This window comes from Rutidosis leptorrhynchoides, chromosome 10 (genome assembly GCF_046630445.1).
Source record: "Rutidosis leptorrhynchoides isolate AG116_Rl617_1_P2 chromosome 10, CSIRO_AGI_Rlap_v1, whole genome shotgun sequence".
Taxonomy (NCBI): Eukaryota; Viridiplantae; Streptophyta; class Magnoliopsida; order Asterales; family Asteraceae; genus Rutidosis; species Rutidosis leptorrhynchoides.
In genome coordinates this window covers 203629366-203701454 of record NC_092342.1, presented here as the reverse complement: position 1 = coordinate 203701454, position 72089 = coordinate 203629366, and positions in this window count along the sequence as shown.

Here is a 72089-nt window from a genome sequence, read left to right as displayed (position 1 = left end):
AATCTAGGATTTAGTTCTCCGAATTATTGGAAAAGTTGAATGAAGCAGCAGAAACTGTTGACAACCGTAACAGTCAAAAGTTTGATGATAAGGAATAGTGTGTTGGCAAAGCTCAGAAAAAGAGAAGGGTTGGAACTGGAAAACGGATTGAGCAAACCATGAAGGAGGCTGTGGACAAAACATAAAGACTAATCTACCTTCAAAGAATCCAAATGATTCAGTGTCTGCTGAAATTATTATCGAAAACCTTTCTCCTGACTCTAAAACTTTACGAACAAATCTTTATCATCATCCATCGAAGTGAAAAATTCTAAGATATCATCGTATCTTTCATTATAAATATCCTCGATATTTCCGAATATATCTTCATAATTATTCTTATCTGAAATCAATTATCTCTTCGCACTATCTATAATACATCAGAAAAGACACTGTTTTAGTTTCTAAATTCTAAAAAATTCAAATCTATAACATGAATGTTTTTGAAGTAATGTTGGGAACTGAAGCATGAGTTAGTATAATATAATGACACTTGATCAATGTGATTATATTACAGTAAGTCATGCTAAGTTTCTAATGGAACATGATGATTCACAGACCATAACGTCATCATGTGCCATGTTACACGACTCTTACATTTTACCTAATCTCTAAACATATCAAGAAAATATTTTCTTGATGATACAGTCTATTCTGGATATTCTGGTAATTTGACAAATCAAATCGTGCTACTACCTTTCCTTTCTACTTTGTATATTATAATTCGAAACTCCATACCTACGAATTCTAGATCATTACTCGCGAAAAGAAAACAAAAGCATGAAGCTCCGAAATAGAAAGGGGGTATAAATCGCAGCAAACTGAAAAGAGCATTAACCGTAGATGTCAATAATTATGGAAAGACAAATATAATGAAGGATTATGAAAATCACCACCTCAATAGTGAAATAGAAGTAAACAGATTCCTCCGGATGGAGTTGGAAAAGAAGGATAATTGTTACGACAGTTAGGAACATATCAAGGATCAGAACTGGATCAAGCATATTGACAAATGTTTTAGAAGTATGAATTGGAGAAGAAAATATAGAAGATGAGAAATGTGGAAGTGAGGAAATAAAGGGGGTGAATTTATAGTGAAACATCCGACATAGCAATCGAAATAGATCATTGCATTTAACCAAAGAAGATCCTAATTTCCTTAATTACCGAAGAATCAAATCTTATTACGAAGATTTTCTCCAATTCTCTTGAACTCCAGAAATCAACCCATCTACGTCAAAAGATATGACGAAACTTACTTTTCTCATTTCATTATTTTTTTATGGTAGCTTCGCTCGTACTCTTTACATAATCGAGTTGTTTTATCCAAATTACTCGCTGATGATAAAACTCAAATTTTCAGCTCGTATATGAAATGTCCCGTTCTTATTGATTAAAAACGTTCCATATTAATTAATTTCGTTGCGAGGTTTTGACCTCTATATGAGACATTTTTCAAAGACTGCATTCATTTTTAAAACAAACCATAACCTTTATTTCGTAAATAAAGGTTTAAAAAGCTTTACGTAGATTATCAAATAATGATAATATAAAATATCCTGTTTACACACGACCATTACATAATGGTTTACAATACAAATATGTTACATCGAAATCAGTTTCTTGAATGCAGTTTTTACACAATATCATACAAACATGGACTCCAAATCTTTTCCTTATTTTAGTATGCAACAGCGGAAGCTCTTAGTATTCACCTGAGAATAAACATGCTTTAAACGTCAACAAAAATGTTGGTGAGTTATAGGTTTAACCTATATATATCAAATCGTAACAATAGACCACAAGATTTCATATTTGAATACACATCCCATACATAGAGATAAAAATCATTCATATGGTGAACACCTGGTAACCGACATTAACAAGATGCATATATAAGAATATCCCCATCATTCCAGGACACCCTTCGGATATGATATAAATTTCGAAGTACTAAAGCATCCGGTACTTTGGATGGGGTTTGTTAGGCCCAATAGATCTATCTTTAGAGTTCGCATCAATTAGGGTGTCTGTTCCCTAATTCTTAGATTACCAGACTTAATAAAAAGGGGCATATTCGATTTCGATAATTCAACCATAGAATGTAGTTTCACGTACTTGTGTCTATTTTGTAAATCATTTATAAAACCTGCATGTATTCTCATCCCAAAAATATTAGATTTTAAAAGTGGGACTATAACTCACTTTCACAGATTTTTACTTCGTCGGGAAGTAAGACTTGGCCACTGGTTGATTCACGAACCTATAACAATATATACATATATATCAAAGTATGTTAAAAATATATTTACAACACTTTTAATATATTTTGATGTTTTAAGTTTATTAAGTCAGCTGTCCTCGTTAGTAACCTACAACTAGTTGTCCACAGTTAGATGTACAGAAATAAATCGATAAATATTATCTTGAATCAATCCACGACCCAGTGTATACGTATCTCAGTATTGATCACAACTCAAACTATATATATTTTGGAATCAACCTCAACCCTGTATAGCTAACTCCAACATTCACATATAGAGTGTCTATGGTTGTTCCGAAATATATATAGATGTGTCGACATGATAGGTCGAAACATTGTATACGTGTCTATGGTATCTCAAGATTACATAATATACAATACAAGTTGATTAAGTTATGGTTGGAATAGATTTGTTACCAATTTTCACGTAGCTAAAATGAGAAAAATTATCCAATCTTGTTTTACCCATAACTTCTTCATTTTAAATCCGTTTTGAGTGAATCAAATTGCTATGGTTTCATATTAAACTTTATTTTATGAATCTAAACAGAAAAAGTATAGGTTTATGGTCGGAAAAATAAGTTACAAGTCGTTTTTGTAAAGGTAGTCATTTCAGTCAAAAGAACGACGTCTAGATGACCATTTTAGAAAACATACTTCCACTTTGAGTTTAACCATAATTTTTGGATATAGTTTCATGTTCATAATAAAAATCATTTTCCCAGAATAACAAATTTTAAATCAAAGTTTATCATAGTTTTTAATTAACTAACCCAAAACAGCCCGCGGTGTTACTACGACGACATAAATCCGGTTTTACGGTGTTTTTCGTGTTTCCAGGTTTTAAATCATTAAGTTAGCATATCATATAGATATAGAACATGTGTTTAGTTGATTTTAAAAGTCAAGTTAGAAGGATTAACTTTTATTTGCGAACAAGTTTAGAATTAACTAAACTATGTTCTAGTGATTACAAGTTTAAACCTTCGAATAAGATAGCTTTATATGTATGAATCGAATGATGTTATGAACATCATTACTACCTCAAGTTCCTTGGATAAACTTACTGGAAATAATAAAAATAGATCTAGCTTCAAAGGATCCTTGGATGGCTTGAAAGTTCTTGAAGCAGAATCATGACACGAAAACAATTTCAAGTAAGATTTCCACTCGAAATAAGATTGTTATAGTTATAGAAATTGAATTAAAGTTTGAATATGATTATTACCTTGTATTAGAAATATAACCTACTGTAAGTAACAAAGGTTTCTTGATCTTGGATGATTACTTGGAATGGATTTAGAAAACTTGGAAGTAAACTTGCAATCTTGGAAGTATTCTTGATTTTATGAAACTAGAACTTTTGGAATTTATGAAAACACTTAGAACTTGAAGATAGAACTTGAGAGAGATCAATTAGATGAATAAAATTGAAGAATAAAAGTGTTTGTAGGTGTTTTTGGTCGTTGGTGTATGGATTAGATATAAAGGATATGTAATTTTGTTTTCATGTAAATAAGTCATGAATGATTACTCATATTTTTGTAATTTTATGAGATATTTCATGCTAGTTGCCAAATGATGGTTCCCACATATGTTAGGTGACTCACATGGGCTGCTAAGAGCTGATCATTTGAGTGTATATACCAATAGTACATACATCTAAAAGCTGTGTATTGTATGAGTACGAATACGGGTGCATACGAGTAGAATTGTTGATGAAACTGAACGAGGATGTAATTGTAAGCATTTTTGTTAAGTAGAAGTATTTTGATAAGTGTCTTGAAGTCTTTCAAAAGTGTATGAATACATATTAAAACACTACATGTATATACATTTTAACTGAGTCGTTAAGTCATCGTTAGTCGTTACATGTAAACGTTGTTTTGAAACCTTTAGGTTAACGATCTTGTTGAATGTTGTTAACCCATTGTTTATTATAACAAATGAGATGTTAAATTGTTATATTATCATGATATTATGATATATAATATATCTTAGTATGATATATATACAGTTAAATGTTGTTACAACGATAATCGTTACATATATGTCTCGTTTCGAAATCATTAAGTTAGTAGTCTTATTTTTACATATGTATTTCATTGTTAATACACTTAATAATATATTTACTTATCATTTAACATAATTAACCAAGTGTATCAATATCTTAATATGATTCATATGTACCTAGTAAGACGTTGTTATAACGATAATCGTTATATATATCGTTTTCGAGTTTCTTAAATTAATAGTCTCATTTTTATGTATATAACTCATTGTTAAAATACCTAATGAGATACATACTTATAATAAAATCATGTTAACTATATATATAACCATATATATGTCATCGTATAGTTTTTACAAGTTTTAACGTTCGTGAATCACCGGTCAACTTGGGTGGTCAATTGTCTATATGAAACCTATTTCAATTAATCAAGTCTTAACAAGTTTGATTGCTTAACATGTTGGAAACACTTAATCATGTAAATAAAAATTTCATTTAATATATATATAAACATGCAAAAGTTTGGGTCACTACAATATACGTCATGAAAACATACTTATTGTCAGCCATGACCATTCTAATCAAATTTCGGGACGAAATTTCTTTAACGGGTAGGTACTGTGACAACCCGAAAATTTCCGACCAAATTTAAACTTAATCTTTATATGTTTCCGACACGATAAGCAAAGTCTGTAATGTTGAAATCTCAAAAACTTTGAACTATGTTCATGTATTCATTTACCCTTCGACTGTTCTCGATGATTCACGAACAATTATGTGTAAATAGATTTGTATGAATATGAATATATATATATATATATATATATATATATATATATATATATATATATATATATATATATATATATATATATGTGTGTGTGTGTGTGTGTATGTGTGTGTGTGTGTGTATGTATATATTAAATTGTGATATATTAATCAAACATTTAACGGTTTGGTTGCCACAAAAATAAGTTATGAAATCTATTATATGACTTGAAAACGTTAACAAGGTATTAAACGTATAACGTTATACTTATTCGTTTTAGCTAAACATCTACGTAATAAACGTGTTATGTGAACGTGTATATATATAGACAAAGTATATTAAAGCTTACATATATATTGTTTCAAAAACATAAAACGTACTTTTATATATTTCGAAAGATTAGTACATTTTACAACATGGCAAGAAGTAGATTATTATTGTTATTATCTTTTATAAATTTTAAAAATTATAAATGTTTAGAGTGTCACGTCTTCTTTAAAAAGAATATAACTTTATAAATATCTGGAACCACTTTTGACAAATTGTTACCGAGACATTTTAAATTGGATAAAGGTTTTAACGTTATCTTAAAATTTAGAATCTTTCTAGAAACCTTTTGACAAGTCATAAATAATAACAGTCCGTGATTTAATTAAATATATATAACTTGCAACGTGTAATTAAAAACGTGTTTATATATATATTTCAAATTATGTAATAAACAATATTAGTATTCGGTTAGTGACTCGATTAATAATTAAATAAGTTAATTAGAATATTTGAGAAGTTAGAGTAAACGCTTGCTCATAAATGATTCATATGTTATAATATGAAAATGGTTTTAAATTATAAACTCTCAAATATAATCAGTTTTGAAAAACTAAATATTATATTATTAAATAAATATTTCAAATTTACATTTTGAAATGAAAATATATATATTTTACATGGTAATAAAATATAATAATAACTTAAGTTATAAAATGCTTTGATTTAAAATAATACTATTATATATATATATATATATATATATATATATATATATATATATATATATATATATATATATATATATATATATGTATATGTATATGTATATGTATATGTATATGTATATTTAACGAGACGATGAGTTAATGAAGCAAATGACCACAACCCTCAGTTATATAAGTTACATTTCTTATAATATGGTTCATCGATGATTAAGTCTAATTATTGATACAGGTACACGTCGCGTAACGTAAAATGCAAGTTTTCTAAGCGTACGAAATAGCGTTCGAGAAACCAGAATTGAGTCATAAGTCGAGCGTCAACGTACAAGTCATCGGAACTAATTTTACAAGTCAACTATGCACGTGAATATAATATAATATAATATATAATTAATTATATAAATTAAATATATTATATATATTATTATTATATAAACCTTCGGTAGCCTTGAAGTCATTGGGAATGAGCTGGACAGAGAAGCTCCGCGATTACGAAGAATATAGGCACAAAACCTCCGCGATCGTGGAGGTGTCTGTGTCAGAATTTGGCTATAAAGCTCGATGGTTCTTTGCTCGACTCATTCACCATTTCATCTATCTATCTCATTATATTTCTGAATATTATTATTATTTATATTATTATTATTATTAATATTAATATTAATATTATTAATCATATTATTATTAGAAGTAGAATTGTTATTAGTATATACATAAAATACTACGACGGAGTCATGAGCGGGTTATGTCAAAACGTGTTTTTTGAGCGGGATAGAGATAAGAAAATTATGGGTTATAGCTATGGAGGTTATGGGTAATGTTCGGGGGTATGCCCGTGAGGTCAAATCTAGTGTTTATCATCTCCGTTGAGTCGACGTACCTTTCCTGCAATATTGAATCTCAATATTGTTACGTGAGCATTCAAATCTTATCTTTTATATATTAATAGTGTATCCCTGACTAGTGCTCGAGTATATATGACTATGCATGCTTGTATGTTTAATTTAGTCGTTATATATTTTATGATAAATCATGAATTTAATACATGTGCTATTGAGATAAGGTATATGATATGCATGTCGTTGGAATGCTGGCGAAAAATTACAAACTTTTTATTTTGAAAACGTATGATTTCGATGAACGAATTAAAAGATATAGTTAACTGAATTATCATTAATTTTTGTATTATTGTTAAAATGATTATCGTTATCGTTATCGTTATCGTTATCGTTATCGTTATCGTTATCGTTATCGTTACTGTTACCGTTACCGTTATCGTTATCGTTATCGTCATTATTATTATTATTATCTAATAATCAATATATTATTATTATTATTATTATTATTATTATTATTATTATTATTATTATCATTATTATTATTATTATTATTATTATTATTATTATTATTATTATTATTATTATTAAAATAATTAATATTTTTATCAAGACTATCATTTTATTATTTTTATCATTATTATTATTATCAAAAGTATCATTAATATTAAAACTATCATTTTTATTAAAATTATGATTTGAATATAAATATCATTGTTATTAGTAAATATCTTTATTATTATCATTTTAGTATTATTATTATTAAAGATTATCATTTTGAATAGAATTATTATTTTTATAAAATATTATTAATAGTATAGTTAATAATAAAAAGTATCGTTATTATTAAAATTATCATGATAGAACAATCATTTTATTATAATCATCATTAGTAAATATAAATATTGTTATTGTTATTATTAATAGAATAATAATAATTATTATTATTATTACAAAATAAAACAACTTTTACTCATTATTATTATTATCAATATTATTTTATCAAATAAATATGTAATACAAAGATATTCTTTTACCACGCGTAATATAATTACATTAATAATACATACCACTATATTTTTATGATATTATGTGAACTTTATAAATTTTATTACTTAAGATATATAAAAGTACATTTTTTATCATATACATATTTTAATAAATGACTTTTATTATTTACTTAAATAAAATCTGATAAATATATTTAAATATATAAAATGACTATTTAAGTTACATAATAAACATGCATAGTTTTTGTAAATCATTTTGGGTCAATTTGTAATGACCCGGAATTTTCCGACCAAATTATACTTATGAGATTAATATTTACATAAATTTACATAATCGAATCGTTTTATCTACATTACTCAATGATGATAAAACTCCATTATCACCTTATATTTGTCATGAAAACCTTCTTATTGTTATCCAAAACAACCTCTATCAAATTTCGGGGACGAAATTTCTTTAACGGGTAGGTACTGTAATGATCCGGAATTTTCCGACCAAATTATACTTATGAGATTAATATTTACATAAATTAAACCATACCAACATGATAAGCAATCCAAATTGTTGAGACTTGGGTTTTTGAAAAGAGTTTTACACTACGTTTGACCGTCCAATATGACCGATGATATCACGAACTATATAACATATGATAATTATACGTTTGTGTATATATATGTATTTATATATATTTAACATGATCTAAGGATGGTTTAACATCTCATTGTGTACTAATGACAATGAGTTATAAGTATATTTTGAAACTACTAACTTAAGTTTTCAAAACGATAACTATACGTAACATTCTTTGATATATATACTTATAATCTATAATGCTTATACATGTATCGTATATATAATGTATTTAATCACTTTTTAAGGACTTAAATACATAAAACAATATAAGTATATTCACAAAAGATAGCTATATTTGAATTCTCGTTCCGTTTTCTCAAGATTTCTATACGTATATCTAGGGTATATGTACCCGTATCATACCCAGCTTCTATATACACATCAAATCAACATCTTAATCAACATTATTACTGCCCTAGATATGAGGTAACTATGATATGTCAAGTAGTATGAATTATTGGTAAGAAAACAAAATTAGGAATCCTTTTCTTTCTTTATAAACTAAAAACGTTTTTATAAATGAACACCATTTTTTCACTCCATTTTCTCATACCTACACCCTAATTTCTCTCTCAAAATGCTCCTAACTTCATACTTGATCATCTCCAAGAATTTTCCCTATCATTTAGCTTCAATTACAAGCCTTAAAGACCATAAGAAAACTCTTTCAAGAACATATCAAAATAACCACCCATTTGAAGAAGTTTACTTCCAACCTTTTGATCTAACTCCACCACTCTTTGATTCCAAGATTATTTCTTATCTTTTGCAGTAACTTTGTCCAAGTAACTTGAGGTAGTAACCTTGTTCATAATCTTATTCAATTCATATTCATATAGCTATCGTATTTTGTGGTATATAAAATTTTAACAACAAGAACATAGTTTGAATGATTTCAAACTTTTTTGCAAACTAAATAGATCCTTCTAAATCGACTTTTAAAACATTTCAATACCTGTAATATATCATAATGATATGCTAACCTAGCAAGATATAACTTGGTTTTACAAAGAACATCTTAAAAACTGAATCTACGTCGTCAGAGTGCAACCGGGGGCTGTTTTGGGTTGGATAATTAAAAACCATCTTGAACTTTGAATTGGAAGTTCATGTTCTGGAAAAATGATATTTCTTATGAATATGTTAACACATAAAAATTTCATAGTTTAACTCAAAGTGTAAGTATTTTTAGAAAAATGATCATTAAATGTTGTTTTTATGATGAAAAATGATCACTTTCATAAGTTTCACCAAAGTTTGACCTATAACCTATGATTTCGAATACAAACTAAGGTATTTTCAGTTCATATTCTTAAAATTTGACTCGATCCAAGGAAGTGGCAAGTTGAACCAACAAAAACGGAATTGTAATGAAGAAACTACGACTAAAACAAGATTGGGTATCCGAAGCTAGTTTAGCTACGAAAATATTTGGAGAAAAAGTAAATTAATCATATCTTTTCTAATTAATATGATATTTTATATATAATTACTTATGATTTGATTTTATATATTTCAGGACCACCCGTAAACAACACAAGAAGATTAATCATAAGACCTCATGATTGTACGCAACACGTCATTTGACAACACGGTACTTTATGTACGCAACACGTCATTTGACAACATGGTACCATGGGTCGAGATTAATTCTGATCAATACGAATACGATGGGGTCTTTATTTATTTTATTTAAGCAACTAATTGTGGACCACTAACATCGGACTGCTAACTACGGACTAAGAAAATATTAAAAGTATATATATATATGTAACGATTACTTAAAAAGAAAATATGTTGATATATTATATATATGGTTAGGTTCGTGATATCTATCGGAGACCAAGTCGAATTAAATACCTTCAAGGCAAAAGTGAGTTTCATTTGTCCCCTTTTACTCTTTATGTTTTGGGCTGAGAATAAATGCAAATGCTTTATTAACTGTTTTACAATATTTATTTACGTGAGTTTCATTTGCTCCCTTTTTAATTGCTTTTGCAATATATATTTTTGGGCTGAGAATACATGCGCTGTTTTTATAAATGTTTACAAAATAGACACAAGTACTTAAAAATATATTCTACGTTGAGTTGTACCACTAGCATATTTCCCTGTAGCTTGGTAACTACTATTTACATGGGTATTGTAAACGCGAATCCTGTTGATAGATCTATCGGGCCTGACAACCCCAACCGGACTGGACGACCAGTATTCAACGGTTGCACAGTACTTCGTTTTGGTGACTACACTTGGTACGGTGTAGTGAGATTTCATAATAAAGGGAATATGCGACGTTGATTAAATGTTAAGTATGGTTACCAAGTGCTCAACCACTTAGAATGCTTTACATACACTTGCGAGTGTATTATGTTTATGATTATGAAATCTTGTGGTCTATTAACATATTGAAATGATTGTTATGATAAACCTATGAACTCATCAACCTTTTGGTTGACACTTTAAAGCATGTTTATTCTCAGGTACGAATTAAGTCTTCCGCTGTGCATTTGCTCAATATAAGGACATTACTTGGAGCCGATCATCGCAATGGGACCAAATGTTGATGACTTCGTCCAGGTGGATTAGGAAGGGTCCTTTCAGTTGGTATCAGAGCGGTGGTCGTAGCGAACCAGGTCTTGCATTAGTGTGTCTAACTAGTAGTTGTTAGGATGCATTAATGAGTCTGGACTTCGACCGTGTCTACATGTCAAAAGTTTTGCTTATCATTTCTAGTCGGAAATCATCTGCTTATCATCCTAAGGAAATTACCTGCTTATCATTCATAAGTCTAGACACGTTTTACTGCATTTACTGCATTGATAGTGTATAGACGAATTCTTATCTTAGCATATCTTTTATTGCGAACTTTGACTGATACCTTTTCAAAGATTCTCCGTAATTTACGGGATTTTGGTATTATATATACATATGTAAATTATGTATTGAAGAGTACCAAATCTAACTCCTATAATCTATTCCATACCAAAAATTCATTTTCCCCATTATACAAGATGGATTCCGCATCTAGTTCGAATTCTTCAGATTCTGACAGTTATGCCGATATGGATTTCCATTCGGGCTCCGAAAGCAGCGTCACTGGAATGGATCAACCAATTTCCCATCATCTATTCTGGATGAATTGGGGATGGGTTCGTAATATACTAAATCACTGGAGACAAGAAGAAGGTGATCCATTCCATCCACCAAATTGCCCTCTTGGCGATGAACCTGAAGCACTTACCAGCGAACCTATTCGAAACACCATTTTCTCTCTCATTTCTAGAGTATCTCGTCACGATTATATACTATCCCATATTACAAATCTTGTTCATTCGCTCGCTCCAACCGCCAATCATCCCGGTGTACTAGCAGAAGTTAACGAACTTTACGCTCGCGTGACGGCTTTGGAGAACATGGTGCGAAGGTTGCAAACACCAGCAGCAGCACCAGCACCATAATCAGCACCACCAACAATAACATCAACAATACCATCATCAGCACTAACAAACAACATCCGCATCACACGTCTCAACATCATAATCTGTCCCACAAACATCAACATCATACGCACCATAGATACCAAGGAGTACCAACAATAATGAACGATGAAGTATTGATCCATAACTTCATTGATATTCTGCGAAGAATATGTGGTTTCAAAAAGTTTTAGAGATTTCTTATTCTAGCGCAAACCGAAAAGTAAATGAGATTAATATCATATTAACTCATTAAATTCATGATTTCATCTGAAGAAAATATATATGTATATATGTTTTCATAAAGATTGTAATTAAAAGTTCTTTTGTACAAAATATTAATGGTGAAATTTTTTTTTAACGGGTAGGTAATACCCGAGGAATAATTAGATTTCATCTTAATAAGTTACATTGTACATTCGTCGAAGCTGATTCAACAGTCATTTACTATCCTACTTACAACCACCGATATACGTATCCGTTCACCGCAGAATAACCATTTTCATTCAATTTCGTATTTGGATTTTGACTTCCCAGAATCCAACAAGTGGCATATGAAGAAAACATATGACAAAATAAAATCTGTTAGAAACAAACAAATTAACTATGAAATTTTTTTTTAAGAATCTACGCTAACTGTTCCAGCTAACTGTTCCTAGCTAACTGATTACATTTTATTTATCGCAGTTTATTTATCGCAATTTAATTATCACACTTTTATTTATCGTCATTTAATTTCTGTAATTATTTTACGCACTTTAAATATCGGGACACGTATACAATGTTTTGACATATCATATCGACGCATCTATATATATTATTTAGAATCACCATAGACACTCTATATGCAGTAATGATCGAGTTCTCTATACAGGGTTGAGGTTGATTCTATAATAATATATATAGTTTGAGTTGTGATTGAGTCTGAGACGTATACGGGTCACGACACGTATTAATTAATTCGTATATTATATATTAAACTATATATGAATTATTGGACTGTTACTGTGGACTATCGACTGTGGACTAATGACATTGGACAATTAAAATGAATTAAAATATTGATTATAACATATGAAACTAAACATTTCTTCAAGATTGCCACTTGATTTCATCTTAAACCTCATTGTATCTCGACGATTACAATCAGCGTTCAAATCTAGCATGATTCTTAAAAACACCTTAATCGAGAGGATAAACCAACCGCACTTCACTTATGGAAGAAAAGATTGATGCATATAGTTATGCACCTGAAAAACTCTCAAAAACTGAGTAAACGTTTGACACGTATCTGTTCTAGTTCCTTTGACATTGTTATTACAGAAGATCGTTTTGCAATCCCTTTCCAAAGTAGCTAATTTTGTCACAGCTCCAGCAAGTCAACTCCGACTTTTCATCCGAAACAACTTTATTATAACCGCGATATATATGCGTACTCTTTATTGTTACTGGGGAACCTTTTATATTCCACAATAATACCATCAGCGATTAATCATTCTAAAAAAACACAATTCTCCTGAAACTACCTCGGTTTGATAACCGATGACCCAGATCAGTTAACTTTGAAAATGCTGACGAAGCAGCATGTTGTAGATGGTCTTAATGGCCAAAAGTTTGATGATAAAGAAAGGAGTGTTAGGAACGCTCGATAGAAAATTTAGTACAGAAAAGCGGATTATACAAAACTATGAAGAAAGCCGTGGACAAATCACAAAGAATAAGTTTGCCTTCAAAGAATCCAAATGATTCTGTACCTGCTGAAATCGTTAGCAAACATCTTATTTCTCATTCTATACCTTCACAGATAAATCTTCTTCATCATCCATTGATATTAGAAATTCTAAGATATTCTCGTATGTTCTATTATAAATATCCTCCATATTTCTGGCGATATTTTCACAACTATTCTTATCTTAGATCATTTATCTCTCTGTAATATCTGCAACATAAAAGAAACTGTGTTAGTTTCTAAATTTTGAAACCTTCGAGTTTAAAATATGAATGTTTAGAAGTAGTGTTGGGAACTGAAGCATGGATTAGTATAATATAATGACACTTGATCAACGTCATTATATTACAGTAAGTCATGCTGAGTTTCTAATGAAGCATGATGATTCACAGTACCGTCATCATGTGCCATTTACACGACTCTTACATTCTATCTAATCTCTAAACATATCAAGAGAATATTTTTCTGGATGACTCGGTCTTCTCCAGGGTATTCTGGTAATTTAACAAATCAAAATCGTTCTATTACCATTTTCTTCTTAGAGCATTAGCTATGTTCATTCTGAATTTCATATCTACGAATTTCGGACCATTACTCGCTTGACTCGAAGTCGGGAAGAGAAAACGAAAGCATGAAGCTCCGAAAAATAATGAAGAATATAAACTCCGATAATAAGCCCGAAATTACAAACTTTGTATATCGATGCAGATAGCAATATAGATACACGGGAGAATTAGAAACACTATAAACACAAGAGTATAGTAGAAGTAAATAGATTCTTCTGGTGGTAGATGAAAAAGAAGAATGACAGATATAAAAGTTAGGAGTATATCAAGAATCAGGACTAGATGGAGCATATTGATGAATGCTTTAAAGTAAGAATCAAGGGAGAAAGAATAGAAGGTGTGAGTCGTGGAAAATAAGGAAACGAAGGGGTGAATTTATAGTGAAATATCCGACAGAGCAATCGAAACAGATTATTGCATATAATCAAAGAAGATCCCGATTTCCTTAATCACCAAAGAACCAAATCTTATTACGTAAGATTCTCTTTAAATCCCTTAAATCCCGGAAATCAATCATAACTACGTCATCGGTTAAGACGAATATATTTTACTCATCTCACTCTTTTACGATAGTCTCATTTATATTCTTCGCTTAATCGAATCGTTTTATCTACATTACTCAATGATGATAAAACTCCATTATCACCTTATATTTGTCATGAAAACCTTCTTATTGTTATCCAAAACAACCTCTATCAAATTTCGGGGACGAAATTTCTTTAACGGGTAGGTACTGTATTGATCCGGAATTTTCTGACCAAATTATACTTATGAGATTAATATTTACATAAATTAAACCATACCAACATGATAAGCAATCCAAATTGTTGAGACTTGTGTTTTTGAAAAGAGTTTTACACAACGTTTGACCGTCCAATATGACAGATGATATCACGAACTATATAACATATGATAATTATACGTTTGTGTATATATATGTATTTATATATATTTAACATGATCTAAGGATGGTTTAACATCTCATTGTGTACTAATGACAATGAGTTATAAGTATATTTTGAAACTACTAACTTAAGTTTTCAAAACGATAACTATACGTAACATTCTTTGATATATATACTTATAATCTATCATGCTTATACATGTATCGTATATATAATGTATTTAATCACTTTTTAAGGACTTAAATACATAAAACAATATAAGTATATTCACAAAAGATAGCTATATTTGAATTCTCGTTCCGTTTCCTCAAGATTTCTATACGTATATCTAGGGTATATGTACCCGTATCATACCCAGCTTCTATACGTATTTACTATTGGTATATACTCATCAAATCAACATCCTAATCAACATTATTACTGCCCTAGATATGAGGTAACTAGGATTTGTCAAGTAGTATGAATTATTAGTAAGAAAACAAAATTAGGAATCCTTTTCTTTCTTTATAAACTAAAAACATTTTTATAAATGAACACCATTTTTTCACTCCATTTTCTCATACCAACACCCTCATTTCTCTCTCAAAATACTCCTAACTTCATACTTGATCATCTTCAAGCATTTTCCCCATCATTTAGCTTAAATTACAAGCCTTAAAGGCCATAAGAAAACTCTTTCAAGAACATATCAAAATAACCACCCATTTTAAGAAGTTTACTTCCAACCTTTTGATCTAACTCCACCACTCTTTGATTCCAAGATTATTTCTTATCTTTTGCAGTAACTTTGTCCAAGTAACTTGAGGTAGTAACCTTGTTCATAATCTTATTCAATTCATATTCATATAGCTATCTTATTTTGTGGTATAAAATTTTAACAACAAGAATATAGTTTGAATGATTTCAAACTTGTTTGCAAACTAAATAGATCCTTCTAAATTGACTTTTAAAACATTTCAAGACCTGTAATATATCATAATGATATGCTAACCTAACAAGATATAACTTGGTTTTACAAAGAACATCTTAAAAACTGAATCTACGTCGTCAGAGTGCAACCGGGGGCTGTTTTGGGTTGGATAATTAAAAACCATCTTGAACTTTGAATTGGAAGTTCATGTTCTGGAAAAATGATATTTCTTATGAATATGTTAACACATAAAAATTTCATTGTTTAACTCAAAGTGTAAGTATTTTTAGAAAAATGATCATTAAATGTTGTTTTTATGATGAAAAATGATCACTTTCATAAGTTTCACCAAAGTTTGACCTATAACCTATGATTTTGAATACAAACTAAGGTATTTTCAGTTCATATTCTTAAAATTTGACTCGATCCAAGGAAGTGGCAAGTTGAACCAACAAAAACGGAGTTGTAATGAAGAAACTACGACTAAAACAAGATTGGGTATCCGAAGCTAGTTTAGCTACGAAAATATTTGGAGAAAAAGTAAATTAATCATATATTTTCTAATTAATATGATATTTTATATATAATTACTTATGATTTGATTTTATATATTTCAGGACCACCCGTAACCAACACGAGAAGATTAATCATAAGACCTCATGATTGTACGCAACACGTCATTTGACAACACGGTACTTTATGTACGCAACACGTCATTTGATAACATGGTACCATGGGTCGAGATTAATTCTGATCAATACGAATACGATGGGGTCTTTATTTATTTTATTTAAGCAACTAATTGTGGACCACTAACATCGGACTGCTAACTACGGACTAAGAAAATATTAAAAGTATTAAAAGTATATATATATATATGTAACGATTACTTAAAAATAAAATATGTTGATATATTATATATATGGTTAGGTTCATGATATCTATCGGAGACCAAGTCGAATTAAATACCTTCAAGGCAAAAGTGAGTTTCATTTGTCCCCTTTTACTCTTTATGTTTTGGGCTGAGAATACATGCAAATGCTTTATTAACTGTTTTACAATATTTATTTACGTGAGTTTCATTTGCTCCCTTTTTAATTGCTTTTGCAATATATATTTTTGGGCTGAGAATACATGCGTTGCTTTTATAAATGTTTACAAAATAGACACAAGTACTTAAAAATATATTCTACGTTGAGTTGTACCACTGGCATATTTCCCTGTAGCTTGGTAAATACTATTTACATGGGTATTGTAACGCGAATCCTGTTGATAGATCTATCGGGCCTGACAACCCCAACCAGACTGGACGACCAGTATTCAACGATTGCACAGTACTTCGTTTTGGTGACTACACTTGGTACGGTGTAGTGAGATTTCATAATAAAGGGAATATGCGACGTTGATTAAATGTTAAGTATGGTTACCAAGTGCTCAACCACTTAGAATGCTTTACATACACTTGCGAGTGTATTATGTTTATGATTATGAAATCTTGTGGTCTATTAACATATTGAAATGATTGTTATGATAAACCTATGAACTCACCAACCTTTTGGTTGACACTTTAAAGCATGTTTATTCTCAGGTACGAATTAAGTCTTTTGCTGTGCATTTGCTCAATATAAGGACATTACTTGGAGCCGATCATCGCAATGGGACCAAATGTTGATGACTTCGTCCAGGTGGATTAGGACGGGTCCTTTCACAATTTGACTTTTGTTGACTTTTGCATGATAATCTTGAGCATTAGGATTGTGATACACTATGACCTGACCTAAATTGTTAGACGGATATTGACCAATATATGAATATAAATACTGGATATAGGTTCATGAATCCGAGGCCAACCTTGCATTTGTTCAATGTCGTCATATGTATTTTTACTACAAAATACAGTATTGTGAGTTTCATTTGCTCCCTTTTTAAATGCTTTTGCAATATATATTTTTGGGACTGAGAATACATGCAATGCTTTTATAAATGTTTTACGAAATAGACACAAGTAATCGAAACTACATTCTATGGTTGAATTATCGAAATCGAATATTCCCCTTTTTACTCTGGTAATCTAAGAATTAGGGAACTGGCCCCTAATTGACGCGAATCCTGAAGATAGATCTATGGGCACTAACAAGCCCCAGTCAGAGAATTTGAACTGCTTTAGTACTTCAAATTTATCATGTCCGAAGGGAGTCCCGGAATGATGGGGATATTCTATATGCATCTTGTTAAAGTCGATTACCAGGTGTTCACCATATGAATGAATTTTATATATATGTATGGGATGTATATTTATGAGAAATGGAAATGAAAATCTTGTGGTCTATTAAAATGATGGAAATGAATGATTACAATAAACTAATGAACTCACCAACCTTTTGGTTGACACTTTTAAGCATGTTTATTCTTAGGTATTAAAGAAATCTTCCACTGTGCATTTGCTCATTTTAAAGATATTACTTGGAGTCATTCATGGCATATTTCAACAGACGTTGCATTCAAGTCGTTGAGTTCAATAAAGATTATTATTAAGTAAATGACAAATTAGGTCATTTATAGTTTGGATATTATGAAATGGTATGCATGCCTGTCAAATATCGATGAAATGAAAGTTTATCTTTTAAAACGAATGCAATGTTTGTAAAATGTATCATATAGAGGTCAAATACCTCGTAATGTAACCATATGTTATTGTATTCATCCTTATGAATTAGGATGGGTCGTCTCAATCGGTTTGTAGATGATAGGCAGTACTCATTTCTAGACGAGTTCTCAATGTTTGTTGCAATGTTTGCCAGAATCTTGAAATAAATCTCTCATCCCTATCAGAGATAATAGAGACTGGTATTCCATGTCTAGAGACGACTTCTTACAAGTATAGTCGTGCTAACTTCTCCATTTTATCATCTTCTCTCATTAGCAGAAAGTGTGCTGACTTGATAAGACGATCGACTATTACCCATATAGTATCATAACCACTTGCAGCCCTTGGCAATTTAGTAATGAAATCTATGGTAATGTTTTCCCATTTCCATTCTGTAATTTCAGGTTATTGAAGTAGACCCGATGGTTTCTGATGTTCAGCTTTTACCTTAGAACACGTCAAATATTCTCCTACGTATTTAGCGATATCGGCTTTCATACCCAGCCACCAAAAGTGTTTCTTGAGATCTTTGTACATCTTTCTCGCTCCGGGATGTATTGAGTATCTGGTTTTATGTGCTTACTTAAGTATCATATCTCTCACATCTCCAAACTTTGGTACCCAAATTCTTTCAGCCCTATATCGAGTTCCGTCTTCCCGAATATTAAGATGTTTCTCCGATCCTTTGGGTATTTCGTTCTTCAAATTTCCCTCTTTTAAAACTCCCTGTTGCGCCTCCTTTATTTGAGTAGTAAGGGTAGTACGAATAATTATATTCATAGCTTTTACCCGCATAGGTTCTCTGTCCTTTCTACTCAAAGCCACATTCGCCTTCTCCGGGTGGTAACGAATCTCAAATTCGTAATCATTTAACAATTCAATTCACCTACGCTGCCTCATGTTCGGTTGTTTCTGATCAAATATATGTTGGAGACTTTTGTGGTCGGTATATATGATACTTTTGACTCCATATAAGTAGTGCCTCCAAGTTTTTAATGCAAAAACAACAGCGCCCAATTCCAAAACGTGAGTCGTATAATTTTGCTCGTGAATCTTCAATTGTCTGGACGCATAGGTAATTACCTTCGTTCATTGCATTAATATACAACCGAGGCCTTGCTTTGAGGCGTCACAATATATCACAAAATCATCATTCCCTTCAGGCAATGACAATATAGGTGTCGTAGTTAACTTTTTCTTCAACAATTGAAACGCTTTCTCCTGTTCATCCTTCCATTCAAATTTCTTCCCTTTATGCGTTAATGTAGTCAAGGGTTTTGCTATTTTGGAAAAATCTTGGATGAACCTTCTGTAGTAACCAGCCAGTCCTAAAAATTGGCGTATTACTTCAGAGTTTTCATGGTTTCCCAGTTTTCAATGGTTTCAATCTTTGACGGATCCACCTGAATACATTCCTTGTTTACTACGTGACCGAGGAATTGAACTTCTTTCAACCAAAATGCACACTTTGAAAACTTAGCGTACAATTTTTCTTTCCTCAACAATTCGAGCACTTTTCTCAAATGTTCTTCGTGCTCTTGTTCATTCTTTGAGTAAACAAGTATGTCATTGATGAAAATGAAGGTATTTCGTATGCCCGAGAGACATATTTAATTAATGTGGCTAATATGTTTTGATCCAAGTCGGGTCATACCCAATAACAAGCTTACCGACACCTTATTCGTATTTGATCTTAACGATTGGATCATTGATTAAATACGCGACACTTGAATTTTAAGGAAAAGGTTTCTTAAATGATATTACTTGATATGTTTATATAAGTTATGGAACAACTTATATAACAAGGATTTAATTATTTATAGGTTAAATAATTAATTAAGTTATGTTGCATTTTATAAAATTGGTTTTATAAAATATACATAACAAATAATATACAAGTTTATAAAAATGTGTTTTATGAAATCAAGTTTTATAAAAACTGATTTTATAAAATTAGTTTTTTTTTTTTATAAATGTATATTATAACATGTTAATGTGAGTGGCATGGGAGTTGGTATGAGCATGCATTTGTTTATTAATTACTACCCATGCTTAACTAAGACCAAGACTTAGTATTCCACACACACACATGCATTCAAACCTCTATCAAGTGAGCTCCAAACTGCACAAAATTTCTGCCCAAAATAGGCTGTAGGCCGTGGCCTTTTGAGCATCAAAGAGGGTTCAAATTTTGTTTATGCAAGTTTATTTTCAAGTGTTCTTCAAATCCTAACTAAATACAAAGGTGTTGGGTGATTGCTTGGGGTATTACACACTTGAGGCTTCAAGTTAGAAGCTCTACATTCATAATCATCTTCATCATCATCTATCAACTAGCTAGGAGAAGGTATATACTCTTTTCTTGCTTCTAGTTTGTAAGTATGTTTCACAACTTGATCCTAATTGGGATTTAACTTCAATTGGTTAAAGTATAACAAGTTCTAAAATGGTAATACTTCATGCTTCCGCTTAATTTGATCTTTAAATGTTTCATGTATGTTTATGAACTTGTTAAATCCCAACAATGGTATCTAGAGCCGAAGTTGTTGAAATATGCTTCAAGATGATTATTAAACTCACTATATATTTTGCATTTTATGTACATGCATGATTGTAAAATGCAAAAAATTTATAGTTTTGGGTGGGTTTATTATATGGCCGAATTTATGGAGTCCCAAAAGTGGGTTTTGGTTCTCCCATTTGGTTCATACTTGGTTGTATGTTAAAGTCCACAATCTAAGCCTTGACCTTGTGTTTGGTTGCATGCATGGTTGATTTATATTTATTCAATTGGTTTGTAATAATATTTATTCATTTGGCATGTAATAATTCATTTGGTTATGTAATTTATTTTATATTTGGTATGTAAAATAGATTAGGTTGTAATTTCATTTTTAGACAAAAATGTATTAGGATATATTTTGTAAAATGATGAAGATAATGAAGACTTGAAGAACACATGAAGAAGCATTTGGATGCAAGATTAAGTGGGAGATTTAAAATCTCCTACTTTGTGTAATTACCCCTTACCCGGTGGCATTTTGTTTTCGGCTAAACAAAATGCTTACCAAAAGGCTTGATTGTGAACATGTTGTTTTGCATGCTTGGTTGTTTATTGTATGATTGTGGATTGTATGTATGCTACAAGTTAATCACACAAGTTAACAACAAACTAAAATGACAATTTAATTGGTTAAATTTAACATTATTAACACATGCAAAACTACAATTTAATTGGTTAAATTGAAATGGCAAAAGACGTTAATAAATGGTTATTAAGAATTAGAAACGGATTGCACATATAAAATGGTTTATATCAAAGTAATAAAATTGGCATTGTTACATGACATGAAAATGGATTTTCATAAGAACCATACACTAAATGCATGTTGGTGTATGGCATAAAAGTTTTCTCAAACTAGAAATAATGAAAACTTAAAATCCCTTTAACAAACAAGGTAAACAAGTTAAACGCCATCCTTTTTATGTGACACTTAGACATATTAGGGAACTCATGATGGGATAAAGGTCACCTAACCATCATGAACAAACTAATATGATTAAGGTGAATTTCGCATGCTTGTGGGATAAAGGTCACTTAACCACTTGCATGTTAAGTTTACACGTTTACACAAGTAGGACGACTTGATTTGGAAATCATGAACTTAGGGTTACCGAAGCATGATGAACAAATAGGCGTTGATGGGATAATATGCCATGCAAAAGTATTGCATGATCCCATAACTTAGAAGTTGCAAAAGGATTGCAATTGTCATATAATGACTACCTAGCTAAATCAAATGACGGGATAAAGGTCACCTATCCGAAATTTGGTTTACCGTTGGATTCTAAAATTTAATAAATATCAATTGGATTTAAAGGGTATTGATTGTTAAATTAAAATTGATACTTAAACAACTTTGTTAAATTTTGTAGATGGCCGCAAATAACAACAACATTCCGAACGCACCTATTAACTTGAACAACCTATCGTTAAGGTCTCTCCTCGAGAAAGACAAACTCAACCATACGAACTTTATGGATTGGTTCCGCAATCTTAGGATTGTCCTCAAACTTGAGGATAAGGCGTATGTGTTGGAAGACCCCATTCCCGATCAACCCGACGAGGATGATACAGAAGGCATGGCTTATTGGGATAAGTATTGCGTCGATTCGGTGCAAGTCGCTTGCCTAATGCTTGGGACTATGATACCCGAACTCCAAAAGGATTTCGAGCATCATACTGCATACGACATGATCACGCAATTGAAGGAGATATTCCTTCAACAAGCACGTGTCGAGCGCTTCGAGACCGTTCGAGCGCTTCATGCATGTCGTATGGACGACTCCCAATCCGTTTCATCTTATGTCCTCAAGATGAAAAGCCTCATTGATCGCGCAAAACGTCTTAATCTCAACATATCTAATGAGCTAGCCACGGATCTTATCCTAAACTCCTTGTCAAAGAGGTTTGACCAATTTGTAATTAATTACAATATGAATGGGATGGATAAGACCATTGCCGAACTTCATGGCATGCTTAGGACGGCGGAAACTAGCATGGGTAAGAGGGCTTCACCTGTGCTAATGATCAATGATGATGGGTCCAAAGGTAACAACACCTCTAAGCCAAAGGCGGCTAAGAGGAAAGGACCCGCCCATCAAGGCAAGGGAAAGGGGAGGATGGTTACCCCAACCAAAAACAAGAATAAGAAGCAAAAGGTTGCCGGACAAGCAAACCCCAAGGAAGACCCGTGCTTCGGTTGCGGTGAAATGGGTAACTGGAAACGCAACTGCCCGGTCTACCTCAAGGAGTTGAAGGAAAAGAGGGATGCGGGGCAAACCTCAGGTAATATATATATGGTATATATAGAGCTTAGTATTACTTCTTCTAATACATGGGTATTAGACACTGGATGTGGAACTCACATTTGCAATTCTTTGCAGGGGTTCAAAAGAAGTAGCAACCAAACGGGAACATCAAGTCTCTTTATAGGTAATGGAGCCAAAGTGCAAGTGAAGGCTCAAGGAGACTTTGTATTAAAGCTTCCAAGTGGTTTGGAATTTATTTTGAACAATGTTTTGTATGCACCGGATTTATGTCGAAACATTATTTCAGTTTCTCGTTTAAAACAATGTGGTTTTTATCTTAATTTTGTTAATGATGATATCCACGTTTATTTAGATAATGTATTCTATTTTAAGGCTTCGCCTTCAAATGGAATTTATGAATTGGTTCATGATGACACATCATCTAGTAGCTCAATATACCATACTAGCACCAAGAAACTCAAAAGGGATTTGAGTGATTCCTACTTATGGCATTGTTGCCTTGGTCACATAAACAAGAATCGAATGCATACACTCCAAAAGAATGGCCTTTTGAAATCAAATGAACTAGACTCATTTGATGTATGTGAATCTTGTTTACAAGGCAAAATGACTAAAGCACCTTTCAAAGGGACCTACGAAAGGGCTAAAGACTTATTGGGATTAATACATTCGGATGTATGTGGACCCTTTAAGCCCATAACTAGGAATGGTGAAAGATACTTCGTTACTTTCATTGATGACTTGAGTCGTTTCGGATATGTCTACTTGTTAAGACATAAGGACGAAACTTTTGAAGCATTCAAAGAGTATCAAAACGAAGTACAAAATCAACTCAATAAGACAATCAAGGCACTTCGTACCGATAGAGGAGGTGAATACCTAAGCGATGACTTCTAAGATCATCTTAGAAGTTGTGGGATTATCTCGCAACTTACTCCACCCGGGACACCACAGCTTAATGGTGTGTCCGAAAGGAGGAACCGAACCCTAATGGATATGGTTCGATCTATGATGGCTAGAAGCTCGTTACCTCTATCATTTTCGGGTTATTGTATATGCTCCGCGGCTCGTATTCTAAATATGGCCCCAACCAAGAAAGTGGAACGAACTCCTCATGAGATGTGGTTTGGAAAACCTCCATCTCTATCATACTTAAAGGTATGGGGATGTGAAGCTTATCCTAAGCGTTACGTCCCTAATAAGTTGAATGCTCGATCCACGAAGTGTATCTTCATAGGATATCCCAAGGATGATATGGGATATTATTTCTATGATCCATCCGAGCAGAATGTATTTGTTGCTCGAAAGGCTGAATTCCTTGAAACTAAGTTCCTAATGGAAGGAAATAGTGAAAGGAAGATAGATCTTGAGGAGGTTCAAGATCAAGTAGATGATACACAATTGGTTGACACTAGCACTCAACATGAAAATGTTAAGAATGATCAAATGGATGATCAAAATACACAAGACATTCGCAGATCTGGTAGGATTAGTAATCCTCCTGAGAGATATGGGTTTCTCATGGATGGTTGCTATGTGGTTGATTTGGATGAACCAACAAACTACCAAGATGCTTTATCAAGGATTAATAAAGATAAATGGCAGGAAGCCATGAATGCTGAGATGCAATCCATGTATGACAACCAAGTTTGGGAACTTGTTGAACAACCTACTGGCTCAAAGCTAGTTGATTGTAAATGGCTTTTCAAAATGAAAACCGACATACATGGAAACTTGGATACATACAAAGCTAGACTTGTAGCAAAAGGTTTCACTCAAACTCAAGGGATTGACTATGATGAAACTTTTTCGCCTGTGGCAATGTTAAAGTCTATTAGGATATTACTTGCCATTGCTGCTCATTATGATTATGAAATATGGCAAATGGATGTCAAGACCGCTTTCCTAAATGGACATCTTGAGGAAGATGTCTATATGGTTCAGCCTGAAGGTTTTGTTGACCCAAAATATCCTAAAAAGGTATGCAAGTTAAAGAAGTCAATCTACGGATTGAAACAAGCATCTAGAATGTGGAATCATCGTTTTAATGAGGAAGCCAAGAAATTTGGCTTCATTAAAAATGGTGATGAAGCTTGTGTATACAAGAAGGCTAGTGGGAGCACAATCATGTTCCTTGTACTATATGTGGATGATATATTGTTATTTGGAAATGATATTCCTGCAATGCAAAGTGTTAAAAATTGGCTAAGTAAATACTTCTCCATTAAGGATCTTGGAGAAGCACAATACGTTTTGGGGATTGGGATCTACAGGGATAGATCCAAGAAACTGATAGGTTTGAATCAAAGTGCATACATTGAAATGATCTTGAAAAGGTTCAAGATGGAGAACTCTAAGAAAGGTTTGGTACCTATTCAAAAGGGAACACTTCTCAGTTCATCTCAGTGCCCCACCACGAAAGATGAACAGGAGAGAATGAAGAAAGTCCCATATGCGTCTGCCATTGGGTCAATCATGTATGCAATGATATGCACTAGACCGGATGTGTCATGCGCTCTTAGCCTGACAAGTAGATACCAGAATAACCCAGGGAACAGTCATTGGATTGCTGTCAAAAGTATATTGAAATACCTTAGGAGGACTAAGGATATGTTTCTGATATATGGGTCTGGTGAGGAGGAACTCACTGTAAAAGGTTACGTGGATGTGAGTTTCCAAACTGATCGAGATGATTCTAGATCACAATCCGGTTATGTCTTCACGTTAAATGGAGGTGCGGTCTCTTGGAAGAGTTCAAAACAGGATGTTGTTGCTTTATCCACTACAGAGTCGGAGTACATCGCTGCATCATTGGTAGCTCAGGAAGCTGCATGGATGAAGAAATTCATCGATGACTTAGGTGTAGGCCCTTCCATTCAGGACCCTCTTGAGATCTTTTGTGACAACGAGGGTGCGATTGCTCAAATCAAAGAACCTCGTGCTCATCAAAAGACCCGTCACATTGAGCGGAGATTCAACTACATAAGGGATGAAGTTGAAAAGGGAAAGATATGTATTCGCAAAGTTCACACAGATCTTAATATAGCGGATCCTCTCACGAAGCTCTTACATGGATCAAAACATGCAGGACATGTTTGTGCATTAGGGCTTCGATATTCTAGTGATTGGTCATGATCTGTTTTAAGTATTGTATCAGAACGAAATTGTTCAAACTCATTAATATAATTATGGCATTAATTTATTTTGAGTTATGTTCCTATTTTGCATATTTTATCCATGAATAAGTAATTATTCTAAATTCCGTAGTCGATCACATTTGTGGGAACAAGTGTGAGGTTTAGACTATTATGAACTTGGATTGATTTACATTCACGGGATGAATGTGGGGCAAGGTTGCAACCAAGGTTCATAGACATTTGTGGGATACAAATATTGGAAGACCCGCCCTCAAGATTTACTAAATGGAGCCTTTGTGGTTGATCACATGTAATCTTGAGTAAAGACGAATATCATTGTATCCTCTGACCTGAGATACATATTGGATTCGGATATCTACCAAGTATTGTGCCTTGATTCTTTCCTTCGCTATTCTGAAATATGGTAGTTCATAAGGAGGAGCTCAGGTATAATGCAAGGTATATATTAAGGACGTATGTAGTCAAGATGGAATTTGTCCCTCTTATTCGTTGAGAGTCAGATGTCTAAGGCCTGATAAAGTTAAATCTAAAGGAGAGTGATCACTCTGTATCTCTTGGATTTAACATGACATCTAGGACAAAAGGATATAATGAAAAGATTCACCTATTCATATTCGAGATGGGAACTCGAAAGGGATGATGTTATTGAATGGCACAAAGTCATAACATATTGAGGGTGATGGACAGTCGTTAGGTGGTATCCATCACTTACATTAATTTCTTATGTTTCTCGTGCAAGTGGGAGATTGAAGGTATTTCGTATGCCCGAGAGACATATTTAATTAATGTGGCTAATATGTTTTGATCCAAGTCGGGTCATACCCAATAACAAGCTTACCGACACCTTATTCATATTTGATCTTAACGATTGGATCATTGATTAAATACGCGACACTTGAATTTTAAGGAAAAGGTTTCTTAAATGATATTACTTGATATGTTTATATAAGTTATGGAACAACTTATATACAAGGATTTAATTATTTATAGGTTAAATAATTAATTAAGTTATGTTGCATTTTATAAAAATTGGTTTTATAACATATATACATAACAAATAATATACAAGTTTATAAAAATGTGTTTTATGAAATCAAGTTTTATAAAAACTGATTTTATAAAATCAGTTTTTTTTTTATAAATGTATATTATAACATGTTAATGTGAGTGGCATGGGAGTTGGTATGAGCATGCATTTGTTTATTAATTACTACCCATGCTTAACTAAGACCAAGAATTAGTATTCCACAAACACACATGCATTCAAACCTCTATCAAGTGAGCTCCAAACTGCACAAAATTTCTGCCCAAAACAGGCTGTAGGCTGTGGCCTTTTGAGCATCAAAGAGGGTTCAAATTTTGTTTATGCAAGTTTATTTTCAAGTGTTCTTCAAATCCTAACTAAATAGAAAGGTGTTGGGTGATTGCTTGGGGTATTACACACTTGAGGCTTCAAGTTAGAAGCTCTACATTCATCATCATCTTCATCATCATCTATCAACTAGCTAGGAGAAGGTATATACTCTTTTCTTGCTTCTAGTTTGTAAGTATGTTTCACAACTTGATCCTAATTGGGATTTAACTTCAATTGGTTAAAGTATAACAAGTTCTAAAATGGTAATACTTCATGCTTCCACTTAATTTGATCTTTAAATGTTTCATGTATGTTTATGAACTTGTTAAATCCCAACAGAAAACAATGACAAACTTGTCAAGATATGGCCCACACACTCGGTTCATGAGGTCCATAAACACAGCTGGTGCGTTAGTTAATCCAAACGGCATAACGGTAAATTTATAATGACCGTAACGCGTTCTGAAAGCAGTCTTTGGAATATCATCCTCCTTCACCCACATTTGATGATACCCATAATGTAAATCAATCTTCGAATAAACTGACGAGCCTTGTAGTTGATTAAATAATTCGTCAATTCTCAGTAGTGGGTAACGGTTCTTGATGGTAAGTTTGTTCAACTCTCGGTAGTCGATACACAACCTGAATGTACCATCCTTCTTTTTAACAAACAAAACAGGAGCTCCCCACGGTGATGTACTTGGTCGTATGAAAACACGCTCTAAAAGTTCTTGTAATTGGCTTTGGAGTTCCTTCATTTCGCTGGGTGTGAGTCTGTATGGAGCACGAGCTATTGGTGCAGCTCCTGGTACAAGATCTATTTGAAATTCAACAGATCGGTATGGAGGTAGTCCCGGTAATTCTTTTGAAAATACATTGGGAAATTCTTTTGCGACGGGAATATCATTGATATTCTTTTCTTCGGAATTGACTTTCTCGACATGTGCTAGAACGACATAGCAACCTTTCCTTATTAGTTTTTGCGCCTTTAGTTTACTAATAAGATTTAACTTCGCGTTGCACTTTTCTCCGTACACCATTAAAGGTTTTCTCTTCTCGTGCATAATGCTTATTGCATTTTTGTAACAAATAATTTCTGCTTTCATCTCTTTCAATCAGTCCATGCCGATTATCACATCAAAACTTCCTAACTCTACTGGTATCAAATCAATCTTAAATGTTTCGCTAGCCAGTTTAATTTCTTGATTCTGACATATTTTATCTGCTGTAATTAATTTACCATTTGCTAATTCGAGTAACAATTTATTATCCAAAGGCGTCAATGGACCACTTAATTTAGCACAAAAATCTCTACTCATATAGCTTCTATCCACACCCGAATCAAATAAAACGTAAGCAGGTTTTTCATTGATAAGAAACGTACCTGTAACAAGCTCCGAGTTTTCCTGCGCTTCTTCTGCATTAATGTTAAAAACTCTTCCACAGCTTTAAACATTATTGTTTTCCTGATTTGGGCACGTAGTTATGTAGTGACCCTTCTTCCCGCATCTGAAACAAATAATGTGGGCATTATCTGTTCTTTTAGTCCTTAGTCTGAAAGCTTCACACCTCGTTGCACTATGACCCTTTCGATTACATTTGGTGCATACTACTTCACAGTATTTACCTGGATGATATCCTTCACACCTATAGCATGGAATTTTCTGATTATTGTTGTCATTGTTGCTATTGAGATTGCTATTGGGATTGTTGTGGTTGTTATTGTTGTTGGGACGTTTGGTGAAGTTATTGTTGTTGGGACGTTTGTTGTAGTTGTTGTTGGAATTGCGATTGTTGTTGTTGCGATTGATGTTGCGGATGTTGGGATAGTTGTTGCGATTGGGGTTGTGATTGATGTTGTTGTATTGGTAACTCTTGTCACTGTTTTCCTCCCACTTTCTCTTGACTTGTTTCGTGTTGGCCTTTTCGATTGCCTATTTTTTAATCCTTCCCTCAATCTGATTTATGAGTTTGTGATCCATTCGACTTGCCTTTTGTATGGAGGCGGGCTCGTGTGAACTCACATCTTCTTGAATCCTTTCTGATAACCCTTTTATAAATGCGTCAATCTTCTCCTCTTCATCTTCGAACGCTCTTGGACACAATAGGCACAACTCTGTGAATCATCGTTCGTACGTGGTGATGTCGAAACCTTGCGTTCGTAATCCTCTAAGCTCTACCTTGAGCTTATTGACCTCGTTTCTGGTACAGTACTACTCGTTCATCAAGTGCTTGAATGCTGACCATGGTAGTGCATAAGAAGCATCTTGTCCCACCTGCTCGAGATAGGTGTTCCACCATGTTAACGCAGTACCTGTGAAGGTATGCGTAGCATACTTTACTTTGTCTTCTTTAGTACATTTACTTAAGGCAAACACAGATTTAACCTTTTCGGTCCACCATTTTAATCCGATTGGACCCTCGGTTCCATCGAATTCCAAAGGTTTACACGCAGTGAATTCTTTGTAGGAGCATCCTACACAATTTCTTGTGGAATTAGTTCCACTGCAAGAACCAGAGTTATTATTGTTATTTTGAATTGCGGCCTGCACTGCGGCTATGTTAGCAGCAAGGAAAACACGGAAGTCTTCATCACTCATGTTCAAGTTCTGACGAGTCATCGGTGCCATTTCCTTCAAAAATAGCCAAAAGAATTGAGTTAATCATATAGAATTTAAGAGTAGTCAATAGTATTTCGTAGCATAATATGAACTTATTTATAAAAGCTTTTTCTTCATATTAGCGTTTTATAGTTTTAATTCGGGTAGTACCTACCAGTTAAGTTCATACTTAGTAGCTACTATACAATTCAACTACTACGATTCTATATGAAAAACTAAATACAATAATATTTCGCGTTCAAATTTTTATACAATATTTTTACAAATTTATAATACCGCTATTTTACATATAGCATGAAGTATAGCACACAATAACTTTGATACAAGGCAGTAGCGAAAACAATTCTAGTTAATACGCAAGTCGTTCAGCAAAGGCAATAAAGACACGTAATTCATAAGTCCAGAAACAAGTCATGCATTTGGGTTTTACTAGTATTATTTCCCATCCTTGGTCTTGTGGAAAATAACCGTTGTGACCGTTGGCTAGGCAGCATGTTGTAACGTCGTCAAAAAGAGGAGGGTTACGTAATGCCCAACAGCCCCGTAACAATCTAAAAACCTTGTTTCTCACCCCAACTGTGACAACCCGTAAATTTCCGGCAAAATTTAAACAAAAATCTTTATATGATTTCATTTAACCTCGACTAATTCCGACGATTCACGAACAATTATTTGTAAATAATTACGCATTAATTTGATATATTAATATTATTATTATTAATATCCTTTTTAAACAAGATATCAATAATTAATATCTTTATTATCAGTATTGTTATTATGAATAAAAAAAATATTGACAAATATTCTTGGAAAAGTAGTAAATCAATTTGTTTATTTTAAAAAATATATATATAAAAAAAAAATCCTTAAAATAAATGATTTTTTTTAATAAAATAAATAAATAAATTACTTTTTAATTAAAAATTATAATGGAAAATTACTTTTATTATTTTATTTTGTGCATTATCCCATGACCTAACATTTAATACTTTTGAATTTTAAAATCCCATTAAAAATTAAAATATTTCTTTTTCTTTTAATTATTTTATTCTTTTTACCTAAATTTTTCAAGTATAAATACCCCTCATTTCTAATTCAAACTCACACCAAAATTTCTCTCATTCTCTCTTTGAAGAATTATTACTAGTTGATATCTAGATCACTTACTTGATTTACTTTCCTTCTTGCGTGGAATACTTCAACTGCTATTTAATGTGAGTTCATCTGCTCCCTTTTTATATATTTTTGGGCTGAGAATACATGCACAACTTTTATAACTGTCTTACACTTATCAAATATTAAACTGTGATATGTTGGGCTATGACCAGCAAGTCCCCAACCGACAAGTTTAAACGATAACTTGTACGGGGCAAACTTGAAAGTCTAGTCTAAATATCAGTACCAACTATTAAACTGTGATAGGTTGGGCTATAACCAGCAAGTCCCCAACCGACAAGTATAAACGATAACTTGTACGGGGTAAACTTGAAAGTCTAGTCTAAATATCAGTACCAACTGTTAAACTATGCTATACCCGGCTATGTCCGACTAAGTCCCTACAGTGATATTTTTAATTGTTGCGGCATTCTTAATTATTGGGGATAGGCCTATCGGGAGTAACGTCCCCGATACATTTGACTAAGTCTTTGTATTACTTGATAATGAAATTAAACGACAAGGACAGAACAACTTGTCACGGGGCAAACAACGTTTAGTCTAAATATCACGCACTGGCATAACTTTTTGATCCTGCGGGAGATCAACTTTTGGATCTTGCGAGATCTACTTTACAAACTAAATCTTGTGGTCTAACACTATTACTGAAATCATTATTTATGACAAACCTATGAACTCACTCAACCTCGTGTTGACTTTTTAAGCATGTTTATTCTCAGGTACTTAAATATTGCTTCCGCTGTATATCTACTACTTTGATGATGATTGCTTGCTATGCTTGGAGTCTTCATTACATATCATATCAATTAAAGACATATTTATCTTCCGCTGCAAAACTCAACAAAACGTCTCATGTAGAGTCGTTCTCGTTTATACAACTGTGATTTGATATAATTAGTCACAATTACCCCAGGCCCTATTTGGGGGTGTGATAGATTGGTATCAGAGCAGGTTGTTGTAGAGAACCAGGATTGCATTTTATGTGTGCCTTATACAATTAGGTACCTTAGGAATGTAGGACTACAACTTTCGTTGACCGTAGTGCCTTTACTTGTTGCCTTTAACTGTTAAATGCTACACTATACTTTAGAAACTTTACTTATCTTAGAAATGCCGAGCCAACCTAAGAACTCTGCTCACTTTCCTAAGTACTATCCAATTCCGCCACCACATTTAAATGCGCACGTCATACTGCCGTTATTGCATACGTGGAGTATATCTTATCATATCTTATCATATCTATCTCAATAGACTTTGTCTAAAACTTTTCCTAAATTTCCTCCGTAAATCACGGAAATCTTTTGCTATATATGCGTATTCAAGGTGACGAATATATCATTCAATATTCGACACCCATTTCATATCAAACCCTATTCCAAACACATAAAATGGATTTCTCACCTGATTCCTCAAGTTCCTCTAGCTCCGAAGGTAGCGTGACGGGAACACACCCACCGATCAATTACCGTGATTTCTTCAGAAAATGGGGATGGGTTCGCGAAATACTCACCCTATGGAGAAATGAAGAAGGTACTCCTTATCATGAGCCAAACTTACCACCAAACGCCGGAGTACTCAATCCGCTTACCGGCGAACCTGTTCGCAATACCGTTTTCAATCTTTTCGCAAGGATTATTCGCCTCGAAGGTCAACTCGATGTAGCCCAAGACAATATTCATCCTCTACTCCCGAACTCTAACCAGATAGGGTTATTAGAAGAAGTTAGAAGACTTCGAACTAAATATCAAGAATTGACAAACCTTACAGAGGAATGGGTAGAACAAATCCATAGACTCGAGCGTAAAGTAGAAACCCTGGAGGAAACAGTGCACGATTTGGAAGCTAGGCTCACACCTACTACCCCAATACCACACGCAACACCAGCAACATAACCAGAACCATCAGTACCACCAACATCACCAACATCATCAACACCACAAGCAATACCAACAGCAACCGCAACACAACCAGCAGTATCGTCAACATCACCAGCACCGACGGCACTACCAGAATCAGCAACAGCCTCAACAGTACCGCCAACATCATCAACACAGCAAGCATTATAAGCACTAGCAGTTGCATCAGTATCAGCAACAGCATCAGCACCATCATCTTCATCAACAACAACATCCGCATCACAAGCCTCAACATCACAGTCTATGCCACGAGAGTCAACATCATACGCACCATAGATACCAAGGAATACCCGTAACAACAAACGAAGAAGTATTGATTCATAACTACATTGAAGAAATACTCTGCAGAGAATATGTAGTTTCTAAAAGTTTTTGGAGATTATTTATTCTTGTTCCAACCTCAAATCAAATGAGTTTAATATTATATTAACTCATTAAATCCATGATTACATCTGAAGGAAAATATATATGTACGTATATTATCATAAAGATTGTAATTAAATATTCTGTTGTACAAACTGTTGATGGTGAAAATATTTTAATGGGTAGGTAATACCTGAGAAATATTTATATCTCACATTAATATGTTACATTGTACATTCTTCAAAATTCTTGAAAACACCTTAGAACTATAACCAACGATTCAGATTCGTTAACATTAATAATGCTGATGAAGCAGCAAAGGCCGTAGATGGTCTTAATGACCAGAAGCTTGATAATAAAGAATTGTGCATTGGAAAAGCTCAAAAGAAAATCTGGTATTGAAAGACGGATTGAGCAAAACATGAAGGAAGCTGTGGACAAATCTCAAGGACTAAACCTGTATTCAAAGAATCTAGATGATTCAGTATCTGCTGAAATCATTAGCAATTACCCTGCTCCTTACTTATCTTAAATCCTTACAGAAGAACTTTCCTCATTATCATTTGATCTTAGAAAATTCTAAGATATCATCGTATCTTTCGTCATAAATATCCGCAATATTTCTAAAGATATCTTCATAACTATTCTTGTCCGCAATAAATTATCTCTTTGCGATATCTTTGTTACATAATAAAGGAAACTGTTTTAGTTTCTATATTATGTAAAATTCAAGTTTAAATTATAAATGTTTTGAAGAAGTGTTGGGAATTAAAGCATGAGTTAGTATAATATAATGATGTCAGGCCAACGTGATTATATTACAGTAAGTCATGCTAAATTTTTAATGGAAGATGATGATTCATAGACTTATTAATCATCATTTGCCATGTTACACGACTCTTACATTCTACTTAATCTCTGAACATATCAAGAACATATATTCTTGATAGTTCTATCCTCAGTAATTCTTGTAATATAACAAATCAAATCATGATATTACGTTCCTTCCTGCTTAGAACGTTATGTTCATTCGAAACTTCATACCTACAAATTTTGGACCATTACTCGCTTTACTTAGAGTCGAGAGGAGAATATAAAGGCAAAGAGCTTCGAAAAATAAGGGAAAATATAAAGCCCGATAACAATACCGAAATTACAAACCGTGTATATCAATGCGTATAGCAATATAAAGACACGGGAGAACTAAAAACACGATAAATCCTAGAGCATAATAGAAGTAAACACACTCCTCTGGCGGGAGTTGGAAAAGAAGGAATATTGTGGCGATAACCAATATAAGGTCAAGAACAAGAACTAGATTGAGCATATTAAGAAACCTTTTGGAAGTATGAATTGAGGAAGAAAGTATAGAAGTGGTGAAGATAATGAAACGGAAGAAGCTAATTTATAGCCAAATTCTAGACACAGCAATCGAGACAATTCACCGCATTTAATTAAAGAAAATCCTAATTTTCTTAATTACCGAAGAATCAAATCTTATAAAGATTATGAAGATTTCTTTAAATCCCTTGAATTCCGGAAATCAACTTTAACCATATCAAAAGTTAAGGTGAACATTTAATTTCCTCATTTCACTCTTTTGTGATAGTTTCATTTATACTCTTTCTATAATCGAATCGTTTTATCCATATTATTTAATGTCGATAAAACTCTATTTTTCAACTCATATTCATCATTCTTGTTGTAAAGAATGATGATCTCTATCAAATTTCATGATTATGATTTTCATGAACTCCTCTCTATTTTGTCTACCCTAATATTGTGGCATAAACGCTCAAGGTTTAAATAAGCTCACTATTATTCATCACACATTTCATGTATATTGAAATGCTTGTATAACGTCATCATCTCTTTCTGAGGAAAACCTAATCAATGACACTCTTGTTAAATCCTTTAGATAACCTCTGCATTAATAATAAAATGCACTTCATAGAATTTATAGATCGTAAGATTTAAACGCTAGAAACAAAACAATATCCTATTAGTTGGAATTCACGAAAGGCCCCGAGCATACCTGGGAACGTGAAGACCAAATAAAACGAAAATATCCTCACCTGTTTACAAACAACGCCGACTGATGGCAACAACTAAATTTCGAGACGAAATTTCTATTAACAGGGGGATACTGAGACAACCCGTAAATTTCCGGCAAAATTTAAACAAAAATCTTTATATTATTTCATTTAACCTCGACTAATTCCGACGATTCACGAACAATTATTTGTAAATAATTACGCATTAATTTGATATATTAATATTATTATTATTAATATCCTTTTTAAACAAGATATCAATAATTAATATCTTTATTATCAGTATTGTTATTATGAATAAAAAAAATATTGACAAATATTCTTGTAAAAGTAGTAAATCAATTTGTTTATTTTAAAAAAATATATATATAAAAAAAATCCTTAAAATAAATGATTTTTTTTAATAAAATAAATAAATAAATTACTTTTTAATTAAAAATTATAATGGAAAATTACTTTTATTATTTTATTTTGTGCATTATCCCATGACCTAACATTTAATACTTTTGAATTTTAAAATCCCATTAAAAATTAAAATATTTCTTTTTCTTTTAATTATTTTATTCTTTTTACCTAAATATTTCAAGTATAAATACCCCTAATTTCTCATTTAAACTCACACCAAAATTTCTCTCATTCTCTCTTTGAAGAATTATTACTAGTTGATATCCAGATCACTTACTTGATTTACTTTTCTTCTTGCGTGGAATACTTCAACTGCTACTTAATGTGAGTTCATCTGCTCCCTTTTTATATATTTTTGGGCTGAGAATACATGCACAACTATTATAACTGTTTTACACTTATCAAATATTAAACTGTGATATGTTGGGCTATGACCAGCAAGTCCCCAACCGACAAGTATAAACGATAACTTGTACGGGGCAAACTTGAAAGTCTAGTCTAAATATTAGTACCAACTATTAAACTGTGATATGTTGGGCTATGACCAGCAAGTCCCCAACCAACAAGTATAAACGATAACTTGTACGGGGTAAACTTGAAAGTCTAGTCTAAATATCAATACCAACTGTTAAACTATGCTATACCCGGCTATGTCCGACTAAGTCCCTATAGTGATATTTTTAATTGTTGCGGCGTTCTTAATTATTGGGGATAGGCCTACCGGGAGTAACGTCCCCGATACATTTGACTAAGTCTTTGTATTACTTGATAATGAAATTAAACGACAAGGAAAGAACAACTTGTCACGGGGCAAACAACGTTTAGTCTAAATATCACGCACTGGCATAACTTTTTGATCCTGCGGGAGATCAACTTTTGGATCTTGCAAGATCTACTTTACAAACTAAATCTTGTGGTCTAACACTATTACTGAAATCATTATTTATGATAAACCTATGAACTCACTCAACCTCGTGTTGACTTTTTAAGCATGTTTATTCTCAGGTACTTAAATATTGCTTCCGCTGTATATCTACTACTTTGATGATGATTGCTTTCTATGCTTGGAGTCTTCATTACATATCATATCAATTAAAGACATATTTATCTTCCGCTGCAAAACTCAACAAAACTTCTCATGTAGAGTCGTTCTCGTTTATACAACTGTGATTTGATATAATCAGTCACAATTACCCCAGGCCCTATTTGGGGGTGTGACACCAACTACTGAATCCGTCACTTGTGGGAATGTTTTATTTAGCAGTTGTAATCCGATGTCCTTTTTCTCAATTTGGTGAGAAGCGAACATCACTAACCCATAAACATAACATGCTTCTCTAAGTTGCATGTTGGAAGCTCTTTCTAAAGAACGAAGTCCTATGTTGGGATATGTGGAGTCAAAATAGGCTCTCAACCCGTAGCGTAAAATTGCATTTGAGTTTCCCGCATTTAATGCTTTAAAGTAAACACGGCGTAACTTAAAGTCTCCCCAATGTGATATACCCCATCTTTCAAAGGAAAGCCTTTTATAAATTAAGGCATGCCTGGAACGTCTTTCAAATGTTTGACAAACTAATTTCGCCATAAATAATTATGCCGATGAATTCTGACCGACTGTAGACAATATTTCATCAATCATGTCCTCGGGTAGGTCTTCTAAAATATTCGGGTGTATATCCTTAACGTCCATTGTGTGTTTTTATACTGTAAAATAGACGAGGATTAGATTCGTAAAAGATAATTAACAAACAATACAAGAAATTTTTACATATAACATAAAAGTACAAGCACACTTCAATACATATATTACACATCATGGTTACTACTCTTCATTCCGACTCACTTGTTTCTCCCTCTTCGGACTTGGTTCGTTTCGTTAATTTCCTAGGGATATATGGTGCTCCCCTAATACGAGCCGTTGTTTTCACAAATGGTTTAGAAAAACCTAGTGGCTTAGATGTCCCCGGGTTATAGTTAAAATTTAAGAAATACGAGTGCTGACGGTATTTCTCATCGGGATATTTCATGTTAACATAAAGTTCATCGGGGTTGGAATTAGGTTTCTCTATTTTGATGCCTTTTCCCTTATTGTTTTCTTTTGCTTTTTCAAATTGGGTTGGGGTAATTTCTATAACATCATCGGAATCCTCATCGGGATCCGATACATCAGAAAATTGGTAATTTTCCCAATATTTTGCTTCATCGGTGGAAACACCATTGACCATTTTTAACTTTGGTCCATTGGTTGGGGATTTTCTTTTATTTATCTGATTTTTTGTGGTTCCTAATATTTCCTCCTCCGGAACTTCTTCTTCTTCCGGTTCCTCCTCTTTCGGTTCCTCTTCTTCCGGTTCCTCTTCTTCTGGTTCCTCTTCTTCCGGTTCCTCTTCGGGAATTTGTGAATCTTCCCAATTTATATTCGACTCTTCATTATTATTAGGTGAGTCGATGAGATTTGTACTAGAGGTAGACATCTATCACATAATATCAAACACGTTAAGAGATTAATATATCACATAATATTTACATGTTAACAATTTGTAGTTTCCAACAAAAAGTGTTAAGCAATCGTTTTTAAAGAAAACAAGGTCGAAGTCCAGACTCACTAATGCATCCTCACAAAATCGATAAGACACACTAATGCAATTTCTGGTTCTCTAAGACCAACGCTCGGATACCAACTAAAATGTCCCGTTCATATCGATTATAAACGTTTCATATTAATTGATTTCGTTGCGAGGTTTTGACCTCTATATGAGACGTTTTTCAAAGACTGCATTTGTTTTTAAAACAAACCATAAAATAAAGGTTCAAAAACCATAACATAGATTATCAAGTAATGATAATCTAAAAGATAACGTTTTATACACGAACATTACATATTGGTTTACAATAATATTACACACTGATTTAAATCTCCGAATGCAGTTTTTAAACAATATATTACAAGCATGCTGAATCCGATTCTTGTCCTTAAATTAGCATGCAACAGCGGAAGCTCTTAATAATCACCTGAGAATAAACATGCTTAAAACGTCAACAAAATTTTTGGTGAGTTATAGGTTTAACCTATATATTTATCAAATCGTAATAATAGACCACAAGATTTCCATTTCCATTTTTCAATAACATGCAATCTGCATAAAAATCATTCATATGATGAACACTTGGTAACCGACCTTAACAGGATGCATATAGAATATCCCCATCATTCCGGGACTCTCATCGGACATGATAAATCGAAGTACTAAAGCATCCGTAACTCGGATGAGGCTTGTTGGGCCGAATAGATCTATCTTTAGGATTCGCGTCAATTGGTGGCAATTATAATAAACACCAATTCTTAGGCTACCAAGCTAAAAAGGGGAATATTCGGTTCGATAATTCAACATAGAATGTAATTTTGATCACTTGTGTCTATTTTGTAAAACATTTATAAAACTGCATGTATTATAATCCCAAAAATAATAGATTTTAAAAGTGGGACTATAACTCACTTTCACAGAATATTACTTCGTCGGAAAATAAGACTTGGCAACGGGTCGATTCACGAACCCATAACAATATATACACATATATCAAAGTATGGTCGAAATATATTCACAACATATTTTATTATGTTTTAACGATTTAAGTTTGTTAAGTTAACAGTCCACGTTAGTAGTCCACAATTAGTTGTCCACAGTTAGTAGTTCAGGAATAAATCAATATATATTATCTCGAATCAATCCATGACCCAGTGTATACAAGTCTCATACTCGATCACAACTCAAAGTATATATATTATTTTAGAATCAACCTCAACCCTATATAGCTAACTCGAACATTACCGCATATAGAGTGTCTATGGTTGTTCCAAATAATATATATAGATGACGTCGATATGATATGTCAAAACATTGTATACGTGTCTATGGTCTATCAAGGTTACATAATATATGTTAGAATACATGTATAATACAATATAAGCTAGTAAAGTTATGGTTAGTATAGGTTTTTGTAAATTCATCACGTAGTCAAATTAACCATTTTTAACCAATTTTGTTTTATCCACCATTTCTTCGTTTAAATCCGTTTTGAGTGAATCAAAATGCTATGGTTTTATATTGAACTGAAATTTATGAAACTAAACAGAAAAAGTATAAGTTTATAGTCAGAAATATGAGTTACAAGTCATTTTTTAAGAGATAGTCATTTCAGTCGAAAGAACGACGTCTTGATGACCATTTTGAAAAACATACTTCCACTTGGAGTTTAACCATGATTTTTGGATATAGTTTCATGTTCATAAGAAAAATTATTTTCTCAGAAGAACAACTTTTAAGTCAAAGTTTATCATAGTTTTTAATTATCTAACCCAAAACAGCCCCCGGTTTTACTACGACGGCGTATGTCCGATTTTACAGTGTTCTTCGTGTTTCCAGGTTTTAAATCATTAAGTTAGCATATCATGTAGATATAGAATATGTGTTTAGTTGATTTTAAAAGTCAAGTTAGAAGAATTAACTTTGTTTGCGAACAAGTTTAGAATTAACTAAACTATGTTCTAGTGATTACAAGTTTAAATCTTCGAATAAGATAGTTATATATATATATATATATATATATATATATATATATATATATATATATATATATATATATATATATATATATATATATATTAATCGAATGATGTTATGAACATCATTACTACCTCAAGTTTAGTAGGTAAACCAACTATAAGTGACAATAAATGATGTAGCTTCAAAGGATCTTGGATGGCTTGAAATTTCTTGAAGTAGAATCATGACACGAAAACAAGTTCAAGTAAGATTACTACTTAGATTAAGATAGTTATAGTTATAGTTAAAGAAATTGGATCGAAGCTTGAATATGATTATTACCTTGATTTAGAAAGATAATCAACTGAGAAAAATAAAGGTTTCTTGATCTTGCAAATGTTCTTGAGATGCATCAAAAGTTTGGAAGCAAACTTCTTGTAAGTGGATGACTATCTTGATACATTCTTGATCAAGCTTTCTTATGTTGATTCAAACTTGGTTTTGGTTCTAAAACTTGCTGAATTGATGAAGGGTTTTTAGGACATGAAAGAGATGAAAATTAGAGAGCTTTTAGAGTGGAAAAATGGAAATGAAAATGATGTATGTGTGTGAGTAAGTTTGCATCCAAAATGGATGGCCATATAGGCTCCATTAATTTGTTATTTAGCTAATTATTTGATACTAGTTGCCAAAAGATTGATTCAACTTGTCTAATGACTCATGAGCGCTGCTAAGGGCTGCATTATTTGAGTGTATATACCAATAGTATATACATTTAAAAGCTGTGTATTGTACGAGTACGAATACGGGTGCATACGAGTAGAATTGTTGATGAAAATGAATGAAAATGTAATTGTAACCATTTTTGTTAAGTATGAGTGTTTTGATATATGTCTTGAAGTCTTCCTAAAGTATATTAGTACATCTTAATACATTACATGTATATACATTTTAACTGAGTCGTTAAGTCCCGTTAGTCGTTACATGTAAGTGTTATTTTGAAACCTTTAAGGTAACCCATTGTTTATTATATCTAATGAGATGTTAAATTATTACATTATCATGATATTATGATGTATGAATATATCTTAATTCGATATATATACATTAAAATGTTGATACAACGATAATTGTTACATATATGTCTCGTTTCGAAATTCTTAAGTTAGTAGTCTTGTTTTACATATGTAGTTCATTGTTAACATATTTAATGATATATATAATTATCATTTTATAATGTTAAATATAGTGTAACAATATCTTAATATGATACATATGTATTTAGCAAGACGTTGTTATAACGATAATCATTATATATATATATATATATATATATCATTTCGAGTTTCTTAACTTAGTAGTCTCATTTTTATGTATATAACTCATTGTTAAAATATCTAGTGAGGTACATACTTATCATAATATCATGTTAAATATATATATATATATATATATATATATATATATATATATATATATATATATATATATATATATATATATATATATTTATCATCGTATAGTTTTTACAAGTTTTAACGTTCGTGAATCGCCGGTCAACTTGGGTGGTTAATTGTCTACATGAAACCTATTTCATATAATCAAGTCTTAACAAGTTTGATTGCTTAACATGTTTGAAACATTTAATCATATAAATATACTTTCATTTAATATATAATCATGGAAAAGTTCGGGTCACTACATGCACATCCTTCATTGTTTTTGGTGCGGTCATGTTTTCAATTACGGCTATCTTTTTCAGATTAACTTTAATGCCTTGCTCAGTAATGTAATATCCTAGTAATTTTCCTTCTTTTTCACCAAAACTACATTTTGATGGATTTAACTTAATGTTAATTCTTCACAGATTTTGGAATGTTTCCGCAATATCTTGCAACATTTGATCATGCACTTTGCTCTTTATTACCAATTCATCCACATACGCTTCAAGATTGCGCCTAATTTGACTTCCAAATGCGCTATCTATCAAGCGTTGATATGTAGCGCCAGCATTCTTAAGTCCAAATGGCATCTTGATATAGCAATATATGCCTTTGCCTGTATGAAAAACGGTTTTATCTTCATCTTCTTCCGCCATTGGGAGTTGATGGTACCCTCTGTAAGCATCCTGAAAGCACTTAAAGGATATTCATTTAACGATTCAACTTTCCAATCTATTTCTGGCAGCGGGTAATTATCTTTGGGACAAGCTTTATTGATATCTTTAAAATCAATGCACATTCGCCACGATCCATCTGGCTTTTTAACAAGCATTGGGTTCGCAACCCATGTTTGGTATTTTACTTCGCACAGAATTCCTACTTTAACAAGTTTAGTTGCTTCTCCGCATAACCATTGCATGCGATCTAGAGCCATGCCTCTGCGTTTCTGAATGATTGGCTTTAACGCATGATTTGCATTAAGTCTGTGTTCCGCGATTTTTTGCGGAACACCAGTCATGTCTTGTTCACACCACGTAAAAACATCTAAATTTGTTACAAGCAATTCTACTAATTACTTTTAACATCTTCGTCCAAATTATTGCCAATTTTGATTATTTGCTCTGGATAGGCGCGGCTTATTACAACTAAATTTTCTTCTGCGTCTGCATTTTCTATCACTGCGCCATTCGTATTAACATTTGCACAAATTGGTTGTATTATGGCAGAGTTCATTGTTGCAATACCCTTGCATGTTGTAAACTTTATCATTCCGTGAATAGTAGAGAGAATGATACCAAATTTTGATAGCGCGGAACGTCTGAATAACATGTTATAGCGCGAAGCAGATCGTATAACGTATAAATCCAGCCATGCTTGGCGCATTTGCTTTGCATATGTTTTATCAACAAGTTCTAGCGGTAATTGCCCAACTGGCCATGCGGATTCTCCTGCAAAGCCAGATAACGACACTGCAGTAGGTATCAACTCTGCCTTGATACTTTCTGGTAGCTTGCGAAAGTATTGTTCACATATGATGTCAACGCTACTTCCCATGTCTACATGCACTTTCATAATTGTAATTCCAGTGCTCGCAACTTTACAAGATACAATTATTGGCGAATCAACCACGCCATAACCTTGCGTTGGCAGAAACGTTATTGGCGCGAGTTGCCATTTTTCAAGCGTTTATGTGGATTTTCTATTATTAGTTATCTTTTGCTTATGAACCATGTCTACTACTTTTGCTTCATGCGTTTGTTGCGTATTTGCAAAATTAACTCATTTTTGTGCGAACTTGATTCTGCTAACCATTTTTGCTTTAATTTTGCAAGATTATTAGTCTCTGAATCATTTTTGAATTTGTTATCTTGTCGGCTTTGAAGTTTTGTCGATTTTGCAGTTTTCTTAACAACCGCATTATCATTCGACCTTTTCATTTTCTGTCTAAATTAGAAAATCAAACACTGTAGATATTTAAAACCTTGGCTCGATTATGATTAATACTTGGGCGTAGTTACAATTGAATCACCAAGACCAGAGCAATTGCATAGAATCAACAATGTAAGATCATGTTTCCAGCTAAGTGGGACGCCATCCAAAATAGAGGACGCCGTCCAATTTTGAAGGACTGGACGCCATCCAGGAAGCTGGACGCCATCCAGATGAACTGGCAGACCAGCTATTTTGCGTTTAGATATTTAAAGGGGGTAGTTTGGTCTTTTCGCACGTTGGACGAATTTAAGACCACAAGATCACTTCTAGGAGCCTCATTCACTCCACTTTCAACCACCTCATCCTTCCACTTTAAATTCTAGATAGAGAGGAGATTTCTAAAGTGAGAGAGCTCAAATCAAGGAGGAAGAAGGTTGATTCGTGTCAAAGTGCGTGTTTTAAAGTTGTTCATCTAGTCCCTAGCTACGTCTTGATTGTGGTGGTAAGTCCTAATCTCAATTTCCATACTTAATTTAGTTTAAGGATTAGGGTTTGGGTTAGTGATGAACATAAAACCCTTTGTTTGGTAATTTGGGGGGTTTTTTGGTTAAGTTTGGGTCATGAGGACTCAAAGATGACTAACCTAGGGTTTTGAAATGATAAATTGAGGTTATGAGTCTTATTTTGGTTAGTTAATTGCTAGCACACCTAGATATTATGTAAGTGGGTGTTATTTGGGTATGTGGGTGACCCAAATGGGTGTGTTAACCACAAAATGGGTCAAAAGAATTTTGGGTGACCTAGGTTGTTCAATGAGTATGAAAATGCGACAACCTTGCTTTAAAAGTGTATTAAGACCCTAAATGGCTAGTGTTAGTGTTTTGAAGAAGTTGACCTAATATTAGGGTTAAGAGTGTAAATGGGTCGAAATGGCACTATGGGTCAAAATATCACTTGATTGGTGAGTGAGTTGGTTCACCAACTTGAATGTATGATTAATTTTGTGCATAATGTAATAAGTGCGTTACGTTGAAGGTTGCGAGCTCGATTTATCATTCACCAAAAGGCAATAAGGTGAGTGAAATAATTATACATGTGTGTATGTAATGTATTTACTTGTGCGAAATGCGATGTGGGTTTTAAGTTCGGGTATGCGATACCACATCATGTTGGCATGGGATGAGGGTTTAAAGTTCGGGCATTCGATACCTCATCATCATGTGTGGCATATGATGTGGGTTAAAGTTCGGGCGTTTGATACCATATCATATATGTGCGTGGGTGTGAAGTGTGGGTTTAAAGTTCGGGCATTCGATACCACATTTCACGTGACGGGTGGGTTTAAATTTTGGGCGTCGATACCACCTAAGGTACTAGTGATGCATACTAATGGAGTCGGCATGGCTAACGGTTCATTCGCAAGAATCGTTCCCTTTGGATTTTGGTTAACCATGGTTGTGTAGTTGTAGCGTAGCATATTATATTGTTCGTGTTATATGCTATTGTTGTGCTAGCTTGTGTTATCGAAGATTTAGCATTTTACTTGCGATGGTATGCTAATTAGTTTGCTAGCGTGTATGCGGTAATTGTGTAAATGATTGCAAGTAAGTAGGGTATATATGTATATGTATAATTATTACATTCACTAAGCGTTTTGCTTACCCTCTCATTGTTTATGTTTTTAGGCTCCGGCGTGGACAAGGGTAAGGGCGTTCGTTTGGATTACTGGTCTCCCGCTTTGTTTTGGATAGGGATGCTTTTGGGAAGTTTGACTTTTGAAGTTTGATCGAGATCGGGGTAGTTTAACCCCAAACACCATGCTCTAGGGGTCATTTGGAATTTAAACTATTATGGTCGAAACTTGTATTTTGAACGAATTTCGTAAAATGGGTCATTGTGGGCCCGGTGTTGTAAAACTTGGTTTCATTGTGAAACTTCTTAGTTTTAATTATTATGACATGTTGTGAAAGTCCTTTCGTTTTAAAAGTGTCAGGAAGCAGGTTTTTCGCTCGCGTAAGTTGGACCACTTGATCAGAATTCTGCAGTTCATTTGGTCGCCATCCCAAATGGTTGGACGCCGTCCTGGCCTTCAGTACTGGACGCCATCCAGATACACTGTCTCACAAAAAAAAAATTGGGTCGTGTTTTCGGTTGAATAACGGGTTGGGTCATTACAAACAACCTAAAATGAGAGCCCAAGCTCCCTATTTATAGCCTTAGGATATTTGCGGAATCAATGTTCGCGCACACTTAACAGATCCGCAATGTTTATGCAGGACATCTTCGCAATCTCCATTTATACGGGCATCCGCAATGACATAGCATAATACACAGTTGCTCGTTTATTTGCGCAGTTCTATTTTGCACTTGTATTTGAGTTGTCTTTTACACATAAAATATACATATACATGTCTATGTATATGATCAGTATAAATATAGAAGAAAACCATAAATATATGAAATGTCCCGTTCTTATTGATTAAAAACGTTCCATATTAATTGATTTCGTTAGGTTTTGACCTCTATATGAGACGTTTTTTCAAAGACTGCATTCATTTTTAAAACAAACCATAACCTTTATTTCATAAATAAAGGTTTAAAAAGCTTTACGTAGATTATCAAATAATGATAATCTAAAATATCATGTTTACACACGACCATTACATAATGGTTTACAATACAAATATGTTACATCAAAATCAGTTTCTTGAATGCAGTTTTTACACAATATCATACAAACATGGACTCCAAATCTTGTCCTTATTTTAGTATGCAACAGCGGAAGCTCTTAGTATTCACCTGAGAATAAACATGCTTTAAACGTCAATAAAAATGTTGGTGAGTTATAGGTTTAACCTATATATATCAAATCGTAACAATAGACCACAAGATTTCATATTTCAATACACATCCCATACATAGAGATAAAAATCATTCATATGGTGAACACCTGGTAACCGACATTAACAAGATGCATATATAAGAATATCCCCATTATTCCGGGACACCCTTCGGATATGATATAAATTTCGAAGTACTAAAGCATCCGGTACTTTGGGTGGGGTTTGTTAGGCCCAATAGATCTAGCTTTAGGATTCGCATCAATTAGGGTGTCTGTTCCCTAATTCTTAGATTACCAGACTTAATAAAAAGGGGCATATTCGATTTCGATAATTCAACCATAGAATGTAGTTTCACGTACTTGTGTCTATTTTGTAAATCATTTATAAAACCTGCATGTATTCTCATCCCAAAGATATTAGATTTTAAAAGTGGGATTACAACTCACTTTCACAGATTTTTACTTCGTCGGGAAGTAAGACTTGGCCACTGGTTGATTCACAAACCTATAACAATATATACATATATATCAAAGTATGTTCAAAATATATTTACAAAACTTTTAATACATTTTGATGTTTTAAGTTTATTAAGTCAGTTGTCCTCGTTAGTAACCTACAACTAGTTGTCCACAGTTAGATGTACATCAATAAATCGATAAATATTATCTTGAATCAATCCACGACCCAGTGTATACGTATCTCAGTATTGATCACAACTCAAACTATATATATATTTTGGAATCAACCTCAACCCTGTATAGCTAACTCCAACATTCACATATAGAGTGTCTATGGTTGTTCCGCAATATATATATATATATATATATATATATATATATATATATATATATATATATATATATATATATATATATATATATATATATATATATATATATATATATATATATATATATATATATATATATATATATATATATATATATATATAGATGGGTCGACATGATAGGTCGAAACATTGTATACGTGTCTATGGTATCTCAAGATTACATAATATACAATATAAGTTGATTAGGTTATGGTTGGAATAGATTTATTACTAACTTTCACGTAGGTAAAATGAGTAGTTTTTATCAATCTTGTTTTACTTGCCATTTCTTCGTTTCTAATCCGTTTTGAGTGATTCCAGTGGCCACAGTTTCATATTGAACTTAACTTTATGAATCAAAACAGAAAAAGTATAAGTTTATAGTCGGAAATACAAGTTACAAGTCGTTTTTGAAAGAGGTAGTCATTTCCGTCGAAAGAACGACATATTGATGACCATTTTGAAAAACATACTTTCACTTTGAGTTTAACCATGATTTTTGGATATAGTTTCATGTTCATAAGAAAAATCATTTTTCCAGAAGTATAGCTTTTAAATCAGAGTTCTTCTTTGCTTTTAATTATCCCAACCAAAACAGCCCCCGGTTTTACTACGACGGCGTATATCCAGTTTTATGTTGTTTATCGTGTTTTTGGGTTTTAAATCATTAAGTTAGCATATCATATAGATATAGAACATGTGTTTAGTTGATTTTAAAAGTCTAGTTAGAAGGATTAACTTTATTTGCGAACAAGTTTAGAATTAACTAAACTATGTTCTAGTGATTACAAGTTTATAACGTTGAATAAGACAGCTTTTTATGTATGAATCGAATGATGTTATGAACATCATTACTACCTCAAGTTCCTTCTATAAACCTGCTGGAAATGAGAAAAATGGATCTAGCTTCAAAGGATCCTTGGATGGCTTGAAAGTTCTTGATGCAGAATCATGACACGAAAACAATTTCAAGTAAGATTTTCACTCGAAATAAGATTCTTATAGTTATAGAAATTGAATTAAAGTTTGAATATGATTATTTCCTTGTATTAGAAAGATAACCTACTGTAAGTAACAAAGGTTTCTTAATCTTGGATGATTACTTGGAATGGATTTAGAAAACTTGGAAGTAAACTTGCAATCTTGGAAGTATTCTTGATTTTATGAAACTAGAACTTTTGGAATTTATGAAGAACACGTAGAACTTGAGAGAGATCAATTAGATGAAGAAAATTGAAGAATGAAAGTGTTTGTAGGTGTTTTTGGTCGTTGGTGTATGGATTAGATATAAAGGATATGTAATTTTGTTTTCATGTAAATAAGTCATGAATGGTTACTCATATTTTTGTAATTTTATGAGATATTTCATGCTAGTTGCCAAATAATGGTTCCCACATGTGTTAGGTGACTCACATGGGTTGCTAAAATCTGATCATTGGAGTGTATATACCAATAGTACATACATCTAAAAGTTGTGTATTGTACGAGTACAAATACGGGTGCATACGAGTAGAATTGTTGATGAAACTGAACGAGGATGTAATTGTAAGCATTTTTGTTAAGTAGAAGTATTTTGATAAGTGTCTTTAAGTCTTTCAAAAGTGTATGAATACATATTAAAACACTACATGTATATACATTTTAACTTAGTCGTTAAGTCATCGTTAGTCGTTACATGTAAGTGTTCATTTGAAACCTTTAGGTTAACGATCTTGTTAAGTGTTGTTAACCCAACGTTTATAATATCAAATGAGATTTTAAATTATTATATTATCATGATATTATGATGTATGAATATCTCTTAATATGATATATATACATTAAATGTCATTACAATGATAATCGTTACATATATGTCTCGTTTCAAAATCATTAAGTTAGTAGTCTTGTTTTTACATATGTAGTTCATTGTTAATATACTTAATGATATGTTTACTTATCATAATATCATGTTAACTATATATATATCCATATATATGTCATCATATAGTTTTTACAAGTTTTAACGTTCGTGAATCACCAGTCAACTTGGGTGGTCAATTGTCTATATGAAACCTATTTCAATTAATCAAGTCTTAACAAGTTTGATTGCTTAACATGTTGGAAACACTTAATCATGTAAATAACAATTTCATTTAATATATATATAAACATGGAAAAGTTCGGGTCACTACAGTACCTACCCGTTAAATAAATTTCGTCCCGAAATTTTAAGCAGTTAGAGGTGTTGACGTATCTTCTGGAAATAAATGCGGGTATTTCTTCTTCATCTAATCTTCTCGTTCCCAGGTGAACTCGGGTCCTCTACGAGCATTCCATCAAACCTTAACAATTGGTATCTTGTTTTGCTTAAGTCTTTTAACCTCACGATCCATTATTTCGACGGGATCTTCGATAAATTGAAGTTTTTCGTTCATTTGGATTTCATCTAATGGAATAGTGAGATCTTCTTTAGCAAAACATTTCTTCAAATTCGAGACGTGGAAAGTGTTATGTACAGCCACGAGTTGTTGAGGTAACTCAAGTCGGTAAGCTACTGGTCCGACACGATCAATAATCTTGAATTGTCCAATATACCTTGGATTTAATTTCCCTCGTTTACCAAATCGAACAACGCCTTTCCAAGGTGCAACTTTAAGCATGACCATCTCTCCAATTTCAAATTCTATATCTTTTCTTTTAATGTCAGCATAGCTCTTTTGTCGACTTTGGGCGGTTTTCAACCGTTGTTGAATTTGGATGATCTTCTCGGTAGTTTCTTGTATTATCTCCGAACCCGTAATCTGTCTATCCCCCACTTCACTCCAACAAATCGGAGACCTGCACTTTCTACCATAAAGTGCTTCAAACGGTGCCATCTCAATGCTTGAATGGTAGTTGTTGTTGTAGGAAAATTCTGCTAACGGTAGATGTCGATCCCAACTGTTTCCAAAATCAATAACACATGCTCGTAGCATATCTTCAAGCGTTTGTATCATCCTTTCGTTCTGCCCATCAGTTTGTGGATGATAGGCAGTACTCATGTCTAGACGAGTTCCTAATGCTTGCTGTAATGTCTGCCAGAATCTTGAAATAAATCTGCCATCCCTATCAGAGATAATAGAGATTGGTATTCCATGTCTGGAGACGACTTCCTTCAAATACAGTCGTGCTAACTTATCCATCTTGTCATCTTCTCTTATTGGCAGGAAGTGTGCTGATTTGGTGAGACGATCAACTATTACCCAAATAGTATCAAAACCACTTGCAGTCCTTGGCAATTTAGTGATGAAATCCCTGGTAATGTTTTCCCATTTCCATTCCGGGATTTCGGTTTGTTGAAGCAGACCTGATAGTTTCTGATGCTCAGCTTTGACCTTAGAACACGTCAAACATTCTCCTACTTATTTAGCAACATCAGCTTTCATACCCGGCCACCAAAAATATTTCTTGAGATCCTTGTACATCTTCCCCGTTCCAGGATGTATTGAGTATCTGGTTTTATGAGCTTCTCTAAGTACCATTTCTCTCATATCTCCAAATTTTGGTACCCAAATCCTTTCAGCCCTATACCGGGTTCCGTCTTCTCGAATATTAAGATGCTTCTCCGATCCTTTGGGTATTTCTTCCTTTAAATTTCCCTCTTTTAAAACTCCTTGTTGCGCCTCCTTTATTTGAGTAGTAAGGTTATTGTGAATCATTATATTCATAGATTTTACTCGAATGGGTTCTCTGTCCTTCCTGCTCAAGGCGTCGGCTACCACATTTGCCTTCCCCGGGTGGTAACGAATCTCAAAGCCGTAATCATTCAACAATTCAATCCACCTACGCTGCCTCATATTCAGTTGTTTCTGATTAAATATGTGTTGAAGACTTTTGTGGTCGGTATATATAATACCTTTAACCCCATATAAGTAGTGCCTCCATGTCTTTAATGCAAAAACAACCGCGCCTAATTCCAAATCATGCGTCGTATAATTTTGTTCGTGAATCTTCAATTGTCTAGATGCATAAGCAATCAACTTCGTTCATTAAATTAATACACAACCGAGACCTTGCTTTGATGCGTCACAATAAATCACAAAATCATCATTCCCTTCAGGCAATGACAATATAGGTGCCGTAGTTAGCTTTTTCTTCAATAACTAAAACGCTTTCTCTTGTTCATCCTTCCATTCAAATTTCTTCCCTTTATGCGTTAAGGCAGTCAAGGGTTTTGTTATTCTGGAAAAGTCTTGGATGAACCTTCTGTAGTAACCAGCTAGTCTTAAAAACTGGCATATGTGTTTCGGAGTTTTCGGGGTTTCCCACTTTTCAACAGTTTCTATCTTTGCCGGATCCACCTTAATACCTTCTTTGTTCACTATGTGACCGAGGAATTGAACTTCTTCCAACCAAAATGCACACTTTGAAAATTTAGCTTACAATTCTTCCTTCCTCAATACTTCTAACACCTTTCTCAAATGTTCACCGTGTTCTTGGTCATTCTTTGAGTAAATAAGTATGTCATCAATGAAAACAATGACAAACTTGTCAAGGTATGGTCCACACACTCGGTTCATAAGGTCCATGAATACAGCTGGTGCATTAGTTAAACCAAACGGCATGACCATAAACTCGTAATAACCCTAACGTGTTCTGAAAGCAGTCTTTGGAATATCATCTTCTTTCACCCACATTTGATGAACGTAAGTCAATCTTTGAATAAATAGAAGAGCCTTGTAGTTGATCAAATAAGTCGTCGATTCTCGATAGTGGGTAGCGGTTCTTGATGGTAAGTTTGTTCAACTCTCGGTAGTCGATACACAACCTGAATGTACCATCTTTCTTCTTGACAAACAAAACAGGAGCTCCCCACGGTGATGTGCTTGGTCGAATGAAACTACGCTCTAAAAGTTCTTGTAATTGGCTTTACAGTTCTTTAATCTCGATGGGTGCGAGTCTGTAAGGAGCACGAGCTATTGGTGCAGCTCCTGGTACAAGCTCTATTTGAAATTCAACGGATCGATGTGGGGGTAATCCCGATAATTCTTTCGGAAATACATCGGGAAATTCTTTTGTGACGGGAACATCATTGATGCTCTTTTCTTCAGTTTGTACTTTCTCGACATGTGCTAGAACAGCATAGCAACCTTTTCTTATTAGTTTTTGTACCTTCAGGTTACTAATAAGATTTAACTTTGTGTTGCTCTTTTCTCCGTACACCATTAAGGGTTTTCCTTTTTCTCGTATAATGCGAATTGCATTTTTGTAACAAACGATCTCTGCTTTCACTTCTCTCAACCAGTCCATACCGATTATCACATTAAAACTCCCTAACTCTACTGGTATCAAGTCAATCTTAAATATTTCGCTAACCAGTTTAATTTCTCGATTCCGACATATATTATCTGCTGAAATTAATTTACCATTTGCTAATTCAAGTAAAAATTTACTATCCAAAGGTGTCAATGGGCAACTTAATTTAGCACAAAAATCTCTACTCATATAGCTTCTATCCACACCCGAATCAAATAAAACGTAAGCAGATTTATTGTCAATAAGAAACGTACCCGTAACAAGCTCCGGGTCTTCCTGTGCCTTTGCCGCATTAATATTGAAAACTCTTCTGCGGCCTTGTCCATTCGTGTTCTCCTGGTTCGGGCAATTTCTAATAATGTGGCTCGGTTTTCCACATTTATAACAAACTACATTGGCATAACTTGCTCCGACACTACTTGCTCCGCCATTACTCGTTCCGACACCATTTGTTCCTTTCGTTCTGTTAACCCCTGGTCCATAGACCTCACACTTCGCTGCGCTATGACCATTTCTTTTACACTTGTTGCAAAATTTGGTGCAGAACCCCGAGTGATACTTTTCACACCTTTGGCATAGCTGCTTCTGATTGTTGTTGTTGTTGCGGTTATTATTGTTATTAAGATGATTGTTGTAGTAGTAGTAGTAGTTGTTGTTGTTGTTGTTGTTGTTGTTGTTGGGCCGTTTGTTGTAGTTGCGATTGATGTTGCGATTGTTAGGATAGTTGTTGCGATTATTGTTGTAATTGCTGTTGTTGTTGTATTGGTGATTCTTATCACCGTTTTCCTCCCACTTTCTTTTGACTTGCTTCACATTGGCCTCTTCAGCAGTCTGTTCTTTAATTCTTTCTTCAATCTGGTTCAATAGTTCGTGAGCCATTCTACATGCCTGTTGTATGGAGGCAGGCTCGTGTGAACTTATATCTTCTTGGATTCTTTCGGGTAATCCTTTCACAAACTCGTCGATCTTCTCTTCCTCATCTTCGAACGCTCCCGGATGTCATAACCCGACCTTAACCATAAGGACGAATACAATAACATATGATTTCATCGCGAGGTATTGACCTCAATATGCGACATTTTTCAAAAACTGCATTCGTTTTTACAATACAAACCATAGCTTTTATTACAAATACAAGGTTTAAACAACTTAATAATGATTATCGTTTAGTGATAATCTTAGACTTACAAACTTTACATGTGATAATAACAATACGACCTCCAACATATTTTACATTACAAATCCTCCGATATGCAGTTTTATTTTTGACACAAATATGCAAACTCAAGATCTTGCTTAAATTTAACATGTTGCAGCGGAAGCTTTTAGTTATCACCTGAGAATAAACATGCTTAAAACGTCAACATAAAGTTGGTGAGATATAGGTTTAATGCCGGCAGCGTTATAAATATAGACCACAAGATTTCATATATAAACGTTTTAATAAAAATATTCTAAGTTGTTGAGTACTTGATAACCATACTTAATATTTAATCAACGTCGCATATTCCCTTTATTATGAAATCTTACTACACCGTACCAAGTGTAGTCACCGAAACGAAGTACTGTGCAACCGTTGAATACTGGTCGTCCAGTCCGGTTGGGGTTGTCAGGCCCGATAGATCTATCAACAGGATTCGCGTTTACAATACCTCATGTAAATAATAGTTACCAAGCTACAGGGAAGTATGCCAGTGGTACAACTCAACGTAGAATATATATTTTTAATCACTTGTGTCCATAACGTAAATCATAAAATGCATGTATTCTCATCCCGAAATATTTAGAGTTTAAAAGTGGGACTATATACTCACTTTTGCCTTGAAGGTATTTATCACGACTTGGTCTCCGATAGATATCACAAACCTAACCATATATATAATATATCAACATATTTTCTTTTCAAGTAATCGTTACATATATATATATATATATATATATATATATATATATATATATATATATATATATATATATATATATATATATATATATATATATATATACTTTTAATACTTTTAATATTTTCTTAGTCCGTAGTTAGCAGTCCGATGTTAGTGGTCCACAATTAGTTGCTTAAATAAAATAAATAAAGACCCCATCGTATTCGTATTGATCAGAATTAATCTCGACCCATGGTACCATGTTGTCAAGTGACGTGTTGCGTACATAAAGTAAAGTGTTGTCAAATGACGTGTTGCGTACAATCATGAGGTCTTATGATTAATCTTCTCGTGTTATTTACGGGTGGTCCTGAAATATATAAAATTAAATCATAAGTAAATATATATTAAATATTATGTTAATTAGCCAAGATATGATTAATCCGATTTTATCACAATATGATATATTACAGGTCTTGAATTGTTTTTAAAAATCAAATTAGAAGGATCTATTTAGTTTGCGAGCAAGTTTGAAATCACTCAAACTATGTTCTTGTTGTTAAAATTTTACAACACAAAATAAGATAGCTATATAAATATGAATCGAATAAGGTTATGAATAAGGTTACTACCTCAAGTTACTTGGACAAAGCTACTGGAAAAGGTAAGAAAAATCTTGGAATCAAAAGAGTGGTGGAGTGGGATTGAAAGATTGGAAGTAATCTCCTTGAAATCGGATGACTATATTGATACGTTCTTGAGTAGGTAAATGAAGAGAGATTAGGGAGTGAATTAACTTGAAAGAAAAATTGGAAATGAAATTGTATGTGTGTGTGTGTGTGTGCAAAATAGCATGATTATGGGATGGATATATAGGAGATTTAGTTTGTTTTCTTGCACTAAAGTCACACATGAGGTTAAATGGTTGGTTCCCACATGTAACATCATGTCTAGTGGCTGCCCCTTGGACCCCGCCAGGGGTTGCCACCCCTAGACCCCGCTTACCGGGGGCGCTGCCCCCGAACCCCGTCATAGTCAAGATAAGTTCAAACAAGTGTGCACTTCACACTTCCCCAAACTTGTTCGATATTTATCAAGATTATTTTGGTTACAAATTAATCCCATTACACTTAAATCATATTGGTGACATAAATTACAACATATTATAGATTGTAAGTATATTTGTCAAAGAACGTTACATATAGTTATCGTTTTGAAAACTTAAGTTATTGGTCTCAAAGTATACTTATAACTCATTGTTGTTAGTTCACGATGAAATGTTAAACCATCCTTAAATCATGTTAAATATGTATAGATATGTACATATACATAATCATATAATTATCGTGTGTTATATAGTTCGTGATATCATCGGTCAAATTGGCCGGTCAAACGTTGTGTAAAACTCTTTTCAAAAATATAAGTCTCAACAGTTTGGATTGCTTATCATGTTGTTAAGGTTTAATTTATGTACATATTAATCTCATAAGTATAGAACGATCGAAAAATTTCGGGTCGTTACACCGGACACAATAGGCACAATTCTGTGAATCGTCTTTCGTACGTGGTAATATCAAATCCTTGGGTTTAAACCCTCTAAGTTCTGTCTTGAGCTTATTGACCTCGGTTCTAGGACGGTACTTCTCGTTCATCAAGTGCTTGAATGCTGACCACGGTAGTGAATAAGCATCATCTTATCCCACTTGCTCTAGATAGGTATTCTACCATGTTAACGCAGAACCTGTGAAGGTATGCGTAGCGTACTTCACTTTGTCCTCTTCAGTACACTTACTTATGGCAAACACCGATTCGACCTTCTCGGTCCACCGTTTCAATCCGATCGGTCCTTCTGTTCCATCAAATTCCAAAGGTTTGCAGGCAGTGAATTCTTTGTAGGTGCATCCTACACGATTTCCTGTACTGCTCGATCCAAGGTTATTGTTGGTATGTAGCGCAGCCTGTACTGCGGATATGTTTGAAGCAACAAAGGCACGAAATTCCTCTTCACTCTACTATCACGATCGGATATAATGGAAATAGGTATTCCATGCCTTGAAACAATTTCCTTTATGTACAGTCGTAATAGTTTCTCCATTCTATCCGTTTCCTTTATAGGCAAGAAATTTGCAGATTTGGAGAGTCGATCAACTATTACCCAAATGGTGTCATAACCCCAGGCAGTCTTAGGTAACTTTGTGATGAAATCCATGGTAATACCATCCCATTTCCATTCTGGGATTTCTGGTTGTTGAAGTAACCCTGACGGTTTCTGGTGTTCTACTTTAACTTTAGAACAAGTTAAACATTCCCCAACATACGTTGCAACGTCTGTCTTTAAATTAGGCCACCAATAATGCATCTTAAGATCTTGGTACATCTTTCCAACTCCAGGATGTATCGAGTATCTTGTCTTGTGCGCCTCATTTAATATCAACTTCCTTAATCCACCCAACTTCGGTACCCAAATACGGTTTGCAAAATATCGAATTCCGTCTTCCCGTATAACGAGTTGCTTCGCATACTTCTTCATTATTTCATTTCCTATGTTTTCTTTAGTAAGAGCTTCTCGTTGAGCCTCTTTGATTTGTGAGTTGAGATTCATGTGAATTTTTATGTTCATCGCTCGTACTCGAATTGGTTCTCGTTCCTTTCTGCTTAAAGCGTCAGCCACTACATTCGCTTTCCCGGGATGATAGCGAATCTCACAATCGTAGTCGTTTATCAGCTCGACCCACCTGCGTTGCCTCATGTTCAGCTATTTCTGATCAAAAATATGTTGAAGGCTTTTATGATCAGTAAACACAGTGCATTTAACCCCATATAAATAGTGTCTCCATATCTTCAATGCAAACACTACTGCTCCCAATTCTAAATCATGCGTCGTATAATTCCGCTCGTGAATCTTCAATTGTCGGGATGCGTATGCTATAACTTTCTTCCGTTGCATAAGGACGCAACCAAAACCTTGTCGCGAAGCGTCACAATATATCTCAAAATCATCGTTCCCTTCAGGTAATGATAAAATAGGTGATGTAGTCAATTTCTTCTTCAGTAATTGAAATGCACTCTCTTGCTCAGAAGTCCATTCGTACTTCTTCCCTTTTTGCGTTAACGCTGTTAATGGTTTAGCTATTCGGGAAAAATCTTGAATAAACCTTCTATAATAACCAGCTAAACCCAAAAATTGGCGTATCTGCGTTGGTGTCTTAGGAGTCTCCCATTTTTCAATGGCCTCAATTTTAGCTGGATCAACCTGAATTCCTTTGCTACTAACAACATGACCAAGAAATTGCACTTCTTTTAACCAAAACGCACACTTAGAAAATTTGGCATATAATTGTTCTTTTCTTAACAATTCTAATACCAATCTTAAATGCTGTTCATGCTCTTGCTCACTCTTGGAATAGATAAGAATATTGTCAATGAAAACGATAACAAACTTATCTAAATACGGACTACAAACTCGATTCATGAGGTCCATGAATACAGCTGGTGCATTCGTTAATCCAAACGGCATGACCAAAAATTCATAATGACCGGAGCGTGTCCGAAAAGCAGTTTTCGGAATATCTTCTTCTTTAACGCGTAGTTGATGATAGCCCGACCTTAGGTCGATTTTCGAGTAAACACATGATCCTTGCAATTGATCAAATAAATCATCAATTCTCGGTAGTGGATACCGATTCTTGATAGTTAACTTATTTAATTCACGATAATCTATACACATTCGGAAAGATCCATCTTTCTTCTTGACGAATAAAATCGGAGCTCCCCACGGTGAAGTACTTGGTCGTATGAATCCACGGTCCAGTAATTCTTTTAACTGACTCTGAAGTTCTTTTAACTCATACGATGCAAGTCTATATGGAGCACGAGCCACTGGTGCAGCTCCTGGTATTAGATCTATTTGAAATTCTACAGATCTAAATGGAGGTAATCCCGGCAACTCTTCCGGAAATACTTCAGGAAAATCTCTTGCCACAGGCACGTCGTTGATGCTCTTCACTTTTTCCTTCGTTTCGACTTTATTAACATGTGCTAGGATAGCATAGCACCCTTTCTTCAAGCACTTTTGAGCTTTCAAACAACTAATGAGTTTTAGCTTTGAGTTACCCTTCTCTCCATAAATCATTAATGGCGTTCTATCCTTACGAGGAATGCGAATTGCCTTCTTGGCGCACACAACTTCAGCTCCTATTTTGGACATTCAGTCCATGCCGACTATTACATCAAAACTTCCTAATTCTATGGGTATCAAATCAATCTTAAATGTTTCTCCGGCTAAATTTATTTTACAATCACGGCAAATTTTATCGGCTTTAATTAGTTTACCATTAGCTAACTCAATCATGTACTTAGCATCTAGAGGTAATGATGAACAATTCAATTTAGCGTGAAAGTCTCTACACACGTAACTTCTATCGGCACCAGTATCAAATATAATAGATGCGGATAAGTTATTAATGGTAAACGTACCCGTAACAAGCTCCGGGTCTTCATACGCCTCTCTAGCATTAATAACAAATGCTCTTCCACGTGCAGATCCGTTATTCTTCTCTGGATTTGGGCACTGACTCTTATAATGACCCTGTTTCCCAAACCCATAACAAGTAACAGTGGCCAAGACAGTTCTATTTGCATTGGTGGCAGGAGTCTTGGTACCGTTTGTATTTGTAGCGGGAACCCTACAATCTTCAGCAAGATGACCTTTTCGATTACAATTTTTGCACACCACATTACAATAACCAGAGTGATGTTTGTGGCATCTGTTACATAAAGGATTTCATCCTTTGTAACCTGAGTTTGAACCGCTACCCGCACCTTGCGTGGTTTCTTGTTTCTTGTTGGATTGTTGATGATTACCTTCCCACTTTCTTTTATTTCCTGATTTCTTGACATCGGTGTTCTTATCCAGAATAATCTGGTCCATCAACTCGTTCGCCATGGTGATAGCTTCATGAATAGTCTTGGGTTTGGGTGCTGTAACATTTGCCTTGACCTTTTTAGGCAAACCGTCTTTGTACAGTTCAATATTCCGTTCTTCAGTTGATACCAATTCGGGACATAGCAAAGCTAATTCCATGAATCGCTGATTGTAGTTGGTGAGTTCAGTAGCAACAACTTTCAGGCTTCGTAATTCAGCTTCCAACTTCCTAACCTCGTTCCTTGGACAATATTCGTTGATTAGCATTGTTTTGAATTCTTCCCAAGGAGTATCATAAGCTACATCTCCTCCTACGGCCTTCACATAGTTTTTCCACCACGTGAGTGCACTATCTTGTAGGGTGCACGATGCATACTTGGTCATGTCCTTCTCAATACAACCACTGATTTTAAACACAGACTCAATCTTTTCGATCCACCGGGTTAAACCAACCGGTCCTTCTGTTCCACTGAATGATGAGGGCTTGCAACCTTGAAAAGTTTTGTAAGTGCACCCCGCACGAGGATTTGGGTTAACTGCAGCACCTCTTGCAGCCTCGACCCATAACATTCTGTCGTTCACTCGCTGATTGATGAGTTCCTGGATTTCTTGTTCCGTCATTCGGTTCAATCGCGCCATAATCTTCAACAAGAATGAAAAAAAAAATAATTATTCACATGGAATATTATAGATGTAGTATGTATTTATAGTACATCGTAGCTTATTAATAATATGAACCAGTTATTATTATAAAATCCTTTTCTTCTTATTAGCGTTTTATAATTATATCTAGGGTAGTACCTACCCGTTAAAGTTCATACTTAATAGCTTAGTACGAAAATCAATTACTACCACCCAAATAATACTTAACCATGGAAAATTATTGCATTTCACACTTCACTATTTTACATATGCTTATCTTACATCAAATATTAAGCAAACCACACTAGTAATATTATACAAAACATTATATGATCCCATGGTTTAAAACAACAGCGCATCATTTAACCCAAAGCGTTTGTGTTCAAAGAAATCGCTTAAAGGTTATCCTGGTTGTCTCCCTGCGGTTTGGCTGAGGAACCGAAGAACTGGATGTCGGGATAGAACTAATAGGAATAGCGGGAATAGGTGTGGAAGTATCTGGTGGAGTTGGTGCGACAACATTCTCTCTAGACTCTAGATTTGGATTTTCCATTTCAGTAGCCTTTCGTTTCTTTCCTCGTTCGAACTTGTCTTTCGTAATTTCCTGTATTTCTTCCTCCTCAGGATCACTTTCTGGTTCCTCTTCAATTGATTCATCCGGAACTTGTGAGTCTTCCCCAAAGGTGTCATTTTCATCATCGGATAGGTTAATGACTGGAATACCATCTGAAGATTCTGGTTCGGAGTCGCTGAATGTGATAATAAGTTCTAAGCCAGACATCTATCACATAACAACTAGCACGTTAATACCACACAATATTTACATATTAATTTTTAACCAGCAAGGATAAGCAATAGTTTTCGAAATCAAACACGGTCAAAGTCCAGACTCACTAATGCATCCTAACAAACTCGATAAGACACACTAATGCAAATTCTCTGGTTCTCTAAGACCAACGCTCTGATACCACATGTCATAACCCGACCTTAACCATAAGGACGAATACAATAACATATGATTTCATCGCGAGGTATTGACCTCAATATGCGACATTTTTCAAAAACTGCATTCGTTTTTACAATACAAACCATAGCTTTTATTACAAATACAATGTTTAAACAACTTAATAATGATTATCGTTTAGCGATAATCTTAGACTTACAAACTTTACATGTGATAATAACAATACGACCTCCAACATATTTTACATTACAAATCCTCTGATATGCAGTTTTATTTTTGACACAAATATGCAAACTCAAGATCTTGCTTAAATTCAACATGTTGCAGCGGAAGCTTTTAGTTATCACCTGAGAATAAACATGCTTAAAACGTCAACATAAAGTTGGTGAGATATAGGTTTAATGCCGGCAGCGTTATAAATATAGACCACAAGATTTCATATATAAACGTTTTAATAAAAATATTCTAAGTTGTTGAGCACTTGATAACCATACTTAACATTTAATCAACGTCGTATATTCCCTTTATTATGAAATCTTACTACACCGTACCAAGTGTAGTCACCGTAATGAAGTACTGTGCAACCGTTGAATACTGGTCGTCCAGTCCGGTTGGGGTTGTCAGGCCCGATAGATCTATCAACAGGATTCGCGTTTACAATACCTCATGTAAATAATAGTTACCAAGCTACAGGGAAGTATGCCAGTGGTACAACTCAACGTAGAATATATATTTTTAATCACTTGTGTCCATAACGTAAATCATAAAATGTATGTATTCTCATCACGAAATATTTAGAGTTTAAAAGTGGGACTATATACTCACTTTTGCCTTGAAGGTATTTATCACGACTTGGTCTCCGATAGATATCACAAACCTAACCATATATATAATATATCAACATATTTTCTTTTCAAGTAATCGTTACATATATATATATATATATATATATATATATATATATATATATATATATATATATATATATATATATATATATATACTTTTAATACTTTTAATATTTTCTTAGTCCGTTGTTAGCAGTCCGATGTTAGTGGTCCACAATTAGTTGCTTAAATAAAATAAATAAAGACCCCATCGTATTTGTATTGATCAGAATTAATCTCGACCCATGGTACCATGTTGTCAAGTGACGTGTTGCGTACATAAAGTACCGTGTTGTCAAATGACGTGTTGCGTACAATCATGAGGTCTTATGATTAATCTTCTCGTGTTGTTTACGGGTGGTCCTGAAATATATAAAATCAAATCATAAGTAAATATATATTAAATATTATGTTAATTAGCCAAGATATGATTAATCCGATTTTGTCACAATATGATATATTACAGGTCTTGAATTGTTTTTAAAAATCAAATTAGAAGGATCTATTTAGTTTGCGAGCAAGTTTGAAATCACTCAAACTATGTTCTTGTTGTTAAAATTTTACAACACAAAATAAGATAGCTATATAAATATGAATCGAATAAGGTTATGAATAAGGTTACTACCTCAAGTTACTTGGACAAAGCTACTGGAAAAGGTAAGAAAAATCTTGGAATCAAAAGAGTGGTGGAGTGGGATTGAAAGATTGGAAGTAATCTCCTTGAAATCGGATGACTATATTGATACGTTCTTGAGTAGGTAAATGAAGAGAGATTAGGGAGTGAATTAACTTGAAAGAAAAATTGGAAATGAAATTGTATGTGTATGTGTGTGTGTGCAAAATAGCATGATTATGGGATGGATATATAGGAGATTTAGTTTGTTTTCTTGCACTAAAGTCACACATGAGGTTAAATGGCTGGTTCCCACATGTAACATCATGTCTAGTGGCTGATCATTGAAGTTTATTGTTGGTATATACCAATAGTAAATACGTATAGAAGCTGGGTATGATACGGTTACATATACCCTAGATATACTTGTAGAAATTTTGAGGAATCGGAATGAGAATTCAAATATGGACGGGTTTATAACTGTAAAAGAGGCTCAAAACTGGGCTTTTATTTTTGGGTCAAACCGGGCCAAAATAAAATTTTAAGACATTTTTAATAAAGCAATGTTAGCCCAAAAAAAAATTTCGACCCCAGCCAGGGGCTCTGCCCCTTGAACCCCGCCAGGGGTTGCCACCCCTGGACCCCGCTTATCGGGGGCGCTGCCCCCGAACCCCCGTCATAGTCAAGATAAGTTCAAACAATTGTGCACTCCACACTTCCCCAAACTTTTTCGATATTTATCAATATTATTTTGGTTACAAATTAATCCCATTACACTTAAATCATATTGGTGACATAAATTACAACATATTATAGATTGTAAGTATATATGTCAAAGAACGTTACATATAGTTATCGTTTTGAAAACTTAAGTTATTGGTCTCAAAGTATACTTATAACTCATTGTTGTTAGTTCACGATGAAATGTTAAACCATCCTTAAATCATGTTAAATATGTATAGATATGTACATATACATAATCGTATAATTATCGTGTGTTATATAGTTCGTGATATCATCGGTCAAATTGGCCGGTCAAACGTTGTGTAAAACTCTTTTCAAAAATATAAGTCTCAACAGTTTGGATTGCTTATCATGTTGGTAAGGTTTAATTTATGTACATATTAATCTCATAAGTATAGAACGATCGAAAAATTTCGGGTCGTTACACCGGACACAATAGGCACAATTCTGTGAATCATCTTTCTTATGTGGTAATATCAAATCCTTGGGTTTAAACCCTCTAAGTTCTGTCTTGAGCTTATTGACCTCGGTTCTAGGACGGTACTTCTCGTTCATCAAGTGCTTGAATGCTGACCACGGTAGTGCGTAAGCATCATCTTGTCCCACTTGCTCTAGATAGGTATTCCACCATGTTAACGCAGAACCTGTGAAGGTATGCGTAGCGTACTTCACTTTGTCCTCTTCAGTACACTTACTTATGGCAAACACCGATTCGACCTTCTCGGTCCACCGTTTCAATCCGATCGGTCCTTCTGTTCCATCAAATTCCAAAGGTTTGCAGGCAGTGAATTCTTTGTAGGTGCATCCTACACGATTTCCTGTACTGCTCGATCCAAGGTTATTATTGGTATGTAGCGCAGCCTGTACTGCGGATATGTTTGAAGCAAGAAAGGCACGAAATTCCTCTTCACTCTACTATCACGATCGGATATAATGGAAATAGGTATTCCATGCCTTGAAACAATTTCCTTTATGTACAGTCGTAATAGTTTCTCCATTCTATCCGTTTCCTTTATAGGCAAGAAATGTGCAGATTTGGTGAGTCGATCAACTATTACCCAAATGGTGTCATAACCCCAGGCAGTCTTAGGTAACTTTGTGATGAAATTCATGGTAATACCATCCCATTTCCATTCTGGGATTTCTGGTTGTTGAAGTAACCCTGACGGTTTCTGGTGTTCTGCTTTAACTTTAGAACAAGTTAAACATTCCCCAACATACGTTGCAACGTCTGTCTTTAAATTAGGCCACCAATAATGCGTCTTAAGATCTTGGTACATCTTTCCAACTCCAGGATGTATCGAGTATCTTGTCTTGTGCGCCTCATTCAATATCAACTTCCTTAATCCACCCAACTTCGGTACCCAAATACGGTTTGCAAAATATCGAATTCCGTCTTCCCGTATAACGAGTTGCTTCGCATACTTCTTCATTATTTCATTTCCTATGTTTTCTTTAGTAAGAGCTTCTTGTTGAGCCTCTTTGATTTGTGAGTTGAGATTCATGTGAATTTTTATGTTCATCGCTCGTACTCGAATTGGTTCTCGTTCCTTTCTGCTTAAAGCGCCGGACACTACATTCGCTTTCCCGGGATGATAGCGAATCTCACAATCGTAGTCGTTTATCAGCTCGACCCACCTGCGTTGCCTCATGTTCAGCTATTTCTGATCAAAAATATGTTGAAGGCTTTTATGATCAGTAAACACAGTGCATTTAACCCCATATAAATAGTGTCTCCATATCTTCAATGCAAACACTACTGCTCCTAATTCTAAATCATGCGTCGTATAATTCCGCTCGTGAATCTTCAATTGTCGGGATGCGTATGCTATAACTTTCTTCCGTTGCATAAGGACGCAACCAAAACCTTGTCGCGAAGCGTCACAATATATCTCAAAATCATCGTTCCCTTCAGGTAATGATAAAATAGGTGTTGTAGTCAATTTCTTCTTCAGTAATTGAAATGCACTCTCTTGCTCAGAAGTCCATTCGTACTTCTTCCCTTTTTGCGTTAACGCTGTTAATGGTTTAGCTATTCGGGAAAAATCTTGAATAAACCTTCTATAATAACCAGCTAAACCCAAAAATTGGCGTATCTGCGTTGGTGTCTTAGGAGTCTCCCATTTTTCAATGGCCTCAATTTTAGCTGGATCAACCTGAATTCCTTTGCTACTAACAACATGACCAAGAAATTGCACTTCTTTTAACCAAAACGCACACTTAGAAAATTTGGCATATAATTGTTCTTTTCTTTACAATTCTAATACCAATCTTAAATGCTGTTCATGCTCTTACTCACTCTTGGAATAGATAAGAATATCGTCAATGAAAACGATAACAAACTTATCTAAATACGGACTACAAACTAGATTCATGAGGTCCATGAATACAGTTGGTGCATTCGTTAATCCAAACGGCATGACCAAAAATTCATAATGACCGTAGCGTGTCCGAAAAGCAGTTTTCGGAATATCTTCTTCTTTAACGCGTAGTTGATGATAGCCCGACCTTAGGTCGATTTTCGAGTAAACACACGATCCTTGCAATTGATCAAATAAATCATCAATTCTCGGTAGTGGATACCGATTCTTGATAGTTAACTTATTTAATTCACGATAATCTATACACATTCGGAAAGATCCATATTTCTTCTTGACGAATAAAATCGGAGCTCCCCACGGTGAAGTACTTGGTCGTATGAATCCACGGTCCAGTAATTTTTTAACTGACTCTGAAGTTCTTTTAACTCAGACGGTGCAAGTCTATATGGAGCACGAGCCACTGGTGCAGCTCCTGGTATTAGATCTATTTGAAATTCTACAGATCTAAATGGAGGTAATCCCGGCAACTCTTCCGGAAATACTTCAGGAAAATCTCTTGCCACAGGCACGTCGTTGTTGCTCTTCACTTTTTCCTTCGTTTCGACTTTATTAACATGTGCTAGGATAGCATAGCACCCTTTATTCAAGCACTTTTGAGCTTTCAAACAACTAATGAGTTTTAGCTTTGAGTTACCCTTCTCTCCATAAATCATTAATGGCGTTCTATCCTTACGAGGAATGCGAATTGCCTTCTTGGCGCACACAACTTCAGCTCCTATTTTGGACATCCAGTCCATGCCGACTATTACATCAAAACTTCCTAATTCTATGGGTATCAAATCAATCTTAAATGTTTCTCCGGCTAAATTTATTTTACAATCACGGTAAATTTTATCGGCTTTAATTAGTTTACCATTAGCTAACTCAATCATGTACTTAGCATCTAGAGGTAATGATGAACAATTCAATTTAGAGTGAAAGTCTCTACACACGTAACTTCTATCGGCACCAGTATCAAATATAATAGATGCGGATAAGTTATTAATGGTAAACGTACCCGTAACAAGCTCCGGGTCTTCATACGCCTCTCTAGCATTAATAACAAATGCTCTTCCACGTGCAGATCCGTTATTCTTCTCTGGATTCGGGCACTGACTCTTATAATGACCCTGTTTCCCACACCCATAACAAGTAACAGTGGCCAAGGCAGTTCTATTTGCATTGGTGGCAGGAGTCTTGGTACCGTTTGTATTTGTAGCGGAAACCCTACAATCTTCAGCAAGATGACCTTTTCGATTACAATTGTTGCACACCACATTACAATAACCAGAGTGATGTTTGTGGCATCTGTTACATAAAGGATTTCGTCCTTTGTAACCTGAGTTTGAACCGCTACCCGCACCTTGCGTGGTTTCTTGTTTCTTGTTGGATTGTTGATGATTACCTTCCCACTTTCTTTTATTTCCTGATGTCTTGACATCGGTGTTCTTATCCAGAATAATCTGGTCCATCAACTCGTTCGCCATGGTGATAGCTTCATGAATAGTCTTGGGTTTGGATGCTGTAACATTTGCCTTGACCTTTTTAGGCAAACCATCTTTGTACAGTTCAATCTTTCGTTCTTCGGTTGGTACCAATTCGGGACATAGCAAAGCTAATTCCATGAATCGCTGATTGTAGTTGGTGAGTTCAGTACCAACAACTTTCAGGCTTCGTAATTCAGCTTCCAACTTCCTAACCTCGTTCCTTGGACAATATTCGTTGATTAGCATTGTTTTGAATTCTTCCCAAGGAGTATCATAAGCTACATCTCCTCCTACGGCCTTCACATAGTTTTTCCACCACGTGAGTGCACTATCTTGTAGGGTGCACGATGCATACTTGGTCATGTCCTTCTCAATACAACCACTGATTTTAAACACAGACTCAATCTTTTCGATCCACCGGGTTAAACCAACCGGTCCTTCTGTTCCACTGAATGATGAGGGCTTGCAACCTTGAAAAGTTTTGTAAGTGCACCCCGCACGAGGATTTGGGTTAACTGCAGCACCTCTTGCAGCCTCGACCCATAACATTCTGTCGTTCACTCGCTGATTGATGAGTTCCTGGATTTCTTGTTCCGTCATTCGGTTCAATCGCGCCATAATCTTCAACAAGAATGAAAAAAAAATTAATTATTCACATGGAATATTATAGATGTAGTATGTATTTATAGTACATCGTAGCTTATTAATAATATGAACCAGTTATTATTATAAAAGCCTTTTCTTCTTATTAGCATTTTATAATTATATCTAGGGTAGTACCTACCCGTTAAAGTTCATACTTAATAGCTTAGTACGAAAATCAATTACTACCACCCAAATAATACTTAACCATGGAAAATTATTGCATTTCACACTTCACTATTTTACATATGCTTATCTTACATCAAACATTAAGCAAACCACACTAGTAATATTATACAAAACATTATATGATCCCATGGTTTAAAACAACAGCGCATCATTTAACCCAAAGCATTTGTGTTCAAAGAAATTGCTTAAAGGTTATCCTGGTTGTCTCCCTGCGGTTTGGCTGAGGAACCGAAGAACTGGATGTCGGGATAGAACTAATAGGAATAGCGGGAATAGGTGTGGAAGTATCTGGTAGAGTTGGTGCGACAACATTCTCTCTAGACTCGAGATTTGGATTTTCCATTTCAGTAGCCTTTCGTTTCTTTCCTCGTTCAAACTTGTCTTTCGTAATTTCCTGTATTTCTTCCTCCTCAGGATCACTTTCTGGTTCCTCTTCAATTGATTCATCCGGAACTTGTGAGTCTTCCCCAAAGGTGTCGTTTTCATCATCGGATAGGTTAATGACTGGAACACCATCTGAAGATTCTGGTTCGGAGTCGCTGAATGTGATAATAAGTTCTAAACCAGACATCTATCACATAACAACTAGCACGTTAATACCACACAATATTTACATATTAATTTTTAACCAGCAAGGATAAGCAATAGTTTTCGAAATCAAACACGGTCAAAGTCCAGACTCACTAATGCATCCTAATAAACTCGATAAGACACACTAATGCAAATTCTCTGGTTCTCTAAGACCAACGCTCTGATACCACATGTCATAACCCGACCTTAACCATAAGGACGAATACAATAACATATGATTTCATCGCGAGGTATTGACCTCAATATGCGACATTTTTCAAAAACTGCATTCGTTTTTACAATACAAACCATAGCTTTTATTACAAATACAAGGTTTAAACAACTTAATAATGATTATCGTTTAGCGATAATCTTAGACTTACAAACTTTACATGTGATAATAACAATACGACCTCCAACATATTTTACATTACAAATCCTCTGATATGCAGTTTTATTTTTGACACAAATATGCAAACTCAAGATCTTGCTTAAATTCAACATGTTGCAGCGGAAGCTTTTAGTTATCACCTGAGAATAAACATGCTTAAAACGTCAACATAAAGTTGGTGAGATATAGGTTTAATGCCGGCAGCGTTATAAATATAGACCACAAGATTTCATATATAAACGTTTTAATAAAAATATTCTAAGTTGTTGAGCACTTGATAACCATACTTAACATTTAATCAACGTCGCATATTCCCTTTATTATGAAATCTTACTACACCGTACCAAGTGTAGTCACCGAAACGAAGTACAATGCAACCGTTGAATACTGGTCGTCCAGTCCGGTTGGGGTTGTCAGGCCCGATAGATCTATCAACAGGATTCGCGTTTACAATACCTCATGTAAATAATAGTTACCAAGCTACAGGGAAGTATGCCAGTGGTACAACTCAACGTAGAATATATATTTTTAATCACTTGTGTCCATAACGTAAATCATAAAATGCATGTATTCTCATCCCGAAATATTTAGAGTTTAAAAGTGGGACTATATACTCACTTTTGCCTTGAAGGTATTTATCACGACTTGGTCTCCGATAGATATCACAAACCTAACCATATATATAATATATCAACATATTTTCTTTTCAAGTAATCGTTACATTATATATATATATATATATATATATATATATATATATATATATATATATATATATATATATATATATATATATATATACTTTTAATACTTTTAATATTTTCTTAGTCCGTTGTTAGCAGTCCGATGTTAGTGGTCCACAATTAGTTGCTTAAATAAAATAAATAAAGACCCCATCGTATTCGTATTGATCAGAATTAATCTCGACCCATGATACCATGTTGTCAAGTGACGTGTTGCGTACATAAAGTACCGTGTTGTCAAATGACGTGTTGCGTACAATCATGAGGTCTTATGATTAATCTTCTCGTGTTGTTTACGGGTGGTCCTGAAATATATAAAATCAAATCATAAGTAAATATATATTAAATATTATGTTAATTAGCCAAGATATGATTAATCCGATTTTGTCACAATATGATATATTACAGGTCTTGAATTGTTTTTAAAAATCAAATTAGAAGGATCTATTTAGTTTGCGAGCAAGTTTGAAATCACTCAAACTATGTTCTTGTTGTTAAAATTTTACAACACAAAATAAGATAGCTATATAAATATGAATCGAATAAGGTTATGAATAAGGTTACTACCTCAAGTTACTTGGACAAAGCTACTGGAAAAGGTAAGAAAAATCTTGGAATCAAAAGAGTGGTGGAGTGGGATTGAAAGATTGGAAGTAATCTCCTTGAAATCGGATGACTATATTGATACGTTCTTGAGTAGGTAAATGAAGAGAGATTAGGGAGTGAATTAACTTGAAAGAAAAATTGGAAATGAAATTGTATGTGTGTGTGTGTGTGTGCAAAATAGCATGATTATGGGATGGATATATAGGAGATTTAGTTTGTTTTCTTGCACTAAAGTCACACATGAGGTTAAATGGCTGGTTCCCACATGTAACATCATGTCTAGTGGCTGATCATTAAAGTTTATTGTTTGTATATACCAATAGTAAATACGTATAGAAGCTGGGTATGATACGGTTACATATACCCTAGATATACTTGTAGAAATTTTGAGGAATCGGAACGAGAATTCAAATATGGACGGGTTTATAACTGTAAAAGAGGCTCAAAACTGGGCTTTTATTTTTGGGTCAAACCGGGCCAAAATAAAATTTTAAGACATTTTTAATAAAGCAATGTTAGCCCAAAAAAAAATTTCGACCCCAGCCAGGGGCTCTGCCCCTTGGACCCCGCCAGGGGTTGCCACCCCTGGACCCCGCTTATCGGGGGCGCTGCCCCCGAACCCCCGTCATAGTCAAGATAAGTTCAAACAAGTGTGCACTCCACACTTCCCCAAACTTGTTCGATATTTATCAAGATTATTTTGGTTACAAATTAATCCCATTACACTTAAATCATATTGGTGACATAAATTACAACATATTATAGATTGTAAGTATATATGTCAAAGAACGTTACATATAGTTATCGTTTTGAAAACTTAAGTTATTGGTCTCAAAGTATACTTATAACTCATTGTTGTTAGTTCACGATGAAATGTTAAACCATCCTTAAATCATGTTAAATATGTATA